Source organism: Melospiza melodia, chromosome 2, assembly GCF_035770615.1.
Source record: "Melospiza melodia melodia isolate bMelMel2 chromosome 2, bMelMel2.pri, whole genome shotgun sequence".
In the NCBI taxonomy this organism is placed as follows: domain Eukaryota; kingdom Metazoa; phylum Chordata; class Aves; order Passeriformes; family Passerellidae; genus Melospiza; species Melospiza melodia.
Genome location: NC_086195.1, coordinates 19,100,766 through 19,172,854, shown reverse-complemented (window position 1 = coordinate 19,172,854; position 72,089 = coordinate 19,100,766). Strand labels below are relative to the sequence as shown.

Here is a 72,089-nt window from a genome sequence, read left to right as displayed (position 1 = left end):
ATACCAGTGACTTTAAACGATTCGTCCACTGACACGCACTAATTTTACCACACAATTTTGCTTTAACTTGTTATTTTTCATAATGACCTTAGACTTCCCAAAGCACACCTCAGGCCTCAGGCAAAATTGTTTGCATGCACAAAAATTTCTATAAGTATAATGCCTGTTTTTCTCCATGAAGATTTATTGCTGTCCTTTGCAAGAATGTTGCTGGGGAAACAGTGACTCCTAGTCATATTTCACATGATGCCTACAATTAATCTGTTACCAATTTGGACTGGATGGCTCTTTCACATAGTACATCTGTTAACAAATTTCTCCAGGTAGATAATTTATCTACATGTGTATTTTGAACAAAACAGAATCACATGTTAGACCTCACTGGCAATTATTTTCTCTGAAAGTGTTTTTCCATTTAGCATGTCCAAAGAGAGTTACATTTGTCAATCTTCTTGAGACAGTGATTCAAATAGGTTTATTATTATCTTTTAACCTCAATTAATGTATACAAAAATATCTAGATTTTGAAAGAATGCTTTCTCTCAGGAGTTAGGATGATTGCACTTTAAGCTATTTCTTTTTTGACTACCTAAGCAACATGTATGGAGGTAAAGGAAATGCAATACTTTACTGATAAGGACAAACTTGATAGAGATGATGTGAACATAAAAATGGAGTCATATCCATGTACTCAGTGAAGGGAACTAACTAGCATTCAAGTGGACTGGAAACTGGCAATCAAGAAAAGTCAATCTGTGTGAACTCATCATCATTGGACTGGAAATGGTTGTTGATTGTTTTGCTTCACATCGTATTTTCAACTGAGTGGAGAAAAAGAAAATCCTTTCTTTTCAGCTAAGGCTCTGAAAGTATTTGTTGTTTCCAAACTCCAGCCAACACTATCCACACTAAAACCATGGTTTGCATGGATTCATTTTAATGTGACCTAATGAATCTCACACCAAGACTCACAGAGTCTGAGTTCATCTAAGAAAAGTACACACCATTTAACTGTGTCTCTAATCTGATGTTTTAGTCAAAACATTAGGAACTCCAGGGTCAGGGAACACTATCTTCCCCTGAGAAAGTCAGCTGTCATTTTCCTGTGAGTCAAAATAGGAAACAAATGAGGGGAACAGCAGGGACTTTGGGAAGCAGTAATGTATGAGCTGTCTGTGTCTTGGTACATTACTTATGGGTTAGGAAGAGAGGAGAAAAAGGAATTCTGGAAAATAAATCTGTTGAGCTGGAGAACTGCAGAAAAATGCAGTCTCATTTTCAGGCAACCAAAAAAGGTGGCCTGGGTAGACCTGAACTTTCTGATCACAGGAACAGAGGTGGAATCACCTGCTCTTTCTGCTATGCAACCTCACCCACTAAACCATCCTCACGCTTTTTATTGCCATCCCACTTCACAGACCACAGAAGTTGTTCCAAGCAGGTAAGACAGGAAAACTTCTGCAAAAATTTTCACACAATTTCAGATATCATTCATGATCAAAGTGATGCATCTTCTCTTCCACTCAGGCACTTCACTAAAAATTGGGAACTCTTCCAAGCAGAATGAATTGCATTAGACTTTCATCTCATCGTGATAATTTTTTTTGTTAAGCAAAGACTCATTAGCCTCTTGTACAAGAATTATATCAATCCCTTGTGGCAAGGAATTGTAATAAAACCACTTATGAACTCCTAGGCTTACACCCAGTGCCCTCTGAATAGTTGCAGTCAGGAGCAGGGAAATTCTACAGCTTGTCCAAAGAATTTTCAGTATTTGTGGCATATGAAAGCAATGCTTTATGCACAAGACTGTGTTATCACTTTTGAAAATGTTATTTTTAAAACTAGTGTACTAAAAATATCACAGTACAGCCTAGTAGCAGACTACTCATTTTAGTTCCTTCTTAAATACACTTTTCCGGATTAAAGAAATTTTTGTCACTCCAGCATAACTCATAAGGTAGTTTGAGCCTGTTTGGAGACAGTACAGAGAAGAACTGTCTGAAATTCAAACAAAAGCAGAAGCAGGGTCCTACGCCTGAGAAAGAATAACCCCGTGCATCAGGCTGGGGGCTGACCTGCTGGCAAGCAGCTCTGTGGAGAAGGACCTGGGGCATCCAGGCAGACAAACAGCCATCCATAAGCCAGCAGTGCGCCCTGGGGCCAAAAATGCCAATGACATTCTGGAATACAGGCCAAAGTTGGTATCCTGCCTCTGCTCAGCTCTTGGGAGGTACATTTGGAGTGCCATGTCCAGTACTGAGTTCCCCATGGCAAGAGAGACAATGGGGCTCCTGGAGTGGGTCCAGTGGAGGGCTATAAATATGATCAAGGGACTGGAGCACCTCTCTTATGAGGGACCTGGGCCTGTTAAACTTCAAGAAGAAGACTGAGAGGGGAACTCGTCAATGCCTATGAGTGTCTGATGGGAGGTGTCAGAGGATGGAGCCAGGCTCTTCTCAGTGGTGCTGAGCAATAGGACAAGAGACAACAGCAAAAATTGATGCACAGGATGATCCATCTGAACACGAGGAAGAACTTCTCTACTGTGTGTGACCGAGCCCTGGAGCTGGTTACCCAGAGAGGCTGTGGAATCTCCCTCACTGGAGATGTTCAGGAATTGTCTGGATGCAATCCTGTGCAATGGACTCCAAGATGACCTTGCTGAGCATGGGCCAGATGACCACTCTGGTCCTTCCCAACCTGACCCACTCTGTGATTCTGTGTATGAAAATGGATCTGACTCTGCTGTTACAAGGTAGAATTCCGGAACCTGAGCAGATATAGTCCAGCACTACAAATGGTAGAATTATTTTATGCGTATTCCTTACAGATAAATCTGCAGATTTAAGACTTTATGAAGCCTACAGAAACCAATGGAAGCTCTTTCGCTGGACATGTTCCTAAAACTTTGAAGAAGTCACTGTGTAAATAGAATCAGATCAAAGGATATGGCTGCTGGATTAGGCAAGCAGCAGATTACAAAACAACATTAGCATTTGCCCTTTGCAAAGGTTAAATATGTTCCTGTCTTAAATATTGCATCCATGTTCCCATGAGGACTATCCATTAAAAAGATTTTGGATTAAAATGGAAACAGGGCTAGAATACAATCAGAAAGAATTTTTTAGAACTTTGGAGGAGACATTATTATAAATAAATAGCTCAGAAAGCTTTAGAAGCATCATAAGTCATAAGCAGTCTTGGAAGTAAGGAGAATGCTCTTTCAAGTTATAAAGTCTTTTAAAACTAAATGAAAGTCATCTGCTTGTGTTAAACTCTCCAGATTTCAAGAAAATTTCACCTTACTCAGTTCCATTACAAATGTGGTGCTCAGAAGCTTCAGTCATTAGTCTTTGAGAGTGCACAAACATTTTCAAAGCAGTCAATCTCTTAATGCATTTTCATTCTGAAGTCACTGCAAAAACAGATGAAGCAAAATGTTCCTGATCTTGTTCGTTTCAGTTTGAATCTCAGAGGAAGTTATGGGATATCTGGAGAGAGAGTTCTCCTATCTCAGATTAGACATCTGCCATGTGGATGTATGAATCAGTCACCCTAGACTCTGTCTGACATCCGAGGCAAAAAATGAGTTCTTAATCTGACCTGTCTGAAGCAAATGCTACAGGATAAATTGAACTGTTTCTTTCTATTGATGTGGGAAGAGAGTGGAGGTATCTGGCTCTTCTGTGGACACCTAGACTGCAAGGCAGCCTCACTGTGTCAGCTGAATGCTAAACCAGCCTGTTGTACTCAACTAACTCAACTAACTTTGATGCTTCAGCTTCTCCTGGACCTCATACAAGAATCACTTTGCTGGAGTTTCAAATATATTAATTCCTCCATAAAACCCAATATGACAGCTAGTGGAAGTTAGCAAAGCCTTTATAGGTTAAAAAATCCCATCCCCTTGTTTTTATGGGCCACTAGTCTTTTTTACAGCTTCAACCATGCTCAGAACTTCTTGTGCAAAAAATGAGCAAATATTAAGAAGGGGAAGGTGTGGAAACACCTAAGCATGGGCTTGTAACTTCTGGAGAGACAAGGAGAAGATGCATAGTACTGCAAGTCTGAATTACCTGTCAGAAATAACCTCTCATTCACCAGAAATACTCTTACACAGTGAATTCCCTGAACTTGATATACTCTGTTATCACTGAAAATAAATAATATTGAGTGATTCTAGATTACTCCTATAGTCTCTCTGCAGGGATTCAGAGTAGGAATCTTATACATACAATGGACATCAAAAAAGAGGAACCAGACTGTACCTTCACAGAAGTGGCCATTTATGTGCTTAAAAGAAAATTGAGTGGAACAAGCTTAAAAATGCAAGAAATCACATTCAGATCACAGTCTGGAATCATCCAAAATAAAAAGCACAAGGAAAAATAATATTCTGGCACTCAAGCATTGCCTAGCAGAGGCTTTAAGTTTGCATGCAAAAGGAAAAAGCAAGTAGCATTATACAGTGAAAGTAATATGTTCAAATATCTAGTTTTGCCCATTATTTGATATTGTTACAAACTTTTCATGGTTGCTTTATGCTCTTGGAGCAGACCACTACAGCATAGTGTACTACAGACCAACACACAATGTATTCTCACTGCAGATGTGCAGTAGTTAAGATTAAGATTTCTTGCCTCCTTTCCTACTGCCTCCCCTTTGGCTAGGCTGGGGCTGCTCTTGGTGTGACTGACTGAGGAGGCAGGAACAGCAGTGCAGAGATGGAACCTGGAGTGGAAGAGGAATAAAGAGCTGGAAATGTCTGAAACTGGCATCCTATGAGACAAAAACATACCATGGAATGCCACATACTAATCTTACTCCTGTCTTACCTGAAACACAACCATACACACAAACACAGAGTCTGGAAGGTGAGTTTTGACTTCTAGGATTCTTTTCCAAATATCACCTGGCAACACCAATAGTAAATATGAAACTCTATCCTGAATTTTTCTGTTTCCTGTAACAACTCTGCAGCAGCATTCAGGTCAGAATGAAATACAAGTGCTAGAAATCCCTCCAAATCTGAGCTAATTTACACAGAAAACTTCCCAAGCCAAATGTTATTCGAGCTCCTGAACAGGGCATTGAATTGTGGAGTTGTGTGAACACACAAAGAAAGCATGACATCACCCCAACAGTTGTATTTGTTCTACTCACTTTAGGGAACATTTGTGGTTTTTCAATAGTAAGGGTGCCATGGCTCTCAGGAGGGACAGAAGCTGTTTTCTCAGGAACCATCAACCAAGGTTCATTTATACTCTTTGGGAATGCCCTTGTAGTTCCTGATGGCAGTTATGTGCCAAAGGGGCCTAGCAGGACTTTTTGGAGACTGTCACTAGTGATCAAGGAATGTTGCACTATTTCCTTTCCCTGAAACTGCTAAATCATCCCTGCCAGCTCCTGGAGCTTATAAAGTTATTCTGAGTCAGAAATTGGTTTCCAACCCATTGAACCAAACTATATCCAGGAATAGTCATATACTGTGCCTGTGCTTTCTGGAGAAAAGTCTTATGAGAGGGAGATAAGATTCCATTCTTTCCTCAAGCAATCTGTTCATCTATATCCCTATAATATTCCCAGCCAAAGAACCCTTGGTTGAAGTTTAAAGAAACAAGGGTTGTTGTCTACCTGAATGGTAGACAACATGGGGAGGGAAAAATTTGGTTTTATTCCACCAATCTGCCAATTCAGAGAACTCAGATTAATATTAACAACCTTCCTGCCCTTTCTTGAACACCCACAGTAAGGAACAGGACAAGAGGATTGTTACATATTGTAGGGTGAACAGAGAAAATAGTGACTTGGAAGGAAACAGGGGAATATCTAGGATAACTTCTATTCCTTTAAGAAAACCCAAACAAACAGGCTGCTATATGCTGCTCAATTTTAGCAATAAGTTTAACTGCGGAGGCTGATGTCTCTGCATCACACATCCAAGTACTACAAGAAGCAATTATGAAGAGCTAGGAAAGTGCTTCCAAATATAATAATAGTTTATTAAAGTCCATCTGGTGGTAAGACACCAAGAGGGAGTGTCAGTATGAGCCTAGAGAAAGTGAGTAAAACATAAACAGGATGTGATGGAGGAGGAAAATAATCTAAAAGAATTTTATTTTTGCAGAGTTTCATTAGATGGCTTTTCTGTTACAGCAGCAATGTTTTGCTTGCTGCCAGCTGCTGCATCCCACTCCAACTCAAACACCCCCCTGGTATTTAATGTAAGGCTTGTTATACTTGTAAGCCTTAATTAGTATTTATGAACTGATCAAGATGATGGAGCACAAATTAGAAATCTAAGGTCTCATGACCATCCTGCTGAGGATAGGAGGCCATTTTCACCTGACAGGGTGGGCTATGCTCCCACAGCACATGATGCATGCATAGATGTACTGTTCTATTGATCCTCTTCCCTGCTTCCCTCATAGGCTGAGGAAACGTCCACCAAATCTTCTTGAATAAGCCCTAAATACCCAAGCACACCTGCAATAACACCCACTCAAACAAGGTAACACAGCACAGAAAGTGCTGCCTGGGTAAGCCATGCCATAACTGCCCATTGGAGACAAAGGGGAATCTTCACTTTCTCATACAAGCAGCCTGCAGAAATTCACATTAGCATTTATGACCACCAGGGGTTTTTGCATATTTTCTTTTCCAAGATCTGCACAAATCACACATCTTTTCCCTCTAGCCTTCACCAACAGTCTTGTAGCACCATTAAAATAATAATCTTCATCACATACACTCACATGCCCAGAACTGGTTTTTTGTGCCTTTAAACTCTTTATTAGTCTGTTATTTAGTTATCAGTCATCATCTGAATGGAAAAAATGTCTCGTTTTCCTGTCCTCTCCTTCCACAGGTGTTATTATTCTGAAAGTTTTCAGAAGAATGTCAGCTACCTTAAGTTAGATGTGGCCATGTCTTGTCATTGAAGGAGGTGTCCTTGTTGCTTAAGGCAGAGGGATGATCTCATCTCTTTCCTTCTCCTCTGTTTTGCTGTTTTACAGTTTGTCAAAATCCAGGGCTATTCTGTCTTAATGGTGTCCCAGTGATGCTACTTCAGCAGGTTGATGATCCTGTCTGGGATCTACACCTGCAACCTTTCTACTTTTAGAGCGACACGTATTAGGAAAAAGGTTTTCATGAAAGCAGTGCTTACATCTGGTTCTAAACTACTTACAACATCAGCAGCAAACATCTATCACCAGCACTTTAAAGTGAGTGTGCTGCCTCAGATGAAATGTTGTAAGACTGTCTAGAGCTCAATATACCTACTACATTAAGAGTAACCTATTCTAGTAATTAGAAGCATTTCCTGATATGAAAGACTGTAGAAAATATCTTCCATTGAGTAAATTTTCATTCTTTTCCACATTGATTCAGCTTAGTGTAGCTAAAACAAAGATATAAATTTTGGATGAAAAGGGGAATATGAGAAGTCAAGAAAGAAGTGACCAGCAATGGACCAATTCTGCACTCACCATTGATAAGTAATCAGCATTTATCATTACTCATTTTGCAGAAATTATCTTCCAGCTTTGGTTCCAAAGTTATAAATAGGATTTTCACTTGAAAGTTTGCTGAAAAACACAGAGTAAAAGTTTATCTGCACCATAAAAAAATTAATTTACACAGCAACCCTGAGAAAGAAATGTGTGACGGTGTTCACAGGGGTTCTTGGATGAGGGAAGAGATGAGGATCTGACTCCATGTTTCAGAAGGCTTGATTTATTATTTTATTATATATATTATATTAAAACTATACTAAAAGAATAGAACAAAAGTTCATATCAGAAGGCTAGGCTAAGAATAGAATAGGAAAGAATGATAAAGTTTTGTGACTCGGGCTCTGTGTCCAAGCCAGCTGACTGTGATTGGCCATTAATTAGAAACAACTCTATGAGACCAATTACAGATCCACTTGTTGCATTCCACAGCAGCAAATAATCAATGTTTACATTTTGTTCCTGAGGCCTCTCAGCTTCTCAGGAGGAAAAATCCTAAGGAAAGGATTTTTCATGAAAGTTGTCTGCAACAGAAATGCAGTGAAGCTGAGGCAATTTTAGTTTTATCATGAGGCAAACTTGCCAAGGTAGGCCTTGGGCAAGAGCAGAGAGCTGATCTTGTTTTGATAAATATCTTCACTGTGCCTTTATACCATGGTAACTCACATGTGTTAGTTTTCGTATTAACAAAAAAATGCCAAAAAACAACAAAACTAAACAGAAAACTAAAGGGGGTAGTGGTGGGAGAGAGGATCATTTATAGTAGAAGAGACATATATAGTAGAATCATTTATAGTAGAAATGACACAGCATCACAAATGGATTCTCACTTAACTTGCTGGTAGTTTTCCACTCTCCTTGCCTCTCTTATCTTTTTTTCCTATCCATAGGCTACCAGAGTGTATCCAGGGAGCTGCCTGTGCCTAGCTCTACCCCAGCAGCCCAGCAGCAATAAAACAGTTAATAGTGTGTTGGTTTTTCTCCATGTTTCTGAGTGACCTGCGATGTCTGTTAACTCTGTGCTCCTGATTCACAGAAACATAACTGTCCAAGGAAAAGCTATTCCCCTTCCTCTTGCTTCATAGCACACATTGGGCTTTTTTTTCATCACGAGTCTGTTCCAAGCACTTTTCTGTGGGGGTGGGGAGGGTGGGAAACTCTGTCTGAATGCCATATGTTCACTGAGAGGTCATTACAATATGCCAAAATTTTATAGGGGTGAAAATATCCCAGGAAGTTGTTATTTATAAATTCCCAAGAAATTTAGCTTACAGAATACAAAAATAAGCCTTATGTAAATGAAAGTAATAAAATTAATACATGCCAAAGGCTGGTCATTTTACTTTTACTTTCTATCTCTGCTACATAAACACAAAAAACATCAACAGTTCCTGCTCTCTGTCCCATATGAACCCAGAACTGTACAGGTTGCTCTGAAAAACCTCAAATCTGATCTGTAAATATCAAGCCTAAGAGCTCCCACATGTGTTTCTTAAACAGTTGGAAGTCATTACTGCTGTTAAACCTAGTGTTACTGCAATTCCACATGAACTTGATGTTCCCTCCTTTTTGTTTTTATAATTTAAAGCTACACTCACATTTTTGCTGTGATACAGCAGAGAGTTTCTTATGGTTCTTTAACTCAAAACTCATTTGAGGACTATTTTGGATTTATGAAGAGGGTGTTTCTTTATCTTAAGGATCTGACTCAAGTTCAAGGAGCAAACAGCTGATGCACTTAAAAAGTCTGATATTTCACACTTCTTGTTTGTTGAGTAGAGCCAACACCTCTACAAAAAGAGTCAGCAGTACTGGATGCATACCCTGGATGCTTGTGCAGCTCAGGTGCTCCACTCATGGCTCAGTCTGCTTTCATCACCAGTTTAAACTAATCCACATGAATGCAAGCTGATGTACCTGCTGGTGATCCCCACTGGCTCTGCAGGTATGTGCTGGGAAAATCTCCCTTTTTACACTGTGGGAACTGCTACACCCTGGGAAAAGTTGCTGGGAATCATTCTTTATATGAATCCTTCAGCTGGAAGATGCAGAGCAGAGGGTTAGGAGTGTTTCACCTTGTCCCACAACATACGCCAACCTGGCCATCCTAATATCATGGTCCTACTGCCTCCCTGCCTGACACTGTACATATTTGATAGGCTCTCTTGCCATGGACTTGGTTAGTTTATGGCAAAAACTCAGTGTAGTTACCTTTCAAGAAAGTAAATACAGGAAGGTGCTAGAAACTGTGGGGGTGCTTTTACCATGTTCTCATGGCAATGCTCACATGGGGATTCAGCTGGCTAGAGGTGTCCTCAGAGCCTCCTGCCAAGCTGCAGGCTGTGGGATGAGTGGGCTCTCTTGCCTCCAGGCAGTGGTTTGCAGAGAGCCCCAGCAGGGACAGCACTGTGGTGCAGGGGATCAGCTCACCTCTTCCTGCAGGGAAGCACCCTCCAGGATGCTGCTGCCCCTGGCCAGAGACACACATCCAAACCAAGGTGCACCTGGAGGCACGACTGGCACCAGCTCCTGAAGTGTGGCTGGATTAGAGCCTGAAATGTGCTTCTGCAGCACAGAAGACTGCTGCAGAAAAAAACCCAAACACTTTCCTTATTTTTTCATGAAATTTCCACTTTCCTCATTTTCTCAAGAGATTAAAAAATCATCGAATGCCTGTTCCCTGTGATTCACGTGTTGAAATGCCTTTGTGAATTCTCAGGAGGAAAAAGTAAGATCACGAGATCAAGGATTGCTCAATGGAAAAAAAATTGCACTCAGGGAAAGCGGAGCTGGAAGAGAGGATGAAATCCTGTCACTCCTCTATCCTTCCTGCAGAGCTTTGTCCTGTCAAATTTTGAAGACTATAAAAGAACAATGCCTGCTGTGGCAATACAGGTGTAAGACAGTTACACTTCTCTGTCTTGGTTTCCTACCACACAAGGGTGGACAGATGCTTCAAAACAATAGTGATGATGTCTTGTTAATAAGGCATTATTAATAAGAATATGAATATGTCCTGAATATGCCTGAAGTGGGTAATTTGTGGAGATGCAGATCTTTCTGTTTGCTGTGCTGTAATGAACTATCTGGACTATGCATACACCTATGTGATACCAGCACCATCCAACAGACAGTTTTAAGGTATTCAATGGTTTAGCAGAGCAACAGCAGCCATAGGTTGCCAGAAGACAGGCAGAACTAAACAACAACAGAAATTAAACAGTTTTAGGAGGAAAATACAGATGCAGTAGCACAAAGCAACGTTGTAACTGCATTTTCAAAGAGCATTGACAGATATCAAACTCTCTCCAAATCACACCAGGGCCTTTTGTTCCAGACTTGTCCTGCTCAGACTGATTTTTTCCACAATTTGTCCTAAAGATGTTCTCAGAAGTTATTTCCATTCCTTCAGAAGGTTTTATTAGATATTTTTTAGGCAATGTCTATAAACCAGAAGAAATAATTTCTTGCACAGTTTGATCCATAAGCATCCCGTGAAATGCCAAATGAAAGCTATGTGTATCCAGCATCTCACACTACAAAGCCCTGAAAGTGTCATGTTTTTGAGTGGTTCCTCTTGGAAATTTGAGTTTCTCCCTGTGGTCACTGCTGGGAACATGATAAAAAGCAAATTAATGTCTGTGAATAAAAAATTACTAAATCAGCATGAGTTCTTTCTAGCCTTTGGGTTGGCACAGCTGTAGAGTTGAGTTGGAAGAGTTGCACAGAGGTTTGCCAGAAGTGAGAGACAGGGAGGGGGCAGTGAGCTATGTGCAAAAGCTCTGGAGAAAAGAGAGATGTCTCAGAAGGAGAAAAAAATAATATCCCTGGGAGGAACTCAAAGCCCGAGAGGTTTGTCATTAAATGCAGAACAAGATTTTTATCCCAAATCAGTCTTGTGAGCTATGCATTTGCTTAGTTTTGTTTTTAATTCTTCTAACCTGTCATGGAGGGAAGTTGTGGTGCTGGCACAGTGCCAGCGTACCTGAGGATGCAACCTTACCTATTTGTGGGGAGGTGGTTTCTCTTTCTGTGTAAGTGCACAAAATTTCCAATTACGTCCATGTCCTGTGTTAACTAACTTGGGCATTAACTTTGGTAAAATTCTGGCATGAAATTCACTAAAGACAGTTGTTCTCCCACACCATGAGATGCACTGCAGTTACCTACAGGTCAATAGTGTCCTCCTTGAGGACATATTCTGTACCATAGTCACCTCTTGCTGCCTCTCACCAGTTTTGACTAGAAAAGGCATTACTCTACAGAGGACAAAACTACAAGCATTGTTCCACCATTGCAGCACCATTGCTCAGCCCAGGGACACTGCACTGCTGGGCAAAGTCAGCAGTGCTGGGTACCACAGGGCAGCCAGGCAGCAGGGTGGGTGGCTCCGCTTCTGAGAGGAGCCTTGGGCAGTGGGAGTCTAGTCTTGGGTCACTGCTGCCTACTAAGGGGGAAGGAAAAAATACTTTAAATCAGCCACAAAAATAAAGGCATTGTAGAGCTGGGAAGAGATTTGTGCCCTGAACTCTTTAAATTCCTTTCCTGTTATGTCTTCCTGAAAGCCAAAGCAGATTTTTTTTCTGTGTTCATCAGATGCAGCTGGGGATTCACAGGGCTGTGTGGGCTCTGTGCTTTCATGAGTACATGCACATATGAACACACTTTTTATGTTCTACATTAATAATGTAAAAACTCACGGTGCAGGGTGCTGCTCATGAGCCACCATGTATCCTCTAGCTCACGCAGCAAATTCAGCCATCTTCAAACATTTCTACTCCTGTTACCTTAGTAACAGTCCTAGGGAATCCCTAAGTAATTAATCAAGCTGCTTAGCTCTTTGAGGTTTCTTACGAGGGATGCTGTTGTCAGGCTTCTTTTTCATTGTTGGCAAAAACTCCAAAAATTAAAAATCTGTATTTAAAAAAGAAATGGCACGTGGGCTGTGTCTGTCATATGGAGGAGGTAAACAAGTGCCCATGTGCACCTTGTTTAGCATTTCTTTGGCATGTGTGTACTTACTAAGTAACTGGCATCACAAGTAACAGCTGAAGCATGAACCTGAAAGAATTTAGAGGTGCAGCTGCCAGGCTGGATTTCTTCAAATATTTCAATGTCCCTTCTAGGAGACCATCCTGGTTTCTCCTTCCAGTGCCACATTCAGAAATCACTTTCAGGGTAATTAATGCAAAACAGAGAGTGATAGCAATAAACAGCTATTATCATTTAGTCTGAGATCCCATAAGACCCATTAGATAGACATTCACTATTTCATCTTATTTTGGTTTTTTTCTCTGCAGAAGGCAGTATTCTTCCTTTGTACACTAAGGAGCATACCTGAGCATGTTAGGCTATGGAGACCATAAAGCCTGCCTTACAGAAAAACATACCTGTTAATCCTTTCATCTAAAGGGAAGCAATTGAAACCCTATGGATACGGACTGTTATTTCTCATTTTAGCACAGCAGCTAACATCAATCCTTGTCAACCCTTTATCATGGTGTGGATCCCTGAGGATTTTCCATTGGAGCTGTGGTTCTTTGCAAACCAATTCTCTTTCCTGAGTTATCCCCCAGGATCACTCAGAGGAGCATGGCACTCCACAGAAATGACTAGCTCAGGTCACTAAATTCTCAGTATGGCTCTTTTCTTTCAATAGATACAGATACAAAAACAGCAACAACAAATACTGCCAAATATTCACAAAAGTGGTAAGAGGAGGAGATAAGGGCAGCAGATGCCTTTCTGTGGTCTGTGCTGTGCCAGAAAGATGCTGTTTAACCTCATTTTTCTCACTTTGCATACTGAGTCTTGACAGTACTAACCCCCATGATGACCTTCATGCTCTGCTCTTTAAGACTGAGGGATTTGCATCTGTTCTACCAGAAGATACCATTTTATTTTTAGATTAGTCAATCCTGGAGTAGTAAAGCACTGTATGACTGCTAGAGATAATTTCTAATATCAATAAAACTTAAGACATTCATTCTAATAAAGCAAGAAACATCTGAAAAATGAGAGGCAAAAGCTACAAAGCAGGAAAAATATATACCAGTAAAACTGAGTGATTAATTATGATCAAACGTTGTAATAGATTACTCCAAAGTGCTTAGGGTCTCAGCTGACATAGAAGATGGACCAGCTGCCCTGGTTTCCCCATCTGTGTTGCATTTTGAGCTTACCGCCTCAGAAAGTTCTCTCATGGCTCTTCTCTAGAAAAACCCAACTCCTTGTACTAAATACAGATGTGATGACTCCCAGTTTTCTTTTCCTGTTTTCTCAGGCATTCAGCTCTGAAATACAAATGGTGAAAGCAAACATGGTTTATTTTCACCTACCCTAGGACTTTCTCTGCCTTTACACTGCTGTAATGTGCTTGAATTAACACATTTCTCCTACTCTTCTAGTGCTCATAGAAGAACACAAGTTCTTCTAGGCAGAACTCGCTGGTTATGATTTTTGCAGCAAGACTTCTACCTGTTTCTCTTTTTTGACTAGAGAGAAGACCTTAGCAACTTAGTAGGCCTTAGGGCACCTACACTTCAGTTCCTTCAGGTTAGGTGAGATGAACCTCCCCAGTGAACCCCAGGGTCTTTAGGAACTCTTCCCAATTCCACACATTGCACCAGACATGACTTTCAGTTATTCCACACCTACCCCTGAAGTCCACTCTGTTCCACACCAATGGAATAGGCGTTACAGTAGCCTAGAAATACACAACTAGAATTAAAATTATGACAGTGGGTTTGATATTTATGTTTCATGGTCCAGCCTAAGGACAGTTTTCTCACTGTGGGAATCATTCTTTGAGTGTTCCTCCATGACGTCCTGGACAAAGATCAAACATCACAAGACCTACAGTCATTTAGTTGTCATCTGAAACTGGAGAAATATATATTTTTAATTGGGTTCTGTATTCCCACTCATCTTTCATATATACACACATATATAATGTGTGTTTACAGGGATTTATACACATGTTCACAGGACTGTTGGCAAGGCAATGTAGAAAACTACACATGATTAGCACTGCTACTGTTGTCTGCTAAAGGCAGCTCACCTATGCTCAGATGGAGCTGCAAGTTGTCTTGAAAATGAGTCTCCTTTGCTGTTTCCTTTCCCTCTCCTTTGGATCTATATCTCAGAGAAAGTGCTTGCTTTTGCACTCTGCAAATGAGCAGTAATGAGATCATTAAACTTTGATAACCATCCCTGTGCGTGACACGCTTTGGACAGAGCTGTGCCTCGGCCTTGGGGGAGGGCAGGTTTTCAGCTCTGAGCTACAAACAGATTGAAGTCAGGCAATGCATTGCTGGGCAGAACAATTGCTCAGTGAAGCTGATTAGGAGTTCACCTGACAGGAGATTAGAGGGGAAATTCAGCATTTTGGAATGAAGGAGGGAAAAGAAGAAATTGAAAAAGAAAAAATGGCCAGCAGCAAGGGAAGGAGAAGCAGAACACGGCACAGGGCTTTACTGTCAACATGAGAAAAGCCCTGGCCCACTGAGGAAAGGGTCAAAAGGAAATCTGCAGTGGTTTGGTCAAGATGTCTACATCTCCTGTGTTTGCTACATAGAGAATGGCAAAATTTTGGACATTTTTCAGAGATGGTGTGTCTATCTGTTTGGGCTAATAACAAGAGAAGGGTAATAATGTCAGAGAAGGGTGGCTTGTGCATCAGCACATCAAAAATCCCAAGCTCTTGTAAGGACATGTGCAAGCAGGCAGGAGACAGGTGCATTCTATATACTGTTTTGAGGGGCTCACAGGCAGACAGACAGACAGACAGTGTTCAGCAGTCAGCAGGACAAGAAACAAAGCTGTACAGGCTGCAGCGTTAGGGAGCTGAATTACCTCATTAGGTGCTGTGGATTTTCGTTTAAAGCTCATTGGAAACAAAGGAACTTTGTTCTTTTTCCTACAGGGAGCAGAGGATTAGTTTCCATACATAAACTGTGCCTTTGACAAACGAAAGGAAAATCAATACCTCACACGACAGGTGCCTCACCAGCAGAACGTGAGCGCACAGTGTGCCCAAGCAGTGCTGCTTTCACAGAAATCATCAATCTCTGCCATCACACTCTCACTGCTAGGTAGCCTGTGAGACTTGAAGCAGAGGGTCACTAAACCTCTTGATTGAAATAAGAACGTTTATTTTTCTCAAGACTGAGGTTCAGTGAAAAAGAGACTCAGCGTCTCAAAATGGCTGCAGCTTTCCTCCAGCCTCCTGCTCACAAACGTCACTCGTGTGCAGCTCACCCTGCAGTCATTCCACTCCTAATCAATTCTCCTTTTCTCTTCTGAGTGTAAATCAATATGTCTGCAACTGGAGCTAAAATCACAGCATTTCTAATGTGGAATGTGGGACAGGCTGAGTTCCTAAATCCTAATTCAGAGAATCCATTGAAAACAGCCTTTATTTTAGGTGTGCAGTAAAATATGTTGCCATCAGTGATCTCAGTGGACTGTGCGCCCTGATGGAAACTGAAGGATTTGGGGAAACAGACACAGAAGGGTCTTCCTGGGAAAGGGTGAGCATGGCCAGTGTGAGACTCCACACAGGTATCACAGCTGTACAGCTGATTCACTGGGACAGGCTCTGGGCCAAAGGGTTTCCCCTGACCTAAACACAAACATCCAAATGAGAGTCTTGGACAGCTCAGAATTTTTGCTGCCTCTTGTAAATCACATGCAGGAGCTTGTGAAGACTCTGAAAAAGTGTGTGTGAGAGAGAAACAATTGGTATGTCCTCTCTGTTAAGGCTTTTCCCTCACTGATAACTGAGCGGAGTTCAAAGCTGATCTAAGTGGTGCAAAAGAGGCACATCATCCCAACACCAAGGAGTTGCTGTCCAGTTCATTAGTCTAATCACAACCAGTAATTCATCGTACCAAAACAACAGACACAGTCAAATAACATCCCTCCCTACATCTCCATTCAACACCCCAAGTTGAATAACACTCCAATCTGCTTTTCCATATTTCAGCATCCTCACCTACAGGCTTGGAAAACTAGTTTGGCTGGAGTTCCTGGTGCATCTCAATCTGTACACTGACCTGAAACATTGTCCCACTACTGCAATGCATTCACACTCACATTTTGCTATGTGTGCACTGGGACATTATGGAAGTAACTTGTGGCAAGAGGTGCTGCAATAAGGAACATTAAGTGAGAAAACTATTTCCACACCAGATCACCTGTTGAAAAACATTCAGAAAAACACAGGTGTCTGATTTGCAGACAGCCAAGTGTGAAGTGTTCAGAATTCCTTCTAGCAGCCTTAGAGAATGACATAGCAGAGCCAGGCAATGGTTACTGCACCATTTGGGAAATTGTGTGTGTGTGTGTGTGTGTGTGTGTGTGTGTGTCTGTGTGTCTGTGTGTCTCTGTGTCTCTGTGTGTGTGTGTGTGTGTGTGTGTGTGTGTGTGTGACCCCACAGTGATGAAGAACCACTACAGAGCAAGGAAGAAAAGCTGCTCCAGAGGAAGTAGAGGCCACTCCAGAACAAGAGAAGAGCTCTTATTGTGAGATGCAAAATTTTTATCAAAGGACACATCCAGAGGGGCCTTAACAGTCATTGAAGACCACAGAAGTGAGCAAAAGAAAAAGGAATGTGAAGAATCTTTAATGTGAGGGAAGTGAGATGGTATAGCAGGTTGCCCAGAGAAGTTGTGAATGCCCCATCCCTGGAAGTGTTCAAGGCCAGGTTGGATGGGGCTTTGAATAATCTGGTCTAGTGGAAGGTGTCCCTACCTATGGCAGAAGGATTGGAATTAGATGATCCTTAAGGCCCCTTCCAACCCAAACCTTTCAATGAGCCTATGATAAGAAGAAAAATATCTGTATGAGACTAAAAACTAAAAATCACTCACCACTTTTGTATTTGATGTTTTCTGTATTCTTCGGAGAAACTGCCACATTTGACTGGAACACTCCTCAAATCTGCAACCACATCTACATTTGCTTACTTGCAAATTAATTTTTTATGATTCCAGATGTTTTCATCTCACAGAGTCACACTCAGGGGTCACCAGTGAAGCTTCTGGTATGGATTTCCAGCACATAACATCTAACTATAACCTGAGTCTTCCCAGCCACGTCCTACACAGGGAGCAATTCAGGTGCTTTAATATCAGTAGCTAATGATACCATAATGTTATTTTTGGTCTGAGACTTTCAAATGGCAAATACAACAAGGAATCTACAGAAGGCCTGGGCTCTTTTTGAGCGAGAGAAGTTAGGTTATAGCACCTAAACCACATTAGGCCCTTTCTTACTATCAAGAAAATTCATTTCCCCTCTCAGGAGGAATGAGTTTGTTGCTAATTCATCTGACAGGATTTTGTCTATCTTTGCAGCAAAAGCCTAGATTTAGACAGACAGAGACAGATGACACAGAATTTCTGTACTCTAGTCACCTAAAATGCTGATTAAAATAAAAGCAAAGAAATGGGAGAAAACCCCCTAAAGGAAACCAGAGTTTTTCAGCTGTCTATGTTGCTTTTTCTGATATTAACTGTGATGTCTTTAATACTGCCTACATGCTAAGCTTGCAGAGTGACACTGATTTTCTCCTTGATAAGATACACTTACATCTAAATTGTCTGGTGGAAAGATGTGATTTTGTGCAGCTCTGCTTGAGACCATGTGCAGACATGAGAGGCAGCTCAATACCCCAGGATGAGATAGATGCATCTTCTAAGTGATCAAAAGTGAAATAGCTCATCATGATTCTACTTAAGCTGCTGTCCCTGAACTCAGGAGGTAATAATCCCATTGAGATGCATGAGATTGTTCACCTCCCAAGGCTGTGGCTTCATGCCTCCTGCAACTTCATTAAGGCATTCCTGTATTTGGTTTTGCTCAATTCCCAGGTAATCCACAGGGAGAGAGCTGGAGCATAGGTCCACAGAAAGGGAGAATCACCAGAAGCTCCTCCCTGTGAAACAAGATCTTAACAGAGATTTCCTGTGGTCTATCCTGACTGTCACAAAATGTACCATGCCGTGCCTGTCCCCAGCCCAAGGAGGCCCTGGAGTCATTCCCCACTTGCACAGAGTGGCATCAAGGCACAGCCAGGGCTTCCCCTGTTCCACCACACTGGTGGGTTGAGGATCTAGGAAAAGCTTTCTATAGTAATTTTCTGAAGATGGAGGACTTTTCTCAACAGCCAGATTTCCTGTCTCTGAGCAACTGGGGGAGGAAATCTCATCAAACAGCAACAGCATGGATATCAACTCCATCATGAATTCTTGAGGGGAACTGCTGAGCACAGATGCTGTGACAGTCCTGCTGCATCACTTCACCAACACTCTCCACCAGTTGAAAACACAGCCACAGCTAAGTCCAAGGTCATTGCTGTGGTCTTCTGAATGGATTTGTTATGACTGTTTGTTTTTGCTCCTGCTGTTGGCAATTGATTTTTCCTGAAAGGTGACTGCAAGACATAAATTTACTGTACCCATTAATTCACTGACACTAGAAGGGCAAACATCCTTCTTCCTCCTTCATGCCCACATGCTCCATTTATGGTCCCTCTTTGCAACTGGTCCTCTTCTGTCACAGCCCTAGTATCTGTTCTTCCCACTACAGCATTTCTTATGTTTTTCTACCAAAAAAATAGTGTCTTCATTACATGTTCAGAAAGATAACTTCTCATGTCTGCCACCTACCCAGCTTTTCCTCTCCCCACAAAGTAAATATGCCTCACACTCCCCCAGAAGGGCACAATAGCTGTGAAGAAACAAGCACTTTCTGCTGAGATTTGGCAGTCAGATACTATAAGTTCTCATGTGTGCTTTTCCACCCCAGTCAGAAAACAATTACAAAGTGGCTAAAGCTGGGTGCAGCTCATGGTTTACCTGCATCTCCAGTTCTAATTAGACAGGTTTTTCTCAGTGAGGTTACCCTGTGTCTGTTGGTGTATTTCTGGTGACAGGCTGGGGCTGTGGACAGGCTCAGTGATGGAGAAGGCAGCACATGGCATCACTTCTGTGCTTCTGGTTTGTCAGCAGCAGCAGCAGTGGCTGGGCAGGGTGCAGGAGCTGCAGCTGCATTCTCTGACACCTTGCAAGTGGAATTGCAGGCCTACAACATGACAAGGATTAAGCTGGTGTCCCAGACATGTAAAATGCAGGCTCTTGCCAGGGTGTTTGGTGCTGAAAGATCACATCCCTTCTTTCTTTTCTGAAAGGTCATGACTGATAGAATTAACTTTTATGATAGACAATCTAATACAAGGAAGAGGAAATGGTAGGGTTGTTTTCCCTCACTACATTATTGAGTTTGTCCTAACACTTTATCAGCCTGGTTCATCAGCTATGCCTCCTCTGTGAGTGAGGGACCCATCCCTCCCTGTGCCCACAGGACTGGGACATGGAAAACCACCTTTATGTACCACCTGATACTGCCTCTTAAAAAGGGAACACACAGGACTGCTGTAAAACTTTTAATTAACTTTTTGTGCTCAGAAATTCTCAGCTGATTTTGAAGGAAATAGGGCCAGTTTGCAAAAGTGGTGAATTTGGCCCTAAGAAAATAAACAGTTACCTCAAAAAAGTTGGTCTTCAGTGATTTCTCTGGACATGCCCTCATAGTTAACCAGACAACACCAGAAATTATCTTAGCTTTTTGAATATCAGTGTGGGCGATGAATCAATTTTCAAGAATTGTACAAGCTTTTGTTATGCATAAAAGATTATTTACAGCAAGCTATTTTAAGTTTGAGCTGTAATGGGAACAGACTGACTCACGTGCACTGCCTGTTATAAAATCAATCCAAGGATCTAAGATGGTCATCACCTCTGTAGATGTTTTATGTGGAGGAGGAATATGTTTAAAACTTGGCAACAGAAGTTATTAGCTGTTAATATGATCCTTTCAGGAGTGTTTGTGTATGGAATTTATTAAGCTTCTTTTAAATACAGCATCCTCCTCTGTGTGCTATGCCTGTGTTTATTCAGGAATGTAGCTGTACTTCTCATCCTGGTATTCCAGCTATGGTAACTCTGTATAATCAAATCAATAAAGGTAAGTGGAGCTACAATAAAGCAGTATTCACATGATGATTCAGAGTTTAGGGTATCAGCTCATTTACTTTGACAATGCCACTTTCAAAGGCATTAGTCAAATGAAAGCCATGCCTTCTGAAGGATGAGAGATGATTCTATAACACTGTTTGATGGTTTTGAGGTTCATATTTCAGGAATTTCAAGTTTAATTTCAGTTCAGGAAAACAACAGAGGATATTTGGTCCGGGTGCAGCTTTGGGCAGTCCCAGCACCCTGCAGATGCTGGGCACTGAACACAGCAACAGGCAGCAAAGCTCAGCTCTTCTGAATTTCCTGCTCTCAGTGTGCTCAGCTGTACATGTCTGCTCTGTCCTGCAAGTGAATCATCACAACAATGAGCCTCATGGAAAGAGACCTGCCTTTATTGTAGATGGCATTTCTACTGACTTAGAGCAGAGAGATACAAGAGCCCTTCGCGGTCACTTATTTCAAAGGGAATCTGTAAACAGGAGAAGAAGGAATTTTGCAGACAAACAAAGCCAATTTTGCTAAATTGCCTAGAAGCAAAAATATTGGTAGCCAAAAATATATTTAACCCCTTCATATTTTCCCCCAGTCCTTCCTGTTATTAATCCCATACTGATGCCTTAAGGTTTAGCTTTCATATTTTCCAGATTCTCTACTGCATGAGTACATAACTCTGAACTTCATACAAAGTGTCAGCAAGTTCTGTGCACAATTTAGTTTGACAAAACAGTCCTTTTCCAGCCTGAGAACCAAGAACACCATTGCAACTTCAGGCCCAAAAAGTACAAACACCAGTGAATTGAGGAAAACAATCTGAGAGGATGGGACTTCATAACCTGAAGCTGTAATTGGACAATTAACTCCAGTACATAAATGCACCAAAACTCATAAAGGTGTGAAAACTCATGACCCATCATCCATCTTGGGTGTAGCTTCATCCAGGCTCTTGTTCTGCCCAAGGTGCATCTTTTGAAGGCCTTTTTAACAAATACCTACTTTATTCCTTTAACTCTGTCGAGCCTCTGTTCTAGGTAGCCTCTCAAGGCATCAATATAATGAAACACTTGTATATAATCCTGCAAATATCTCATATAATTCAAAACAGTATCTGTTTCTATTTAAGGCAAAGTGAAATATGTGCCACAGATGCAGGAGTAATTTCTTTTGTTGGAAAATGTCCTTCTCCCCAGACATGCAAATATTTTAGCTTTTTTTCCCTTGCTACAGCATGCTTGCTCAAGCCCAGGTATCCCTCTCTGTGTAAAGAGCATCATAACACTGGAAATAGATGATAATTCTGGCTTGCAACTGGTTTTCCTGTCAACATTTTAGAAACAAGGTTTCCTTTAGTGACCATCTCAGTCACCCAGCAGCACAGTTTGTCAGAACAGTGCTAGGTAATTGTTTAGTGAGAGTCATTTCTGTCTGTATGAGCATACTCAAAATCACTCTGACATGCACTAGATAAGCCAAGGCATATGATTTTTTTATAATTATCATGTCAGTCTAAATGGCACTGCAAGAAAGATGCTGAGCATCAGGAATATTGCAGGCATGAGAAAGGATGACATTCCCAGTCCTAAGAGCAAATCAGCTGCAGGGCCTCTGCATTACAGAAAAGGGAAATGCAGCCACAGCAGTGTTTCTCATTAAAGCCATGGCCCTAAGAATAGCTATTTACCATAATTTATTTTGGACAGAAAATAGAGCAATAACTCAGAAACTTCTATTTGCTGTTTTTCATGTCTCCCATTCAGTTTGCAAAAGTATTTATTAACCTAAAGCTTTTTGACAGCAAAAAAAAAAATAAAAAATAAAAAAACCAAAACCAATCAAACAAACAAACAAAGAAAAAAAAAAAGAAGGAAACAAAGCACACACAATTTTACACAACTTTATTTTCAGCAATCCAGAGGGGGGGATTGCTGTCAAGGGAAACATCTGGTTTGAGCTCAGGAAAGACATGTGCTAAGCATGAGTGGAGCTTTTCAGTGTCACGTGACTGAAATGCTCCAGTTCAGTTTTGTGACATTTAACAGTTCTTGAACACAACACAACACTCCTGTTGGTGCACACAAACACAGAGATGGCAATTGGGGTGCTCATAATGGGGAAGAGAATATATAAATTTTCTTTTTTTATATATCACAAACAACTCAGTAGCAAAGAATAAGGACTTGAAGAGAAAAAAGAAAGCAGAGTTACATACAAAGAAGTTGCCAACAGAGCTGAGATAAAAGTACAAGTTGTTCATTCTCCAATGGCAGCTCCTTCTTCCACTATTAAGGGACAAGAATCAGAGCGGGAGTAAACACAAGATCTCATAAACCTCCTGGTGCAAATTACACGTAAACCTGGGCACTGTCTCAGCTTCCTCAGTACAAGCCAGATCTTTCCTCTTCCTATTTTAAAGACATCACTGGACTATTTACAAAAGCATGAGTCCTGCGTGTTCTCAGTTGCTACAGTCCCTCTTCTGTTATGTATAATAAAAGTTATATACCCAGGCCATCTACTATTTTAGCCAAGTGAAATTTTTAGGAAGAAACATAACAAAAAGGTGCTTGAGAGAGAAATTTCACATCATGTGCAGGTGTGCAATTTCTTCTTTGAATGCTGGAAACTGCACACAGGGAGTTACTACTAGAAGAGCCACAGGCTTGAAATCAAGAGAACAGGAAGAGTAGAGGTAAAGTTGGTTCCTTGTTGCTTTTCAATGACAATAAAAAATCAAAGCAGATACCATGACAAACTGGAGTTACCTTGAGGACAAGGTAGATTCCATATAGGTACTGTGCCTGGGATGAGCAGAAGCACCTCTTGGTCCTCGACCTTCTGGTGATTGCCCACCCTTTACCCATCTGGCAGGGCTGGCAGAGGGGCACACACACCAGTGCCTCAGCCAAAGCCTAGTATTCCACTGCAGGACCTTCATCAGTGATTGGAACTCAGACCCAGATCCAGTGGGAGGAGACTTCCTTTCACTGATTCCAGGACAGTGATGATCTCTGGAAAAGAGCCAGAGCAGGCAGCTGGCAGGAGTCTTTCCTAAACAGGCACTACAAGATCTCCTACTGATGAGAGGCCCAAACATACTCTTCCCAGTTCAGGCCCTGGTCTACCTGCCTCTGTTTGAAGGGAAGGGCTTCTTACCTTCAGCATCTGAAGGCCCTACGCCATTCCTGAACAAAACCAAAATATTTGTTGCTCCAGTACAAATGTATCCTGAAAAGCCATACTGCAGATTTATCATGTTGAGTTGAGGTCTCTAAAATACCAGGTCCAGTCCAAAACCTGTGAAGTAATAATAAAGAGATCTTTAAAGGCTTTCACTTGGTCTAGAATGAATTACATGCTGTTATATATGGTACAAAGCTATTGGAAAAACAAAGGATTACTGTCCTGCAAGAACACTTTTTTTCTAGTAACCTGATTTCCTGGACTTTCTCAACCAGTTCAGATATACCAGCTTGCAAAAGATGAGATGACCGGTCCGGCTGTTTGTCTCTGCACAGTCACGCATACGATGGCCCTGGGACAGCGCGCGCTTCAAAGGACAAGTCTGGACTCCAGATTTTCAGTCTTCGATACGGTTTATTATTTCTTATCTACAAAATTTTCTTCCAGCCCGACCGGCAAGGCAGCCAAGGGCACTCTGACCTCCCACTGGCCGGTCCTCTATTTTTATACTAAATACTATGTACATCATATTTACCTTTATTTCCCAATACCTTTCACCCATATTAGCAAGTGCACCTTCACCAAGAACCAATCCCAAAGTGCCAACATCACCACAGAAAATGGATGACAAGAAGAAGAAAGAAGGACAAGACATGCCCTGATCCCTCCATCTTGTCTCCATAACCCCCCTGTATCAAAATCCTAAAATCTATATTTTCACCCTTTAAATACTTCATTCTTACGCCATTCATCCCCAAGTGACTCTCTTGTCCTCAAACAGGTGGCACATCCCTTGCAGGGTCAAAATCCAACCACTAGGCGCTTCTGGCAACATTCCAGGATTTCCAAGCCCCCCAAGAGTTGTCTCGGTAACTCTGGACATCCAGAGTGATGTGCTGAGTTCCCACAATGAGAGGCAAAGACTTTCTCTGCACAGCTCTGACTGTCCTGTGCCCACAGACAAACCCTGCCAGGGCTCCCAAGCACACCACGCAGATTCCCAGCTCTGTCAGGTGTCTGCCTGACACTGAATTTGTGGCTGTGGAGCCTTCTCAGAGCCTCTGCATCTGAGAAAAAATTATTTTGGATTGCTCAGTTGCTAAAATAAACACTTCCTCTCACCTCCCCAATATTCACTAAAATGGAAATTGGACCAAAGCCTGGTATTATGTATGATGTACAAAAGGGAAAGCAGATTTCTGAAATCATTACACATCCTCATTTTAAAGTGCTGTGCTTTATTTCACACCACAATCAAAAGTATTCTCCTTCAATTTTCAAGAGTAGGTTGGACAATTTAGATACAATTGCAGTCTATATTAAGTAGGAGAAAAAAGGAGAGGAGAATTTATACTTATTTATTCTTTTACTTTCATCTTATTGCTGGTTCAGTCTGACTGAATTCTAATATGTGATCTTATGCAATAGATCTTTTATTTCATTTCAGCTGCTCCATATTTGGGCTACATTTTTGATGTATTTGATGGAAAAAATTTTTAAGAACAGGCGTGTGTTCACATTGGCATACATACATGTTTGTATGCATCCTGTTCCCCACCTATTATTCTTCTAAATTTATGGAGAGGAAGAACAAATGTTTGGATTTTTCTGTGAGTCTGTAGCAATGTCAAAGTTTAGCCCCAGCCAGCAGCCAAAGCCCAGGCAGCTGCTTGCTCATGGCCCCACTAGGGAGATCGAGGGGAGAATCAGAAGGGTAAAAGACAGGAGACTTGTGGGTTGAGATAAATGCAGTTAAACAGGAAAAGACACACCCACTAGTAAAATAAAACAAGGGATTAATTCACTGCTTCCCATGGGCAGGCAGGTGTTCAGCAATCTCCAGGAGAGCAGGGCCCCATAACTTAACGGTTACTTGGGAAGACAAACACCATCACTCCAAACATTCCCCCTTTTCTCCTTCTTCTCCCCACCTTATATCCTGACCATGATATCAAATGGTCTGGAATATTCCTTTGGTCAGTTGGGGTCACCTGTCCCAGCTGTTTCTCCTCCCAATCTCCCATGCATCACCAAGGTCCTCACCAGCATGGCAGCAGGAAAAGCAGAAAAGGCCTTGGCTTTGTGTAAGCCCTGCTCAGGGCTTAACAACAAAAACCCCTCTATGTTATCAAGCCTGTGTTCAGCACATACCCAAAACATTACCCCATACCAGCCACTGTGAAGGAAACTACCCCAGCTGAAACCAGCACAAGTAGTTAGAGCTACAGCAATTGCAAATGAAATAGAGGATGCAGTCCTTTCACGCATCAGCTACATCTCTGACTGCTGTATGAGCGCAAAAATAGCAGCCATGGAAAAACAATTGCCTTTTCAGCTATGTACAAGGCTATTTGTTTCTAGCCAGGGCTCAACACTCCTCTCTGCACAACAGAAAACAGTTTCTTCTTCCTACAGGTTTGAGCTTTGTCAGCCCCGGCCTCCTGCAAGACTAACACTGTTAGGGATAATTTCAAAGGCTGGGAGAAGAGGTTCAATTAGACAGTGGCTCATCCCTCTCTGCTCTACTGCTCACTTCTGTGCCTTGCCCACTTCCCTCCTACCAGCCTGAACTTCAATAGGACTTGATCAGATTTTGTCCCAGACTCCAACTGCTAATTAAAAAACCAAAAAGGCAGATTCACAAAATGCAATGGATCTGCTTCAGTTTCTAGTACAACAAAGCAGACTGCTATTAGAGCTGTTCCTTGGAGTGCACACACAAAGGGGCAGAAACACACCTGGTTTTACAAGGAGATTACAAAAACCCATCTGGGGAGGGGAAGCTGTGGGAGCTATGTGTGCAGGTGGGTTTGTCAGGGCAGGGAAGCCCCACAGGGATGTTTGCCATGACTCCTCACAGAGCTGCTGCAGGACTGACTACCAAGCAGCCCAGATTGGTCCATGCTCCTGCTGACAGGCCAGAGCCACCAGTGAATCTCTGCAGTCCCACCTCACCTTGGCAGAGGAGCTAAAGGAAGCTAAGGGAGAAAGGACACCACACATCAGTGTCTGGCTGATAATAAAACAACCAGATTGCTTTTTTCCAGTACCAGATTTGTTGAGGTAGCTCTTATTCCCCACTGTGAAGTGCAGGCAGACAGAGGTGTACAAAGCAGTGTGAAATATGCCTGTGAGGAAAGACTTTGCACTTGCTCTCTCTGCTGGCATCAGCACATACATGTGAGCAGCACAGAGGTGACCATCAGGGACATCGCTCTCCAGTGACTCTGAGCAGGTACCACACATATCAGCTACAGGTACAGGGTCACACCTGTCCCAGGCTGTAACTCTCCCAGTAGCTGATTCGTGTGAGGTGGTTTGGTTTCTCTTTCTGAAAGCCAGGCTCTGGAAGTATATGATGTAAATTAGCTTCTGGTTTCAGTTCTTTTAAGTACAGATTCTGTTTTGCTTGGAAGGTAGCTCTATCTAGAGTATGAATAATGGTGAGGGGGAAAAGGCAGCCAGGTACTGTTAGTGTGGGACAAACTGGGAACAGGATCTCCCTGGTGGGTGATGCTTCTGGAGGACACCAATGATCAGTCTGCCCCTTTTCCCCCAGGCTGCTCCTTCCCACCGTAAGTAAATCCCCACTTTTTCAGGAACCAGGCTAAGGAGTATGTGTTTTTCCAGCTCCCAGAAGGAGGACATCATATGCAGAACCTATTCAGACCTAAAGGATGAACAGAGTGCGTGGGCAGGGGATGTGGCTGAGAGAATCTGTCTGCAAGTGAAAGATTGGGATGGCTTTTTTGGGAAGGACAAGGTCTAACAAAAAGTCTGGGGAAGCTAGGCCCACAGAAATCACAACATCATGCAGAGTTCTACATACACACACATGCAAAAATACACACAATCCATTCTATTCCTCCACTCCTTTTTTTTTTTGGGGGGGGGGGGGGGGAAGGAAGGAAGCAAAAGCTAAGAAAGCTTATAGGCCTGGAAATATTGTAATAATAAACTGCAATAGGGAGTACTGCTTTTGTCCACATCTGTTTGTTCACTAGTACCACTCAGTAAAGCATTGTCATTATGTTACAAGAGTTCTACCATCATTACATTGCAAGGGTTCCATATTGCTAGAGTTTCATACCTCCTTAATGTTTCTCATAGGAATCTCCTCCAAGCACCAACCAATCCTCTCTTATAACACTCTTCTCATTGGCTCCAGCTGCAGCCTGTTAACATCAGGCCTGCTCCAAATCCTTAATAATTGGCTCAGCTGCAACTCTTTAGGGGGTAAGATTACTTTCTACACCACCTTTATTTACTTATGTTCTATCCCCCTACAGATAAAGAGAATTTTTTATAGAATTTATAATATTTAAAAGGAACAACTGTTATTTGATTATATTGGAGGGTAAGTTCATTATATGATTAACTGCTTACCTTAGTTATACGTTTTAGTGTGTGAGGCAATATGCTTGAATCCTTGGGAAATAGGCAGAGAGTAAGAACTTGTCCACTCTAAAACAACTCCTCAGTTTTAGGTAGCAAGAGAAGTCAAACAACCCAACAAAAGTATTGAAAATTAAATAGCAAAGTTGAGCATAATTTAGTTTAATTTGAATGTGGCTTTCTACCTTTCTTTAAAAAAAAAAAAAGTATAAACAGTGTATATCCTAATCCAATGCCTGGACTTTAAAAAGGCTGTTGGCAAATTAAAAATATTTCAGGAAAGATCTACAAAAATGATTCCTGAAACTGTGCCAGATACATTAAGTTAAACTCGCTCTATTTACTTTAGACTTTGTAGATGGATTATTTGAGCAGGTGCACACTTACAGGGAATGGGAGAGGACTAAGAGGGATGGAGCCCACTTTCCCAAGCCCTGACTGCTTCATGGGAGCTCATGCATTCCCAGAAGGACACTGGGCCATTCTGCACACCTGAACATGGGCAGCTGCTTCCTGGCCCTGGGAACCAGGAAAGATGCTCTTGGACAGAGGAGCAGCAGAGACTGTGGACCCAGGCTCCATTGCAGCAAAAGCCAGCAGATAGTCTGAAGACAGAAAATTCCAGACCAGAAAGATTTCCAACACAAGTGGCAACATGCTATTGGGCAGCATACTTACAATAATACTGGATTTTCTATCCTTTTATAATCATAAATCAGGCTCAGGTTTTGTTCATTAAAGGTACAAGCACAATCAGACAAAAAGTGCTTAAATGAAAATCTTTGGTCTCTGTGACGCAGAAAGTCAGCACAGAGGGTTGTTCTGATCTGTACGTCCTGTGAGTCTAAAGCATTCCTTCATAACAGCACAGGCAGGCACAGCCAGGACAACATGCAGCATATGACCAGAAAGAAATAATTTATTCTCTGTGATACAGGATGAATAGATTTTCACACCATTCGGATCCTTTTTTTTAACCATCCACCATATGCCGGGAGCTGGAGAGCAGTGTGCAGAGCAAGCCTGCATCTGCTTCCTCCTTCATGCTGTGCCTGCTTTTATAACAGCCCTTCCCTGGAAAGCAGCAGAAGGCATCACCAGCAGCACTTCCCAGGGTCTGGGTGAGCCCCTGCAGGGGATGGACAGTGGTGGGAGCCAGTGTAAACATGCAAGAAAGAGCTGCAAGACCATGGCATAGGTGATGATGCCTAAGCACCTTCCAGCTCAACTGTGACAGGGAAAGCTGACAAAGATGAGCATGTTTAAAATGAGAAGAAAATGTTCATCTTGATAATTCTCATGTGTGGGAATAAGTAAGTGTGAGGCTTCACTGTGAGTTGGTTCTGTGTCCACCAGATCTTTCTCTCACTGCTTGGAAGCATGTTTTAAGAAGAAGAGATCCTGCAAGTTGTGCAAAGGTCAGCTTTTATTACAGGACTATTTACTGTGCAAACTATATTAAATTGTAGTCTCATAAACAACACTTACAACTCTCACCTTTTTCTTGGCTGGAGTATTTATCCAACTTTATCCAGGTCTCTGCTCAGGGTCAACTGGAAGCCATCAGACCATCAGACTGCTTTGTTTATTCAGCTTTTAAATTTCTTTAGCTTTTATCTCATGTCATTGGGCCTTATGTCCAACAATTTTCACAGGGTGCTTGCAGTCAAAATTGACACACTTGTACATGTCATAGTTGTTTTGAATAATGATGGTATAACTACTGTGCTTATAAACATTAGCTTGCTTGTAAAAGTATTTCAAATTTTACTAAGAACCTGCCACCCCACTAGTGTTTTTTATAAAGTGATGATGGTATTACTAAAGCATCAGCAAAAGAACTGGCACATCATCCATAGCATTCACATTTAGTTCAGGTGACTAATTCTAAACTATAAATACTTCAAGATCAATTCATCACAGACTTCCAAGCACCTTGTCTCTGATGCTACAGCCCATTTCCCCTGGCACTTCCATAGCATCAGTGAATGGGAAACTCATCACCCAGTAAACTCAGTAATTATTCTTCTGCTTACTTCTTAAGTGCATTAGTACTGCCACACAATAGATGGGATTAGGTCATCAAGTTTGCTTTCTGTGTCTGGCGTTGCATGTATGACGGGGTTTCTTTTCCAAACAAAAGGCTGTTTGTCAGTGTTACTTTTGCTCTAATGCATGTAAAGCCAACTGGATAAATAGAGCAGCATTTCTGTAACCACCTCACTGCTCTGTGGTGCTCTGAAGCTCAGAGAAGATGGCCCTCTCTCAGCTCCTAGGCTGCATCTACTGAGACAGCAATTCAAGCTGGAAGGAACAGCCTGGCTTGTCACTTGTCATCCAGAAAGTATTTGAGGAGAGTGTATCATATTATTGTGTATCATATATGTATCATATCATTTGTTCAGCTAAGTTTCTGAGCACCAAGACAGCCAGATGGTTAATTCCACTACTTTGTGGTGTTTTTTTTTTAAAGGAGAAGCAGAGGGGAGGGAAGTCCCCTGGCACTGGGTTCTGGCACAGCAGGCTGAGCCACAGCACAGCAGTTGGGATTGTTGACCCAGTGAATGTGCCCAAAGATCCTTTTCAGCCACACAAAACAGTTCAGTTTTGCCATTAGCATATCAGAGGTGGAGCAGTGGTGGGAAATGGCACGGCCAACAAAGCTGGGAGCTTGGAGTCTTTGTCTGGCTGCAGCTTAGGGAGGCAGGAAAAAAAATTATAATTGGCCATTGGCCGTGCAGTGACAGACAGATGTTGACATTTTTCTCCCATGGCTGATCAAACCCCACCCTCATCCCAAGGTCTGGAGGAATGCTGTTGGCTGCCCCATTCAGGCAGGCAGCTTTCTGCCTGCTCTCCAGAGTGACAGGCCAGTATAAGCATGGTATAACCTGCATAGAGAAAACTGAGAGGGTGAGAGAAATTGCCTCTGATTTTTTTTTTTTTTTTTTGTCACATTGTAAATCAGATCGAAAATAAGGTTTTAATTCCAATTCAAAAGCACAGGCCATGCACATCAGTTAAATGCCACCGCCTAGACCACCTTTGAATCCATGCAATATCTATGGGAAGAGGTCAACCTGCCTTAGACAGCCTTCCTTTGCTTCCTTGCCAGAAAGAGATGTTTTAGGGCCCAAAAACTGCACAAGAGTTCCCACTCCCATACACTGTAAAAATCCCAGAGGAAGAGGTTCATGAGCTGTGTCAGACTGGCATCCGTGAACGTGCCCTGCTGCTTTCAGCTCCACTCCTCTTCCCTCTTCCTGGCAGCAGCCACGAGAGCAGCCCTGGTTCTGCTTCCTCCTGACCTGACCACACAGAGCTCTGGAACAGGAAGGAGGCCAGATCTGAAAGAGGTGACATTTCTTTAGACTCAGCAATAAAGTCAACCTGCACACTCAAAGGGCAACTTTTCCACTTGTTGCCCGAATCCCAGACTGATCCCTGGAGGCAGAGCATCTGCCAGTTCACTGCACATCAGACTTTCCCTAGAGCCAAGCAATATTTTTTTCTGACATTGAGTTTAGTTGCACAGAATATCTCATCCATCACTTTTTGAATATCAAATCTATCACTTTTCTGTTCAGAGTCTGCCCACCTCCATGGCTGTTATTCTGAAAACATTTCTCTACACAACGGCCCTTGCTTCTGCAGCAGCACTAGGGCAACACCTGAGGACAGCATGTAGTCATCAGCACTGCCTAGGAAACCTCTGTGAATGCCTGGCAGTGCTGTGAAGACAAGCCCAGCTGGCCAGAGGTAAGACCAATACTTGCCCAGCTCCAAACCACTCACAGTGTCCTAATAGCCCCAGCAGGGAGGAGTGAAGTGCAGATGCCAGTGTCCATGGCAAAGGGTGGCCAAGCTTTGTGTTACTGCTGAAATGGAGCAATTTCCTCTGCAGTCATCACCCTTCTACTCTCCTTCATCAAATGAGCTTCCCACAGGCTTGGCTTTCACCCAGCTTTTGGCTTTTTCCAGTGACAAATCATGATTTCATAAGGTTTTGTTTCTGCTTTGAAAGGCCATCATGAAGCCTGTATCTAAAGCATCTGTTTAGAAAATGCAAATGAGGGCAATGAGTCTATTAAATGCTGTCTAGATGCAGACTGCAGCAGAGACTGTCGAGTCTGCATTTCAAATCGACAGCTGAGCTGGATTTAGAGTTTAATGCTGTCATATTTGGCTCCTTATAAGATCAAAGACCCTCAGCCAGTCCAATGAGGAGGATGCTCATGCTGGGCATGTTTCCTTATGAGTGGAAAAAACCTGGGCCTGCAGAAAGGGCCCTTTACACCAATCTGTACTTCAAAGCCAATTGACTCACCCAGCCTGGACAAAGCAACCACAGAGAGTGGTTGCTAACTCAAAGCTCTGCTAACTCTTGCCTCAGGCCAGGTTGTGCTTCAGAGGCTTAGAGAAGGCTTAAGTGGCCCCAAACACCCAGGGGTAGGGGGATCAGACCTGTCAGCACACAGTTCAGCTCCTAGCTCAGCAGCTACTGGCCTCTTGGGAGGGTCCTGAGATTCAGGGTTGGTGTCCAAACCTACACACAGCTTCAAAGATACGTGCACAGTTGTTAAGTCCTTCATTTGTTTACAGATATAATGCACTAAGTGAATATAAAACTAGATTTCAATATGTTGGATAAATTATTTATGGCAAATCCATTGAAAATTCATGTAGTTCCTAGTAATTAGCCTAGCAAACCAAAGTGCAGTGGATATGAGGCGTCATCATTCTTATGCCATGTCCCAAAGGAAACAAATAAGCATAGAGCATAGATCTTAAATGCACCTCTACAGTCACAGCTTGGAAATGAGTTTTTATTTGCTTCAGATGTAGAGGGTTCTCAGAGCAGATTATTCTGTTTTATGCTTGGTTCTCACCCTTTTATTAGGGCTTTGCAATGTGAGCATTTCTCCAAGGAGGCATTACTGTGTGGTAATTGTTCAGCTCTTTCTACATCAGAATACAAGCTCTGTGGCCAAAAGGCCCCTTCTCAGCCCATCCAAACCCTGGGCAGGATCAGACTTAATGCTTCTTATCTCATTATAATGGCTAAGATATGTCTTGCTCTAGTCTATAGCCATGAGGGTTATTAGATCCTCAGCCCGAGTCACTCATTACAAGGGGCTCATAGCTGTTACATGGATGCAAATTCAGCCTTGCAGGATTTTGGCTGTGGAGCAAAGGGATGGGAAGGAAAGAGCAGTTTGACTCAAACATCACAGAGTAATATGTAGACTCAGAAAGGAGTGGCAAGTTTGAAATTTAACCTGATTTTCAATGGTTATTATATCTAAATCAGATCTACTTTTCAGCTGTGATGGAGCCTACTATAATGAAGAAGACAATCCCCTTCACCACTGCTGATCCAGTAGGGGTATTTGAAGAGACCATCCCATTTCCCATTTAAATTCATAGCGTTTAGTCTAGGTTATATTCTGTGTTGGGATGGGAATATTTGTATTTACACAGTTTATAGATTAAGTTATTGCGCTTAGAAAAGTAATGTAAACAAGCTTGAAAAATTTCAACAAGTAACCTTTGGGATACAACAATTTTAAAGTGAATCATACAATTCAAATTAGCAATTATGGTGATGTGACACCTAAATGTAAGTTTTGGTACAGATTTACAGATGCCTTCTGTTCACATTACTAAGCTAAATTTACAGTCAAGCAATCCAAACTCAGATTGGAGAGTCAATACAGACTCAGATACTGTAGCATCTACTTCTTTTTTCTCACAACAAATCTGAGAACTGAACAAAAGATGGCAAAAAAACCTTTTAAAATGATCTTGCAACTGCTAAAATTAATGCACCTTCATTTACGCCTATAGCCTATAGCAGGGAAAGAATACCTTACTAATTACTTACTATTTACTAAAAATGCTGTGCTCTTCACATTTTCGTGTCAAGGTTGTGTTACGATCCTATATTCTTTGCATAGGTCACCTTGCTGCAAAATAATAAAAAATAATATTTTCTAGTGAGGGTAACAGAAACATTAGTAACTGGCTTGATTTGAATTCCGATTAAGGAAGGACATGGCTGATTTTTAAATAAGCAGGTGCTAAAGAAAACCCCAGATCAGATCCTGTGCTTGTATGTAATTTCTTTATACTTGCTAAGAGGGAGCCTTGAAGGTCATTTGAAATGTGGCTGGTTTTCCAGGGCTCCCCTCAGTCATGCAGGGTTCCCTGCTGCTGCTGTGTCACACCCAGACCTGACTTCCTGTGGTCTCCCTCTCCTCACTGCTGGTGTTACAGAATCTCCTGCTTATGGGCACTGCTCTTGGCAAGCCCTCCAGCAAATGCCCAATTTTGAAAGGGAGCTGGCTTGACTGTCCATCCATCCATTGTCTCCCTCTCTGCCTCCCAGCAGATAATTTAGGACTTCAAGCACATCCATCCACAATCAGGATGAAAAATGTACAGAGCTGTTCTTTTTTAAGATGACCACCTCAATACGCGTTTTGACAGCACAAAAGTTTATTTTCAGCACAGGATGTAATCTATTGCTTAAAAAGCCTTGCATGATCTATCCCCCTCACTTTCCTTGTTCATGGACATGCAGCACAGGGAGTTGAAATACCTTAACAAACAGCGCTGCAGGGTAGAAAGGCAGTGAGTACATTAGCATGGGAAAGAACACTTGCTATACTTGATATTCAATGCCCAAAGGCTGGTGGAAGACAGCTAAATTATCACACATGAAATTCCCATCTCCCTGGAGATGAGTTTTTCTGCTGAGGAGGTAGGAATGGAACAGTCACACTTTGAAGCATTTCTGGTTCATACATGGATGAGACCCAAATCTGCACAGGGAGGACTCCTGCAGCAGAAGGATGAGGTCTTCACAGAATACTCTGAGTTGGAAGAAGCCCACAAGGACCATCAAATCCAACTCTTAAGTGAGAGGCCTATATGGGGATCAAACCCACAATGTTGGTGTTATTAGCACCATGCCATAACCAACTGAGCTAAAAATATTTCCACTGCCAGGAACAAGAAAGATATGATGGCTTAAGAGGAGAGACCCAAACAGCCCTTCTCAGCCCCATGCTCCTGTGACCCTCAGCTAAAAGGTCTCAAGAACTGAGCTGCTGAAGTGGTGTGATGGTGGGAGGAGAGAGGTCTTAGTTTGCATCCAATCCACTGGCCAGCCTTTCTCTGAGAGGCTCCTGCTTTACAGACATCAGCCCTGATCTGAACCTCACCAGTGACCAGTGATGGTGACCAGTTTTCTTATCATGTCTGAGCAGCATTTTTCCTTTCCCACTTTCCATCATCTTTACATACATCTATGACAGAGATTTTTGAAACCATAATGTTGAACTGCAAAAACCACAGTCTGCTGGAAAAAGAAATCCCTGCCAGCATAACTGAATTATTCCCCTTTTGGCCAAATGGTTGAGGAAGTGAGAGCTTGCTCTCATTTTGATGACAGACATTCTGCGGATGCCTTGATGAGGACTGGATGACACATAAACCTTGCTCTAGCTCCATTCTGAGATCCCAAGCAAGAAGAAAGCTGCCTCATATGATTGGCGAAGCAAAGACCACATCCAGATTCACTTGTCTTCATGGCAACATCTGCTAGAAAATACATGCAGGGCTGAACCTCAGACCTGAAAAAATATTTTTAAAAGTTTGTGGACAAATGCCATACGTTCCTTAATGGCATTTGTCTGTTAGTAACTCCTGGAATAAAAAAATGTTTTCATTCTCAGCTTCAGCATTTTCTTCCTCCCTTTTGAGTCAACAGGAATTGAACTTATAAGTCAAAATAGCTTTCTGTCTCCAAACAGACTGAGTCAGTACCATGGTTTAAAGAGATAGGGGAATGCTAGTGACTGTTATGAGGCAAGAGATAGAATTTCTGACAAAAACGGGTTGAAGAGTCACAAAACAAAACTTCAAATCTCATCTTCACTTAAAGAAAATGCTACTGCTGTTTGAATCAACTGGGCTGCTTCCACAGCCAATACTGCTGTGACAACCTTTGTCCTTAAAGATGCAAAATGCTTTATCACTTCACAAGCTCTTGCACATCACTATTGCAGGAGTAAAATTAATTAACCACCACCTTGGTGGTTTGTAATATTACAATATTTGTAATATTGTATTATTAGTTCCCCCTTCATTAAAAGATAGCTGTTTTCAAACAAACCTGCCTCCTGACACATGTGTATCTACATTTGAATCTGCTGTGGATGTGGGAAATGCATTTACACACATTGCATTGCAGTGTCATCTGTGTCTGTGCACAGCAGCGCTTGTGACATGTTACAGAAGGGACTTTGCCAACACCCAAAGCATGGCTCTGCAGAGAGAGGTTAATTTTGACACAGATCCAACAGACTGTGGAGTCAGTTGGTGTCTTGCTCATTCCAGTGTGTAAAATGGCCCAGAGGAGCAGTGCCAGAGGCAGCAGCCCATGCTGGGACAATGCTTATGGGATTGGTGTCAGCAGCTCTTGGCAGCCAGCACTGCCGTGCCTGGGGCTGGCCTCACAGAAATGACATTTCCATGGCCTCTGCTCACTGCAGAAAATAGGCTAGTTAGGTCAACCTTAAAAATGAGGTGGAACTTAGTGGTGAAAGCTGTATCTATTGCACAATGAGAATATTCAAAGAAGCAGTTTGGAAATTGGGCTAAAATGATTTATTTTTCTCCACTTTACATATTTTCTTTCATTTAACCACTGGCAAACCTCTCTGGAAAGCCAGTCACCCCTAAAAAATTAAATATTGAAAAAACATCAGAGATCAGCTTCATTTGGAGTCAGAAGAAATAAGGGCAACAAATGTTACACTGAGTGAACTTAGGGCAGTCAATGACAACTAGGATTACTTTGATTCTGTCTCCTTGTGCCTTGCTTGGCTCACTAAGCAAACCAGAAAAACAGCATCAGTCCACCCCAAAAACCCCAGCTGATCTCAGAGATACGAGTGAAAACCAGCCAGAAGACTGAGCCCTCTGACCCCTGCCTGGGCAGCAGTGTGGCAGCAGCCCTGGACCCCTGAGTGAAGAGGCTTTTAGAACAGATCTACAAAGATCCCTTTTTAGCCAAGTGGGAAGGATTCCAGAAGAGCTCCCCATTGCCTTCTGTTCATTACCATACTCCAGAACTGTGTTCTCCTTTCCCCAGAAGTACAGCCCTCTTCTAATCAATCTAATTTTATCAGTAGTGAAAGAATTCACAGCTGGTTTAGATCTAAGGACCTCACGATGATGTGTTTGGAAGTCAGACAACATACTCAGGAAAAGAAAAGAAAAGAAAAAACAAACCAGCAGTGGTGAGAAGAGGCATCCAGACGTCCAGAAGCAGCAGAAATGTTTAGGATGCCTTTTTGATGAACAGACTGCAGCCTGGCAAGGCTTCAAAGAACTGCCCAAGGGCCGTGGCAATCCCTCTGTCTGCATAAATAATGTCACCTTTCGCTGTAAAAAGAAAGCTCAACCATTTCAATATTGTTTAAAACAAAGGTCCACATACTGTTTTAAAAAGAAATTTCCAGGACGGAAATATTTTCCGAGCTCCATGTTGATTACCAAATTGAACTTTGGATGATTGAATATATTAGAAATTTTAAATTTGACATTTTTTCATTATTTATTGTATCTACTTTTCTTGGGTGCCATGAGGTTAGGCAATTAAACAAAATAGTTTATCATGGGATTTCAATCAGTTTTCCTCTCAAGTTCTCATGCATTATTTTGAAGTGCTTAGCTTGTAAACACTGCAGGGTAATATTTATTTGTTTAAAAGTACTTTCATAAAACCCTGGAATGCTTTGTTAACCTTAGATCATTTATGAACAAACAACCATCCTCAGACTATGTCATCTCCCATATATATTATGGTTTAATCCTATACTTAAAAGTGATTTTATAGAAAGTCATATGATCCTTCAAATGCTTCCACTATTTTTTTTTCTTGCTAACCAACACAGAGAGGTCACTTCTCTTCCTTTGCAGCCACTTTTTCATTGAATCCACTTCCCTCTTCCCATTTATTTTTAATCCTAGTGGTTTCATCCACAGGAATACATTTGTTATAGAAACAAACCTCTCCACTGTTGGTAACCAGAAATGGCTCTGAAAGACAGTTGTGGCGGAAGAGTTTCCTGACAGAAAATAGGTACAACTTTAGCAGCAACCACTACTTCACACTGGCTTTGATGTGTCTCAGTTTTGTTTGCTTATTTTATCTTTTCTTCATCTTTATTTATTCCACCAGAGCACTCAGCTGTTGGAGAGAGCAGCAGGGTTATGTCCATGAGGGCTGCCAGCATGGCTGGGCTTTTATCTGTGGGTGCTTTTATCTTGCTCTATGGTCAAGCCTTCGTGAGTTTGTCAGCTTGTGGGTAGATATCTTCTGGGCAGATCCTTTGTGTCCTAACACATCCTTTTCCACTGCTGCTGGCTTCTCTAATGCCAAAAGGTTTTGGGAGCAAAATTATGGATGGATTTGGCAGGCAAAAATGCTCCAATGAAGGTGCTGCTGCTGCTGCTGTGCAAGGACCGAGGCCGAAGGCTGCAGCAGCGTCTGTGCGTGGGTGTTTGGGTGTTGCTGCTGATGTTCTGGTGAAGCAGACACAGCTCTCTGCCTTTCTGTTCCATTGGAAAGATGATTGATTTCCTCCTGAAACTGCTCGAATGCAAAGTGGTGCTTACCTGAGAAAGCCTCACTCATAAACTGTGGGTGGGTAGCAGAGGATGGGAGTATGGCCTGGTTTTTGCCCCGTGGGGAGAAGGCTCTCACAGTTTGGCTTTGTTCTGCACCGAGCAGAGCAGCAGAGCACATGTGGCCTTCATTAGTGACGCTCCTTTGAAATGCCTCCAAGTCCTTGGGTTGTAACTTTAGCACACAAAGGGGTGGGGGAGTGAGGAAGGGAGAAGGGAATGAGGGAAGAATGAGGCTGCTGGAGTTATCCCTCTGAAATCCACACTTGGACACACTTTCTCTTTTTTCCTTCCCCCTCCTTTATTTCTTGTTCTTTCCTCTTTCTCCCCCCACAGGCACAGGATTTTTCTTAACCTTCTGAACTGGGAAAATACATTAATTTGTTTTTAAATCCACTGCTTTTCTGTCAAAGCAAAACCAAGATGAATAATCTCTTCTAAATTATAAGCACTAAATGACAGAGTGAAATAGTTATCATTTCATTGCTCTTTATGCATATGTGCCTGTGTATAGGCTTCTGTGGTCACATGAAGCCTGTGAGTCTCCAACAGGCTGGAGTTTAAAAATGCTTTTGAAGGAGTGGTTAGAGAGCATGCAGGAGAGTGGGGACTGATCTGGGAAGCTGAAATGATGGGTGTTGATCTCTGCTCACAAGGCACCATGTCACAGCGCTGCAGCCTGATCAACTGCCTGCCCTCCAACTGCATGGTGCTTCCTCATGCTTTAAAACTGTACACCTACTCCTTCCCAGGAGCTAATGAAGAAGTAGTTTAGAAACAGCCATACTAATTCTACTTATGTTAATTTTCCATGATTTTGCCCATCTATTAATTACATTTGAATTTCAACCCTCTTAAATTCACATCAACACACACGTGGCTTTCCATATCAGAAATCAGTTAGAAACTGATGAAAATTAAAGAATATTAGCAGAAAAATAACCAACATCAAATTCCAAGTGTCTCTATTAAACTCAGGGCAATTGAGATTCCACCCTGCAGCCTGAGGGAAAGGGGAATATTTCACAGCGCTGAAAAAATGACATCCACATTTCTAGTACTGACAGTCTGCCCAAGTATCCCTTTAACTCCTGAGTGAGTTTGGGAACGTCAGTGTCTTCAACTGGCCAGAGGTAAGGCATGAAACTCTCTCTCTCACACATCCACCCACATTTCCATTTGTGCTCCCTCCCCAGGGAGTCTGAATTTCCCAGGTAATGGCCATTCATGTGAGAAGTACAACAGCTCTATCAAACAGGCTGAAATAAAAAGGTGCTGACATGGGAAAGGCTCAATTGCCTAAGTGCAGGAAGGCAACAGCCCAGGCCTGCATCAGAAACAGCTGCACCTTCGTGGCAGGGCCAGAGGAGACCATCAGATCAGTCTGTAGGAAAAGCTTCTTTCTGAGGTTTTCACCATAACTGTTGAAACAGATATTTCTGCCCAACTGCAAACACGGCTGATGCTCACAGGATGGTGTGCTCAGAGCTGGGGGTAGCAGCTGTAAGCAGAAGGGTTGGTGCCAGGGCTTCTTCACACTCAGCCCCAGAAGGTATTTTGCCTTTTCATCTTTTTCCTTTCCACTGCTGCTGTAACACCCAGTGATATACCAAGGGTCTTGTCGTAGCTGTGTTACCAAAAGCACAGTCCAAACACTGTTTAACAAACGAGGCTTGTACAACAGAATGAGTGCTATACATAGCTACGAGCAGCTACACTTAACTGGAAAATGCTTCTCTCCTTGCCCACATAAGGATTTGCCATTCAGCATCCACGTGAGGCTGTATCATTCAAAAATATCATTCAGCTTAGCATATAGAAGTGCTGGGGCCTGGACCCTTCAGCTAAACTGTGTGGTGTCAAAGGGGATTTTTGGCAAATGCTGCCTTGGTCCAGCTGTATTTGCCCAGGTCTGTGTACAGACCTGGCCTGTCCTCTGGTCTCTCTTGGGCACAGGGCAGAGGGGCTCCAGCATTAAGACAGAACTGAGCAAGAGAATCATCATCATCAACAGGGCATCTTGCTGACTGCAAAACAATCTTGGGGAATGTCAGAAAGTGCCAATGGGGTGCAGGAGTGGATGGTACAGGCTATTTCATTCCTACAATACATTAATCCAGAAACAAGGATAGTTTGTTTGTCTTCATTAAGCACAAGCACTCACAGGCTAGGCATTAGGATGTGGGAGTTGCCCCTCTTATTCCTCTTTCTGTATACGGTAATAAAATGCAGGAAGGTATTACTGTCCCTGTGACCCTGTGACTGTTTTCTACATATTGAAATATGGAAAACCCTGTAACATTCAGGTGGGCAGATAAGTTCCAAAAAAAAACCCACACAAAATTAGAAGAATGGGTGTGGTGTTTTGAAGCATGATTATGACAAATTACATATTTTAGGAAAACAGCCTCAGTCTAATCTCCCAGCATGTTCACAGCCAGGCAGCTCTCCCAGTTCATAACCAAGGAGATCAGGATCAAGCTCAAGACAGTAATTTCTATAACACTTGGTGTTCTAGTAATAACTGCAAAAAGGGAACTTAACCCTTTTGTCTCTATAAGTCTACAGATATATTTTCTGTGTAACTATTGCACTCTACCCATAGCTCTTTCTAAAAGCTTGGGCACACTCTTGTTCCTGTAGCTCTTTAAATACTCATTTGTGTCAGAAAAACAGCTCTGAACAATACAGAGTTCTATTGCTTGCTTCTTATCTCACCTTTCCCAGTCTAATCCTGTTATAATGCTATTGGCTTCAATATTCACAGCCTTGATTAATGCCACTGTAAATAAGATAAAATCAGATATAGCCAATGTTGTTCTATGAGAAGACACAAAATAGTTGAGGACAACCAATTAAAATCTTACATTCAAGTACAGAACTAGAATTTTCTTTAGTCTAAGTGGTCAAAAGGTTGGTTTAGGTAAATGCTAATTACCAATTTGATAAAATGGATTAATATCAATACACACATGAAAGTCAGCAAACAGATTAATACATACTCAATAAGTATGATGCTATCTCATTTCTGACCAGGTCACAAATGCCACAGATACAATTCCATGTTCCTTTTGGAGAAGTCTCCATGGACCATACAGGCATTCCTTGTTCCTTAGTGCCAGGTGAAATGTGCACATAAGACAGTGCTGCACTCCCCCTGCACAGTGAGAGTTTCTGCTGTCCCACTTCCTGATGGACACGTGCTCCTGGAAAAACCCTGTGTGTTTCCCAAGAGCCTCCTGGTGCAAAGACAATCAGCTTTGGTGAGAAAGGGCTTAAAATGTTTAAAATTCAGAGGTTATAAAGTAGTTCAGCATTTCAGTCTCTCCTTGGGACCAAAGCTGCAAACCATTCTTTTGATTTGTGTTCATTCCTGTTGTATGTAAAATAAACCAATCAAAATGGAAAATGTATATTAAAAAAGGCTATAATAGCAAGACCCTAAAAGTTAATAATATATATTTGTTACAAAGGTTCATAAAGAAAATCTGCCATTGCTGTTGCAAACAGCTTTTTTTCCCCTTCTACTTTGGATTATATCTGTAGTGTGCAGAGGAACACTTTAGATTAGCATGCACTGAGTGATGAATCACATTATATTTCAGAAGAGCACATATTTTTTGAGCTATGTCCATGTTCTGTTTGTATCAGAAAATTGATGGTGTAATTTCTTCCCTGTGTTATTTTGAATATTTCTGTTGTGCACAGAGATTAGAAATTGCAGATGCAGGTAAAGTTTTTTTCCCCAAGTTAAATAAACATTTTCCATCAGTTCAACATTTGGTTTCAGGTTTCAAGGTCAAACTTGTTCTTATGTTATCCATATGTTTGCACACTCTTCACAATAGAGGCTTTCTAGAAACAATTTAAATTTCTTTCATAAATGCTCTGATTTAAATTTTTGTAATGTGATCACTGTTTTCACATGTCAAATGGAAAGTACATTATTTTCAGAAAGTAAAGGCTTAGCATATTCTAAAACTTCAGCAACTGATCATGTCTCAAGTGGGAAATCTGAATATTGTTAAGTGATTTACAAAAATTTCTTCTCTCTGTAATGGGGGCGTTCATAGTAGACACAAAAAGTATTACTTTCTTCAGGCATTTCAGAGTCACTGATTTTTACTACACAGTTCATGATATGCCTAACATATATCCAGTGTTTATTAACCTGGAAAAAAATACATTTTTTATTAAGCATTTTGAGGCCCACTTATAGAAAGACTACTACAAAAGAGTCTGGAATTAATAACAATAAGCCACAAGTACCAAGTAATCATTCAGATCTTACCATCCTAGCCATGAACATAGGAATAGCATATCTAATTCATTCATTGTTTTTATATTTCCATTGTACTACCCATGCTGACTTTTCCTCCATGATAAAAAGTCTCAATCTTTGTCTCCTCATTTGGATTGTAAATGTTCTTCTGTTCTCCTCTGCACTTTTCTTCCTTTTCCTCTTCTGCAGAGTCCTTTCTTCTCCAGGACCAAGCAAGGTGTCACAGCTGTAGCCACTGCTAAGTCCAAACCCCTACAATATTGTCCCATCATGATTTCAGCTCCCCAAAATAGCTGCACTGAATTTGTACAGCTTCAAAGGCCTAGCTTTTTCACCTGCCACACTGCATGGCAAACTGGAGCAAGCCTCTAGAGAAGTAAATATCAATGTACAAAGACATGATTGAAGGTGTGAAAGACTGGGAACACGAGGGCAACTCTCCTCCTCCTCTCTGCATCTCTGAGGGAGATGCCAGATGAACACACACATAGCAAAGCCCTTATAGCTGCTCCCATAGCTGCTTCCCAGGTAAACCACCAAATGTACAGAACAACACATTGTGGGAGATGATGCTGAAGGTGAGGAGAGAAGATTTGCAATGGTCTTGGCCTTGGTTCTCACTGACACTAAAGGGACCTTTCATACCCCAAGTCTGAGCCTTGGAGAGGGTCAGCAGAATGCCAAGGTTTTGCATGCATGGCAGAGCTGAAAGGGAATACAGATATTGTGAGAGGGAGCAAACATGAATGTGATGAGGCACTGCACTGTTTGCCTTTACAATGGACTGTCAACAGTGAGTATTCATACTCAGACACTAACAGGCTGTTTTCTAATACTGCTCAGAAATCACCCTTCAATTTTCCTGCTTCAAATTTCCTTTAAATGTAGAAAAGAATAGATGTCTCCTGGCTGTAAGTTTGTTAACCCTAACATTGCCAACCTCTAGCTCTCCAAGGGCAGTTGAAGATATAAGCCCTGCAGGACTGACTGGAGCATGAGAACTTAAGGACCCCATATCTATGATAAAAATCTACTTTATCAGATGCTTATATTGCTTGATTTTATTATTGAAGGCAGCAAGAGTAAAAGAGCACAAGACCTTCTCTCTCCTTGCTTTACCAAGGGTCTTTCATAGTCAGTGCTCTGTCCAAAAGCTCCCTGCATCTTCCCAGCTCCCTGGCATGATCTAGGTGATAGTGCCAGGCCATTTTTTCTATGCTTAGTGGTGCTGCCTTCTCTTTCTAGCACTAGCCTTCTCTTTCTAGTCTGCTGCTTCATCTTCTTTCATTCTTTCCCATTTATTTATGAATCACCATTAATCAACAGCATATCCTGCAGAGGTGTCATTGCTTTGGACTGCGTTCTGGTGCTGGGGCAGAGAGAACACTGGGTTCTACTGCCTTGTTCCACAATGACTTTATAAACTTTCCTTTGCACCATCCTAAAGGACAAGGGCTGCACCTGTCCACTTGCATTTTTCCCTGAGGTTCAGTGTAAATCAGCAACATCTTCCTGGGTTTTGACATCCCTGGATAAGCAAATGGAATGTCAGGCTGCTTTCCTATGCTACCTCTACTGCAAACAGTGTTTATTCTGTTAACAAGCTGCAAAGTGCAAGACTAGGTTGTCATAATTGGAACCTCAAAAAGTAGAGGAACTCTGGCATTTTGGCCTTTTCAAGATGCTGTCATAGGCTGGTTGTTCTGGACTACTTTTTGCCTCTCTTCTAATTAGCCTTCTGTGCTGTGCTGCAAAGCAACAAATGAGACATTGCTTCATTGCTGGTCACATTTTACTTGACTGGGTATTGCCATTTGGCATCATAAAAAAGAAATACAAAAATCCTAGAATCTACATTGGATATGTTCATTATATTTAATGATAAATTTTACTTTGGATGTCCTAGAAACTCCAATTTTATAACAACAACTGCACATAAAGATCCTTCCCCTCTGTAGGCAATAGTAATTTTTATTTACAGAGTGTACCTTGGAGGAAAATATTTCCTTCTTTTCCATTTTTCTCTCTCTTTCATTAAAGACCACTGAAGACAAAAAGGCTAAAATGTTTAAAAGAGACATGTGTCAGTCTTCTTTTAACAAACAGTGAAGGTTCCTTTGTGGTAAAACAATTTCAATTATGCAGTAATTATGCAAGCTTCAATAAATTCTCAGTTCTCCTAAGTAATGGTGCAACTTTACAGGCAGTGATTTCTGATCCCTGAGAATTGTATTTGGACAAGTAACTCAAAATAAAAGGTCTCACAAGTAGATGGCTGGTTCTGCATCAGTATTTCCAGAGCCCAGATATATTCCTTTCCCTGAAAATCTATCAAACGTCATGGCAGAAACGCTTATGTGAGTATCAAACTGCAAACAAATGCTCTTAATAGAGAGGCAGAACACAATTCTACATTTGGAATTGATAGCATGCACACAAGAAACATGATTCCAGATGTAAAGGCTATGCTGTGAGAGGAAGGGAAGTGCAGCATGAATGTCCACACCCTGTCAAATCAGCTCCAAACTGGACTGCATGGTGGCAACAGAGTACTTGAAATATTTGTACTAAAGATGAAGAAATTTCAGGGGGGGGGGGGGAAAGAAAAAATATGCAATCATGAATAAAGAGATTTAACATAAATAAAGGTTAATTTAGTGATGTGAAGGTTTTCAGAGCAGCTGAATAAAAACTGTGATTCTAAAATGCTCTCCTTCACATTTTAGTTAGATAAGGTTTAATACCAAACAGAAATGAAAGACAATTATTCACTATAACTTCCAGGGAGGTAATATAGAATATGTTCAGATTTAGCCCAAAGTACAGAGTATGTATCTTGTCAAAGGCTCAGTGTTTGGGCTAAAGATGCTTCAGAGCAAGAGGCTCAGCACAAATTTGTAAGTGCTGAAAACTTCCAAGCATTTTCAATGTGATTCTGAGCCCTGGCAGCCCAAGTGTGTGACAATCAGCAGCTGTGGCTATTTTGTGAGTGCTTTTATGACAACACCTTGCCATATGAGAACTGAAATTGAAACTTTCTGTTTTAAAGGCCCTTTCAACCTGAGTGATGAAACCCCATAAGAAAAAAAAAACAAGCTGGTACAGAAAATCTGAGTTCTTAAGACTTGTAGGGTGTTTATTCAGCATTCTGGGATGTTTTCACAATGAAAAATCAGTTGTCCTGATGCAATTCATAAAAGAAAAGTAGCCAAGAAATTTCCAACTCCAAAACACACCCTGGCTATAGTTCATCCATTCTTTCACCCAACAGTTAGAGGCAACAGTGATCCTGCATACAGAACAGCCTAAAACTGGCAGCAATAGCTGGAACATGTAAGAGGAGGGGCTGCCAGAGTCACCCATGGTGCCAGCAACCTCACAGAAAATGTGCCTGTGCCAGAGGCGTCCTGCTGGGCTACACCTGTGGCACTGGTACAGCAAAACTCTGCTCCCAGAGGTGCCAGAGCACATCACCTGTGGCCAGTGAATGGAAGAAGACAGAGCAAATTGTAGACAAACCAAAACAAGTGGGAAAAAGCTGAAATGTATTTTGTATGCCATCATAACCAATAACAAATGAATGGACAGCACAGACTTCATGTCTATAAGAGACTAAGGTCCTTGCCGACCCTGAGAGTAAAGCATAATATACAAACTCATAAAAGGTTTATATAATGTGGCAAAAGTCAAAAACAGTAGCCATGTCGATTCCTATATTTGGAAGCAGCTCACAAGAAATCAATATAACAAGTCTGTTCAGGCAAGGAACAGTCCTCCCCCCTTGTTTTCCACTTTCAGGGAAACCTGTGGTGGTCTGGTACATACAGAGCATCCTAATCCTTCTCTGCAAAACCAGTACATTATCTTAGCTGTGCAGTGTATCTAATCACTCAGTAAATGCACCCTCCCACCAAATTACCTCTCTTCTTCCTCTCCCACACTTGCAGCCACATGGTCCCACCATGTCTTCACAACAGCTTTGGGGCTCACTGGATCTTCCATAACCCAGTCCAATTAATTTGCACAGTAAAAACTTGCTCAGACAGGTTATGTTGGAAGGAAAGAGGGAACTGATGAGCTAACTCAAATCACAGGGAGTTGGGATAGATTCAAGTTAGGGGAAGTGACAGAATCATTAGGATGAGAGAAGAATTTGCCATTTTTGACAATGGGAGCTAAAGTTCAGTTCACTCTCTCTCCTGAAATAATCAGATAACCCACATAAAGTAATTGAGTAACACTCAACTCTAAAACTCAACCACTGCCTCCACTTTGAGCCAAGGGGCTGACTTATTTTGGGTTTCTGCTCCATATCAAAAGCATTCAACTCTGAAGATAAATTGGAATTTACCTGACTACAAGACCAGCTTTCAATAGTAAGTGGCTTCCTCATCAGGTTACAAAAGCAGGCTTACATTTTCTTATGTAATCTTTGATTCCTGCACACTTTTATTCTTGATTACACAGTGCCCAATAGGCTTCCTCTTGCCCAGGTGGCATTAAGTCTCAGCTGGAAACCTCAGAGTCAATTGTCTTCTAAGTGGAAGACAGTGACCTAGACAGTAAGGTCTCTTAATTCCCATGGAGTTCCATGGTATTCCCATGCCACCCCTTGAGTGTTTGGAGTCACCTGGTCTGCAGCTTGGAGGCAGCCATCCATCCAAGGCCTTCAGGTGTCCCTATGCTTGCCTTTAGCCAAAGCTGGCACTGCATTGATTCATTCCATCAGATCCCAGCCCCAATGTTTCTGCATAGAGGTGCCCTGCAAGATGCCTGTGCCCTTTTAATTAATCAATCAACATTATCACAAAGAATTCAGGAGGTTTTGAGCCTTGAGAAAAAAATTACTTCTTTTTGACAGATAGGTAAAACCGTGTCTTTGTGTTTTGCTGGAATGTCCCTGCCTGTTGAAACAACACCCACTAAAGATAAGCTGAAGAGATCTGCTGTTAACAGAGACCTTTCTGTTCATCAGCACAGGCTAGAGGGGCTGCTTTTGACACCACTTCCCACGGACAATCTATGCAACTGCAAAACCTTCAAGGCACTTTGTGGCTCAGGTTGAGTAAATCCAAAAAACCAGCTCAAATTCTCTGGTGAGAGCTGCAGCTAACATCAGGGCTTAAGCAGAAAGGAATTCTGTAGCAGAGGGTAACTCTGCAGGGGAGAGCTCTCCTGGAGATAACGCACAAACCATGGAATGAACTTCCTCAGGAACTTAACAACTGACCACAGCAAACCACACTTTTTTCTTTTTTTTTTTTTTTTTTTTGACCTTGTTCTCGCTAAGGTAAACACGTATCACCATTGAAAACAGGAAAAGAAAAACCACTGTAAAAGCCTAACTACCTTATTAAGCCAAATCACCATACTGAAACATAACACCTCCCCTGATGGAGAATGGCCCCCATGACCAATTTCTATCACCAAACGCCCAATTGCAAATACTCTGATATGACAGAAATGAAGGAGAAGCAAGAAAAAGCTTCATGCAATATCTCTGCATTGCAACATACCTGCAGTGCCAGATGTGAATTTCCATACATGTGAGATTCTCATACACTACAAGTAAGTTTTAAGTCCCACAGTGATCACAAGGCTAAACTGGCTAACCTGGCTAACCCCTTTGCCTTAAAAAGGGGTGCTTTGAAATGGTCATTTTCTGTACACAAGTGGAATGACCAGTGTTCTTCCCTAGTGCACTCTGGAGTAAGTATAAACCCTTTCTCAGGATTTCCAGTACTGACAGTGCAGAATGTTACGCCTAAGAGGAAAAACCTTATGTTTTACCAAGTTCTACTTAAAACACTAAAATAAAAGTAGTCTGCTTTGTTTGCTTAAGGATGATGAGGCAATCTCTCCTTTGAAAGCAAAAAAGGGGGTTTTGTTTGAAAAAAAATAAATTGCCACACTGATAGAGGAATGACATTGTGAGAAGACTGGGAATTAGCATGTGAACTCCTACTCCTTGGAAGTTTTGTGTTAGATTGGGCAAAAGCATGTATAAAAGAAATGTCCTTCTTAATTTGTTTGAAAATTAGGAGTTTCTACCTTTTAGGTTTTCCTTTTCTTGCCATTTTGGGGTTTTGATTTTTTTATCTGCTGCAGCTGCATACAAGAGTTTCTTGCTTTCTATTGACAGAGGCTGACTTTTACTAATGGATTTGTATTGCCATACTCTGTCAACACACCAGTATTACTCAGTGTTTAAAGAAATGGACTGAGACTTGGAGCCACATTTAGGGACATTTTAATTCAAACCTCCAACTGCTTTTAAGAAACCATATCTAAAAGCTCCCTTCCAAGACATTGGAATGTGAAGTATGTGGGAATTGTTATCTTATTGGCCTTATGTCTGCCAGTGATTGTGAAACAACTTCACTATTCTGGGAAAAAACAACCACCATTCTGGGCAAAGAGAGATTCAAGTAAGCCTGCTAAAAGCTTTAGGAAATACAAATATACAGAATCTGGAGAAAATCTATCATGCTCCATCATGTGAAGGAAGGATTGGTGTGAAAAGATTGCCATTTTTAATCATGTCATATAAAAACATTGAAATTGAAAAAAAAATCCCTTAGATCTAGCAGAGCTTGTTGGACCTAATTCACCTTTAGCTCATTTGTTCTCAATATGGTCTGTCTTCCCTGGAGATAACAGACCATTTCCATTGTAGTGTGTCACACAGCCAGGTGCAAGAGAAGAATCATCTGCTGAGCCATGGTGGCCAGATTTGCCCGGCACTGCAGCCCCTGGAGGCAAAGCAGGGTGGTGTCTGCCCAGTGGGAGCTGTGTGCAGTGCTGGCTCCAGATGCTCAGCACACATGGAAGCTCTCATCCATTCCGTGGGCCTTCCCAAGGAAATGAGTGAAGTCCTGCACACACCTAAAACTAAAATTAAATTCTGTCTCCTTGTCTGCTCTTTATTTCAGACACTTCTAGGTAGTCCCAGAGGAGGGCATGGCAGGTACATCCACCTCATCATGCAGTGCTTGTGTAGAGACACAGGTGCAGGGTGAGGGTTGAGGATTACCGTGCTTCTCTCTGGGAACTCACAGCATCTTTAATCAAAGAAGAGGTAGATTTCCCTGGCAGACACTCAAGCAAATACTTTTGTACAAGTATTTCCTTTTCAAACCCGGTGTAAAGGAAGAAACAGTGCATTTTTTTCTCAGGGAGATAACATAGGTCTTAAATGAAACAAGCTTGTCTCTGGCATAATTTTAAGGTACTCTTAGTATTTACACAATCAAGTAAAAATGATGTTATGCTGTGGAGTTATTTCCATTTCAGTAGCCTGATCTTTCCATGGTGTTAGGACACTGTTTGGGAAGTTTCCAAAGTTTGCCTTGACAATCAAGTTAAGCTCCCTATCAGCTACACAGAGTCAATACACAATGCATTGCATACATGCTGGTTGCTGGCCAGCTGACATTTTAAATGAGTAGTTCAGGGAAAAGCAATTTTTGGTGAGGGCTGACCACAGCTGGCTTGACATTAGACTAAATTTTCAGGACTTAGCATTGCCAAGTCCCTGGAGACTTAAAGACTCACTTAACATTATTTTAAACTTTGACTGACTCAACAGCTTCAGTAAACAAAGAGGGTGTGAGGGATCCTAGCACATCAAATCCCTGCATATGTGACTCTGTGTATTTCATTTGCTTATTGAATGCATATATTTTACACTGTATCTGTCTTTTACAGAATGATTTGAGTGTCATTCTTGTCACAAAATAAGTGTGGTAGTTCAACTGCTTCCTTGAACATATGTGACTACCACATAATGTAAATATTACCAAATGTTGCCTCTTGGCCTTTGGAAGACCATAAGGAATATAAATCTGCAGGGAATAATGCAGTCATGCAATGTAACTAAGCTTGTAGTACACTGAAAACAGTCTGAAGTTGTCAGAGAATAGTAATTGAGAAATCAGAAGGTAGGCTGTTCTAATCAGTTTTTTTGCATATGAATATTTCACTCCCAAATACAACAAAGCAAATACCAGTAAATTTTCAGTAATTTACAATATGTCTCTGCAGAAAATAGTAATTAAACACAGTTATAGACCACTGCTTTCTGGTAGGTATTCTGGAAATAATTCCAGCTTCATCTTAATTTCATGTCATTTTTTTAATGGAAAAGTGCTATTTAAAACTATTTGACTGGAATATATCAAACAAAGTACAGTGTTGATAAAGACATAACATTGTTATAACTTTAAAATAGTATTCCTTCATTATACAAAACCTTCTGTAAGTCATAAAATACTGGAAGAAAATCAGAACTCTATTTCTTATAGAAATAAACTGTTCATAAACAGTTCAGTACAGCTCTGGGTGCATCATGTTCTAATTGCCTCTGGTGAGCAATAATATTTAAAAGACTTCCAAATAAAAAGACTTTATTCTCCCACATAGTTTATATCTTCAAATGTTAACTGATCCTTTTAAACTGTTAAAAGGTGATTTTTGAGAAATTGTTGTCCTTATCTACAGACTGAGAAACAGACATATCTTCCAGTTAATCAACAACCAAGCTGTGACAAGAACTCCCAAATTCTAAGCTCAGAACTTGGCAGATGCCTTCTGTCCAAAAGGACAGGACAGAAAACAAATCTGAAGAACATATCTGAAAATATATTTCAAATAGATTCAGGAAAAGATAAACATGACTAAGAAAGTAATTACAACTAAAGCATGTCAATAGTTTATCCTTATAATTAAAGTGAGGCTTATGAGGCTTTCCCAACTCTGCATCATAAGAATTCACAAAAATCAGTATATTGTCATTTAGTTAATGATGCAGAGAGCCTTAGTTATGACTTTTCCCACCTTTGAAGCTTGCCACCTGAGATTTTGATAGTCCTACTCCAAAATCTTCTAGTATAAAATGAATAAAGAAGTAAAATGGATTGATTCAGGAAGTTACTGGTGCAAAGGAACTGTCAAGATTTTAAAAATATGCAGTAATTTGCATTCATTAGAATAGCCATGAAAATTTCACAGAAGAATAAAAGTTGAATCAATTCTCACATGTGTGGCCAGACATGTCAACAGCAGCTAGGTGAAGAAGAGCTCCTTCATCCCATTCTTCCTCCAGTAGGACAGCTCACTCCAGGAGGAAGCTGAGTGATCATTGATGAACATTCTGCTTCCTCTCAAAGACACCATGGCAGTGCAGTCTCAGGTATGGTAATAGAGCAGCTAGAATAATTGGAATTTTTGAACCTCTCTTACTGTAGGTCGTGTCCTTGTGCAGAGCTGTTATGGTGCACGCTGCAATTCCTCAGTGCAAAAGTTTTTCTGACTTTTTCAGTAGCTTCCTTGAGAAAGCAATATTGGGAACACAACAAAGAGGCTTTTCAGTTCTTGCAGGCTTGGTTTAGCAGTGAAAAATAAGGAGGAGAACCAAGACACGGTGTCAAAGTACAATGTTCTCTGCTCAGTCTATTTTTAAAATTAGGCACAGAGAGGGTTTAATGTTTAATAGTGCTTTTAATATCTGAAGATTTTTATGTTAGGATTTTGATTTAGCAGAGGGATACAACAATGTGAATGAATCAGAATACAGTAATTGCAACACACAACTGGAACACAATGCACATATCATTACCATTTCCTGTCTCCCTGTGGATTCTTTCATCATGTTTGGCATCCTCAGTCACAGGGAAGGAATGCACAGGTTGAAGGCAGTTCAAGCATGTTGCTCTCTTTGAAGTTCATCTTATTGATCATTCAGTTTCCATACTCTGTGCTGAGCCATGTGTACCCTTTCCCCACGCTGATCTTGCAAACTCAAGAAGACATTTACACTTTTTTGATTAACTCAGAGGAAACTCAATCGGTGAATCAGCTGATCCACTCAACTGATCCAGGAAGTTACCAAAACAAAAGCTGCTTTATTTGTGTTGAGATGAGCTCACTGAGGTGCAATAGCTGTGGTCACTCCCTGCATTCTTCCCTGAGCTTCATGAGCCCATCGCTTGCCTTCTGAGCCCTCTTCCATTGTAGGGTTGGTCCATCACTCCCAAGCATATGATGCCCAAGAGCTCATCAGAGATTATCAGCAATTTCTCCACAGACTACAGACAAACCCTTGAAAACAGCAGAATTGCTCTAATGCCATAAATCCAATTCCAAAAAAAGGGTCAGGCTTCGCTTAAAAGTGAGTTTGTATGTTATTCTGGGGGATGGGGAGCAGAGAGAGAAATGTAAAAAGCAAGCACCCTTCTCCCCTGTCAAGAGGAAATCATTTTTTTTCTAAAATAGAGGAGAAAAACAGAATATTCAATTCAATTGCATTGAATGTTTCTCAATTTTTTCCCCTAATTTTTCTCACTGCATTGGTTTTTGGAGAGCCAAAATGGAGCACCTGGGTTCACTCTGCTGCTAACCCAACTTTCAGAAAGCATGATTTATGCATCATAGAGTCTCCTTATATATCACACAAAGAGAAGAATCTTACTTTGGTGGGTCTTATACACAGCTTGACCAGAAGAAAAAATAAAGAGTATGGTACTAAACACATGCTCTCACATTTGCTGAGGTTGGGACTGACAAAATATTTGGGTTTATAGATCTAGAGCCAGAAGAAAATACGCAAGTAAAGCATTTTGATTTGGACCAAAATTAATTGTTTCATTTTTCTTGCCAAATAAAGCAAGAAAGAGAAGGTGGATTTGAATGTTTTCCATGCAATCTAAAATAAAATCCCCTTATTGCTTTGGAAAAGAATTTGAAAAAAGAAATACAAAGGAGTAGAAGGTTTAAGTGCAGAAAGCTGTTGGACAATAGATGTAACCTTGTGCAGTACCTTGTTCATATTCTGCCCAGGATTAAGAGATTCAGGTGCATCTTATTCCCTGCCTGTGGCAGTTTGCACTCACATCCCCTACCTTTGAGAAAAAGGATTTCAGCCACCAAACCATAGGATAGATGTTAGATTGCTCCCCTTCCATTTTACTCTTTTCAGCTTTGGTCATGCTCACCCTTTTCAGGCAGAAGCAGGCAAGAAGAGCACCTCAGGCTGCTGGCAGGAGAGAGAATAGCACCTCAGGCTGCTGGCTGGAGCCTCAAGGTGATGTGGCCTGCGTGCTGTGAGGAAACCCCAGCCCCAGGCTGCGTCCCTCTGTCCCCAGCTCTGCTCCAGCAGAAGGACTGTGCAAGGTGTGGGGCACCAGGATTCAAGTTCCTGGCCAGCTGCACCTCTAAGCAAGTGCACAAAGCAGATCTGTAACCACAGGAGAGTAAAAGTCTGTACACACATATTTACACAACTGAATTGTCCAGAGGTGTGGTTTTAAATGTACAAAAAGGATTTTAATCCAGCTCTCCCAGATAAAGAATGACTTGGTCCAAAGGGATATTCAGCCATTTTGTTGGTTTAGATAAATTTTTAATAACAAAAAGTAATGATCCTCTTCACCTTCAATTCATAACTTTTTTCACAAAACCATGTTTTTCAGAAAATCCTTGGAAAAGAGAGTAATTTCCTCCAGCTCTATGCCTGGCATTGTGCTGATATGCAAAATCACATTATACAATGCAATAGAGCAGAATATCTGATGGAGGAAAGAGCCATAATGACAGCTGCTTTATAAGCTTCTCCTGATAAATATGAATGGTTAATACAAGACTGTATATATATGTATATCCTGGTTAGTAATTTGCATGACCTAGCTATCTGTCTCCTATCTGGGGGAATACTGACCTGGTGGTCTTCCACAAAACCTGGATATTGCTATTCTTTTGCATTGTTATCAAGTTAATTGGGGAATAGAGCAATTCTCCCACTGCAATTCTTCCATCTGTTTCTGCCTTACCAGTTTCACATATTATGAAAATGCGCCAGACAGCAGCTCCATCCAATATGTTTCATGTTCACAGTAGATGTATGAAAGATGGTTTAGTATCAGCAATTAAGCATTTACTGGCCTTCATTTGAGCTCAATATTTCTTCTGTGGAGGGGAAAAGCTCCAGCTCCTGAACGATTTGTCACAGTGACTCTGCAGCATGCATACAGCATAAGGAAAATTGCATTTCAGCCCCACACTGGGGCGTGTCAGTAGAGAGCTAAATGATAAAATCCTGCTGCATGTAAAACAGCCTTGTTTACATGATTATGTTCCTGGAGGTTCCAAAAAATCTCTAGATTATATTATGCTATATCTTGTCCAAATATTTAGTCAAAAGCAGCCCCTACCTCAAAGAACTTACACCCAACATAGACAAAAGAAGGAACAGAGGAGGCTGAAGCATGCAGGGCAGGGAGAGGCCAGGCAGCAGATTTTCCCCAGTAAGCAGGAGCTCTGGCACTGCCTCAATCCCAAGGTATTGCTCTGGTGACAGAAATACAGAGCTGCCTTCAAGGCTAACAACATTTCCAGCTATCCAGTTTTGTACACCCAGTAATAGTTCATGTTTGAAGGAAAAAAAGGGGGAAAACCACAAATTAAAAAATGGTCAATTGCTGCATGAAACATAAAGGAATACGCTGTCTTTCACAGGGCTGGGATGAAACAGCAACCCAAATCATTGCACAGAGAAGACACCTAAGCAAAAGTAGCAATCCGTGGATTTTTGGAGTTATTGGTCCCTAGAGGCAGGAGCTGTCCAAGTCTTACAGGTAGTTTTCGGTCATGAGTATAAATATGTATCAGAATGAGGCAAATAGTCCACAAGATGCAGCACATTTATAGGGTTATGTGGGGAAGCAGAGAAAATGCCTTCATATAACAATGAAGGCTACACTGACCAAATCAGGTGAAAAAACAGAGACCTGGTTAGGAAGGTGCACTCTTCTGAAACTCTTTTAAGTTACAGTACTTAGCAGCCTTGTAATTTCTATGGTCTCAAGACACTCACTATAATATTTTCAATGTTTCTGGCTCATACAGAATACTAAAATTCCCAGAATTTGATGGCAAAGTGTACGTTATCATCAGCTGATAAATCACACAATTCAGTCTAAATCATCTGATGTTGAATTTCTGAGGTTCTTAAAGTCAAATTGAGACATTAAAGAATCCTCTGCTTCTTCTTCCCTACCAACTTGGAATTACAGTGAATATTTTGAAAGTTTCTAGACAGCCCTGTGGGTCTGAAAACTCATACTCAATGCAACTGGTATTTGTCAGAGTACTGTAGTTATTAAAAGTATACATTCCCTGTGTCTCTTATCCATATAAGGAGCTTTTTTATCAGACAGTGGCACACTAATAAATATTAGGATTATGCAGGCCTCTAAATTGCAAGAGATCACCTGAATACCTATATTTACCAGAAGCTCACTCTGCAAGAAAATAACATTCATTGATATAAATGCCAGGCTGCTTCATTATGTAAGAGCCTGACGCTGCAAAAATAATTTATATGCATGTATTTAATAAAATATATTCAGAAAATGTAGTCTGCATCTGCAGACTGATTTGAATTCAAAATGTTCTGGTTTGAGGAGTGGAGTTTTCCACCTTTGTGTGTGAGACCCTATTCAGAAGATTTAGCCTAAGACACCTGAAGTTTCTCTCTTAACTTTACATTTATCAACTACAGTCAGCAACATGTTAAAAAAAAATAAGCCAAAACACAAACAAAAAAATCAAACAAAGATACAAAATACCACCCACCCCCCCTAAAAGCCCCTACAAAATGCCTACAGAAGGGCACCATGTCTTTTTTGCAAATACATATTTTATTCAAGCAGTCCTATTTTATCCTAGTGGTAACATAAGATAATAAAGCAGAACTTTTAAAACTGTGAATCACGTGAGCACAAACACACTTTGCACTTCTGTGAAACGTGATTTCCTCCCAGCTGCCCCTGTGCCAGTGCAAGAAGTTTCAAACACTGCCCTTAGCTGCTCACCACTACCTCTCCATGCAATCCATCAGCCAATAATCCATCAGCCATCCCAATTGCCAGTCCTACTACCATCTAAGATTTTCTCACCTGCTTCACTTAAAATCACTCAAGTTATTTAAATATATTTAAATACATGTTCCTATATAGGAATTAGAGTAATTTAGGCAGGCATCCTTCCAGTATGACAGGCAGCAGCCTCCAGCTGAAGAGCAGCAAAAAAGGAGCACCAAAGGCAGTTTAGGCAGAGGCAGAAACAGAGGAGGATGCTTGCCCACAGCTGAAGTCCCCACTCCTGCATTTAAAAACCTTTAATTCATTTTCCTATCAGAAATCCTGGACAGAAGTAATGGCTGTAAGTCTCTACTGTCACCTGACTTTTTGTATTAGATGCTTCATAAAGAGATGTTTGATGCAGAACTAATTTTTTTGATCAAAATCAAATCCATCAAAATGCAACATTTTATTTTTGAGTGGTTGGATACAATCAGAATGTGTTTTCAGTCTGAATTACTCCAAAGGTTTGTCTGAGTTTGGGTGGGTTTTTTGAGCTGACATGAATAAGCACATGCATAGTGACTTTTTTCTAAAGAGTTAGGACTTCAGGACTTCCATGGTCTACAGCTGTGGACTTCCTTTCTCTTGTTCTCTTGTGCTTTTGCTGAAGTGGTTTGCTTTTTTATCTTTTTTTTTATTCCTTTTGTAACATGCATGACGCCTTTCTGAACAAAACTGTGGGATTTATCTTGGAAGCCCTGGGATTCAGAAGGCATTACAGAAGATGGACTCAAGCCAAGGACCCTGCTCACAATGTGGGAATGAATGAGATTTGGTACTACAGTTCCCTCAAGACGATACACAGTCATGATCTGCAGTTCAGTGTTGAAATGAATAAACACAAACCATTGTCATGCTTTGAACAGGCAAAAGAAAACATTTCAACGAACTCCAGTTTTTTTTAATATTATTTTTTCCTAAGAATTTTATAATTTCCATTCCTTGGAAGGTTTGGGAGTATCTTTATTTTGTCCTGTTGTGAAATGAAAGTAAGTATTGAGATGACAGAATACCTAGTACTTCTATGGCAGCTCTAAAAGTAACATGTACAGCATTTTTTGTACTATACTGGAACAGCCTCACTGGCATAATTGCAGATATGCAAGGACCCTTACAAGACTAAACCCCAGCTTTCCCAGTAAGCCACATGATGACTATGTATGTATACAACAAATCCTATGGGGGATATTTTATTCAATATCATCAGAAAGAGGTTTTCTCATTTCTATTTCTGGATCTTGAGTCCCATGTACTGTAATCCCAATTGTAAATACAATCCACCTAGTTATAACAAAACGTCTTTGTGGAGCACACACAGCTTTTGTTTCAGGGCCTAATGTTAGAGGAGTATAAAGGCTACATTCAAGGCACTCCAGCGTGCAGCTGGAAAAATGGCTGGAAAATTACTTCCTGGCCCACAGCCAGCACTAAATTTGCTCAGGACATAACGCAATACAGGACGTGCAAGGCTCTGATCCATATCTGGTGTTAACCTGAAATGGGGGAAAACCGCTACTTCTGTATCTGCAATTTGCTGCCAGTCATGCACTGACAGCGCAGGATGAGATGGCCACATTGCAGGTCAGGATGCTGGGAGCAGCACCGTGCCCATCCCAGGGCAGTGTCTCCCCTCACTGCCACCACCAGGCCTGGTCCTGGTGGTCCATCCATGGACTAACAATCCATTCCAGCCTTGGCCCATCCCTTTCCCCAGGGAGAGGCCCAGTGTCCGGGGCTGGGGCTGCCCCAGTGTGTCCCAGCATCCCAGCTCCTGGCTGGGGGCTCAGAGGGGCCCTGGCTGCTGGATCCTGCCCTGACATGGGGAGCCCCCAGTGCTCCCAGGAAGTCCCCAGTCCCTGTGGTGCCCTGTTACCATCACGTATAGCCCTTTTGTGAGGCTTTTCAAAATTTAAAAAAGGTAACTGATAAAACATGCCATTTTCATCTGTTCCTTAGAGTACCTATGAAATCAGTACTGAGAATTTAACCCATTTTCAACTCACTGTAGCCTGAAGAAATGGAAAAAAAAATCAGTTCCAAAGCAAAACATACTGACTGCTTGGTTATATTTCCAAAGATAAATAGGAAAAACAGAACAAGAGAGAGGAGGTCTCATCCTAATATATTCTCTGGGTTAGAAGCATCACCTTCCTGTTTTGTGGGAGCTTATGTTTTAATCAGATAGTGAAGATTACTATAACCCCTCTACAAACAGCTAGGCCTAAACAGTGGGCTATGGGATACATGAAGGGATATTTCTTCATGGCCTTCCTAGTGTTCACTAGGAAGTATCCTAGAATCCTAGTAGTATTCCTACTTATTCACTGAAGCCGTGATCGGTGGCCAGCTGCTCTGTTGACTTTTGTTTCCTCTGTTCACACTCCAAGGTTAACTTTTGGGCAAGAGGGTGGATGAGGTCAGTATATCTCCAGCTTTGGAGAATCCACATCTGATTTTATTAAGCCCTCTCCTAGGCTTAGCAGGTCTTCATACATCCAGAACGAAACTTATGCTGAAAAAGGGGATCAGTAAATACCAGGGATGTGTACCATTGGCTGGCCAAGCACAGCCTCCTTCAGCAAGGGCAGGCAAGGTGGCCTGGAGAAAATAACACAGTGATTTTACATGATCAGGAAACTCTTCAGAGCAGAAAAGGCCATGTCCATCTCCTACCCTCCAGCAGAAGGACTGATCTACTCTCCATCCCCCTTGTCAAGTGTGGCATCAGCAGCTGGGGCACCAGCACAAAGGAGCTGATGGCCCCAGAGAGGGCATGGTTTGTGTTTAACCTTGATGGGACTGTGAGGAAAGTCAGTGACTTCTGAGGATCTCCCTGCAGGCACTGAGCTGGAGACACACAGTCGTATCCTAAGCTCACCCCCAGCACAAGCATGGGAAGGATGTTTCCATTTTCCACACCACACTCTCCCCTGCCTTCACATTGGGCCCAAGGCCGCAGGTTCCCAACACCATAAAAGATTTCACCCTGACAATAAATGTTAGAAAGATGGAAAGATCACAGAATAAATGCCATAAATAAATCGAAACCTTTTACAAAGTATGAGATGGAATTGGAAATAGATATCAGTGGTAGGTCAAAGAACAGCAAAGAGGAAGCCTCTTCTGTACTGAGTGAATCAGATGAGAAAATTACCACCTAAAATAGTTTACATAATAGAGTGAAAACCAGAACTATTGAATATCCATGTCACTAAAGAAGATATTTGCTTTAGAATAATAAAAAAATTAAACTGCATTCATGACAGCATTGACAATATTTCCAAGGCAATGTTGTAGCATCTACATTAACACAAGCACAGAAAACATCTGAAGATGTCACCTGCGTGTTGTGTGTGTGTGAGAAGAGGGAATGACACAGTGGAAAGTTGTGTACTGATGGTGATCAGGCACAGCATCTCCACGGAGGGCATTGTCCCACTCTGCTCTGCACTGGTACAGCCTCACTTTGAGTCCTGTCTGCCATTTTCAGCACCACAATAAGAAAAACCAAATTAAGCTATTAGAGAGTGGCCACAGGAGGGTCACAAGGATGGTGAAGAGTCTGGAGGGGAAGCTGTATGAGCAGCTGAGGTCACTTGGTCTGTTCAGCCTGGACAAGACTGAGGGGAGACCTCGTTGTGGTCTTTGACATCCTCATGAGGGGAAGAGAAGGGGCAGACACTGATTTCTTCTATGTGCTGACCCATGACTCAAGGAAACAGCATGAAGTTGTGTCAGGGGAGGTTTAGGTGAGAGATCAGGAAAATGGTCTTCACCCAGAAGGTGACTGAGCACTAGCACAGGTTCCCAGAGAAGACATCACAGCACCAAACCTGAAAGAGTTCAAGAAGCGTTTGGACAATGCTCGCAGGCATATGGTGTGGTTTTTGGAGTGTCCTGCACACTGCCAGGAGTTGGACTTGATGATCTTGATGGATGCTTTCCAACTCAGCATATTCTGTGGTTCTTTGCTTCTATGATGTGGAGCATATGAACTGTAATTTAATTTAGTAGCTTCTCTGCAAGATTTCAAGCTTCAGTGTGACTGCAGTGCTGAGTGCCTTCATTACTGTCTTTCCACTGCCAAACTTAGCTGAAATTCAATGGCATGCTGACACATTACCCTGAGAAACCCTCATAAAAATGAAACTAGGTGGGGAAATGTAAAAAGTAAAGTTAGCTGGGGGTAAGTTTTGTCCATCTTGTTTTCAGGGAGCTGGAGCTCAGAGCACTGGAATTTCTTCCCAAGGCAAAAGAATGGAATTAGATGTCATATTGTAATCCTTTAACTAAAAGTTATTTCAAACCTAAGGATTAATTTTTTTTGTAGAAGAGAAGGTATTTCCTCTTTCAAAGTAGAATTAGCCAAGGAAAAAGAAAAATGGTTGTGTAAAAAGTAGAGATTCAAGAATATTCAAAAGAGTATCCAAAGAACAGCTATTACCCCGAATCACAGACAGTTCAGAGAGTAAAGACAAAGATTCTGAAATACAAATAGAAGAAAAAATTGAGGGAAGTAAGCAGAGGCATGTGTGTTTATTATTTTGTCTAGTTCTGTATCCTTCCTGCACTAACTGAGCTGGAGGATAATTGCATTTAGAAACCCATATACATCTTAGGCATCTGTTAACTTTCATCTGTCCGGTATTACTGAAGAGTAACATATAAATCCAGGATGCTGTGGGCTAGATTTAAGGAATTCAGTGTGTTTAAATCACTGTGGTGTCTGGAAGCTTAGGACAGCCTAGGGGCCATCCAGCCCCCATTTCTGTGAAGAGATAACAGATATCCCTATGTTATCTAAGGAGTGTCTCAGAGGTGCCAAGGCTGGGACAAAGACCAGTGGACCAAGAAAAGATGGAACTCACATGTTTGTCCTTGAGGTCCCACGACAGCAACCTGGTTAGTGTTCAGCCAGTTAGCCACACCAGAGCTGAAACAATAAGCAAGAATAATAGGAGATATATATATATCTATATAGTCATAGTAGTAACTGAGCTTGCAAATTGCATTAATCTTGAGTTCTAGCTCTCAAGGCACAATTTCTCCATTTAAATTTTGTACTGAAATACCACTGCCCTGCCCCTCTCCCCTCCTCTAACCACCACCACCACCCCTCCAGTTAATTAATAAAAGCCTCATACTGAAGTGCAAAGAGTGAAGAGTTGAAAGAGTAGACTTATTTTGAGAGCTTTTTCCCCAGTTACCTCCTTTCTGCTTCATCAGAATTAGTTCTGAGTTTGGGAAATTTTATGCAAAAGTCCCTCTGAGCTTGCTTGTTTCTGCTTCCTACAAAGTGTTTTCCTGCTGGTTTGTGATCCCATGTCCCCATCAATTACATTTCTCAGTGATCTAAACTGGTTTAAAATCTTGTACTATGGGTATTGATTCCAAGGAGGATTCATCCATAGAGGAGGGGAATGTGGAGCTTTCTCTGAGTGCCACTCAACATTAGGTGTTTTATAGTTTTTGGTTTTGGTTGTTTGGATTGCTTTTGGTTTTGCTATTAGTCTTAGCCTCTGGGCAGTAAAAGGAATAAAGAGGAGGATTGGAGGGGACAATGCTTGTCTGAGGTGTTCATGAACTGCAGCACAGGTTCATCAGCTGATCACCACCTTGCCACTCGTGTTAGAGCTGGCAGTGTTTGCATTATATTACATTACAGTGTTTACATTAGTCCAGCATTCCCTGACCTTCTCTAGCTGTGAGAGAGCACACTGCCATTTTACAGGTGTGGAACCACAAGCTGGAAGTATTCCAAGAAGGAGGCACTTCTTACACATCCATCACCAACCATCTCCTCTAGATTGTCAGTTTCTCTTCATTTACTTAGTGCTTTCAAAAAGCCCACTCTTTACCACAGCAGCAAAATAGCAAGGGCATCACCACACCAATCTATTATTAAACTCAAACTTGGTTATAAAGAGATATTGCAGTCTAATTAAAGCTGTGGGTGCCCCACTCCAGCAGTGATCAGGGCACATACTGAGCTCAGGAGCCCAGGACATGAGTGGGTGACTCAGCCTAGGCCAAACAGTTAGTTAATGGTTACTGCAGTTTGCATTTGTTTGATCTTTGATAAAGTGTTTCAGATCGCTTTTCAATCACACAATGACAAGGCCATTTGAAGCAAAATCAAGTACTTTTTGTAATATGAGGCAGTGCAAATCTTGAAAGTAGATTAATTACTTTTGCTTTAGGAGGAAGAGAATATAACTACAGTAAAACTAGTTATGGCTGGGAGGGAGAGGTCAAAGGAATGAAAAAGATAAAGTACTCTCCTTTAATTATATTTTCCTGCGAGGTCAATGGTGCATTTTTATATCACTGTTCTAATATAACAGCAAGGATGGGACATAATCCAGAGTACCAGTGACTTTAAAAGAATGTGACACCATTAAATGGATTACAGGTTTAGTCATGATGATATTTATTGTTTTGGATTTGTAAAATGACAAAACATACTCCCATTTTTAATATGATAGTACAGTTTTGTGCACAAACCATCATATGAAATATTGCAAGAACCTCATTCCAGAAGGGCTAAATCTGCCTTCAACAGACAAGCAGCTGGGACAGTTTTCAAAGAGCAGTATTGATATCTTAAAAAATTGTGGGGCATAATCATGGATATTTGTCATTTTACCTGTTGCAAATTGTCTAGCTGCAACACCTTGAGACCACAGTTCAGATCACAGTACTGAGCTGAATTTAGAGTAAAAAACAAATGTCACACCAAAAACATGAAGTTCAAATAGCAAATAGCCTCAAAGGAGAAAGGGCACCATTCAATAATGTGTGGTAATGAATTCCAACTGTACTTCTCTCATGACAAGCTATATTCCCTCATTTCTGCAAAGCTGAAAAAAATCTCTGTCATGTGATGTTTCTTCTATCAAATGCTCTTACAAGTTTGTTTTTGCAATTCTTGCTTATTTGTAGCTTTTCAGTAATAATAAAAATATTATTATTTCTGGAATGCTCATATTTATCTTCTCTTTTTCATAGTATTAAAAACCTCCAGTAGAACAAAAGCAAGTGAAATTCTTTTGGGGAGAGATGAAAAAGGGAACTGCTTTGAAAATGGCAAATATTTTAAATATTACAATTTAAAAACAAGACAAAAAAGCACTTGAAAATATTACTTTGACATAGGAGCCATGTAAAATAGATACCCAGAGCAGAATAATCCATATTTTAGAGCTTTGTCAATAACAACATAAAAGAAAACTATAATTACATCTATTTGTAAGTAATAAATTACTGAAACCAGTCTTTTTTTACACTCTAGACTATTTTAATTTGGGATTAGCTTTGAAATGCATAAAAAGGCAGCACCAGAAAGGCTATTCTACCAGCTCCTCACTGTAGTGCAAAAGGCTTACTTCAGGGCTATAATAAAACAACCTATTTTTTATGGAAAAAAACGTATCTACTTTTGGTAAAATAGATCTTTTTAGTAGTAACCAAACATAACATTTACAAGCCTCTGTGTGTAGGGGGGAAGGGAATATTTCATATAATATATATTACATCATTTCAAACTGTTAAATCACTGAAAAAATAAAGCATTTCTCTACTTTTTTTTAATTGCCGCATATAAAGTGTTAAGTGTGTACTGGAAACACATCTTGTTTGCCTGTTTGCTTCAGCAGATGTGGTGGAGATAAGGAAAAGTGCGCAGAAGGATTAGAGACATCTACGCCACCTCCCAAGGCCTCTTCTACTGCTCTCATTAACTGCTCTGCTAAACTGGCTAAAAATGCTTTGGGAGCTTAATGGAAATGGCTTTTCATAATTATTCTTCTTCTCTAAACTTCCTCTTACTTGAAGTCGAAATAATTTGGAGTGAGAGGAGATCAGAGGCCAGTCATAGGTTAGGGATTATGGGATTACCGGGGCATCCGCAGGAGGGTATAATCCTCAGCAGCACCCAGCAGGGGAGATTTCTCTGTTGCTGCTCTGTGTGACCACACTGAAGCCCTTTGGGGTCCTGGCTGAGCTCAGACATTTCTGCAGATCCTATGAGACATCTGATTTTTGTTGTAGGGCCCCAGCACGATGTGTCCACCTGACTAAAGAAAACAATGACTGCAATAAACAAACTAGATGGGAAACAGGACACAAAAGCAGGAAGTCCTGGTTTGTGTGTGAGTGTGTGTGCAATGACTGTGCCTCTAATGTCAGATGAATTTACGTGCTTTTGGACATGACAAAGTCTCCTTAGGGTATTTATTCCTATTCTGTGCAGAAATTAGATACTATTGGCTTAGCTTTACTTTGCATATAGCTCCCAGACTGATTAGACTCATAAAATTTACCAACCACAGACTATCGGCAGTAAAACTGATTTAGTGAGTTGTAGTTAAAAATACCATGGTTTCAAGCTCAGATACAGGACACAACAACCAGCTGATGTGTAAAGAATGCTTTTGCATGACAGGTTCTGTCCATTGCCTCTGCACTAGCTGGTTTTTCTGCAGCTCAACAATACAAATTTGCCCTACATGGGCCCTGAGAATACCCCTTCCTTACAAAGGAAGAGTACCAGAACAATAGACACAACTGGAACACAATAAAAAAAAAAAACTGGGAGTCTGAGATGCAACTGAATGATTCAGGAAGAAAGAGCTGCTCACCTGACCTTCAGCCCAGTCATGGTATATTTGGTACAAAAGTCCCTATATTTGTTTTAAGAAAGCTTGCTTGGGTGTAGGATCAGCCCTAACATGGAAATATAGTTTCTGGCATGCTTAACACTCTAAAACTTAAATAACATATTATTTGGAATTCTGAAGGGGGAGGTTAAGGCTCTTGGCACACACACTGGTAACAAACTATGATGTGTCCCATCTTGATGTCTAATGAGACTAAGTATTATCTTGGATCTTACAATACAGCAGAACCAGATGGGATGTGTCACTGAAAGTACATAGCAGAAAGCAAACAAAGAGGCTTGGAAAAGAGAGAAAATATGCAGGATATGACCAGCGTCCATAGTTCTGCTTTCTTGCATAACCATCAGATGCTGAAATATAAAAGAGAAAAGAAAAAAGAAAAATATAGTTATATCTTTACTGTCAAACGTGTAAGACATCAGGCAACCCACAACTACATTGATGCATCAAAACTATCCAGGCTTCAGAATATGTATCCCTCTCACCAATGGCTGTGTCTGGAGAGGAACACTACCCAAGGTTCCTGCCTTATCATCATCAACACCTCTTTGCTTCCCATGCATGAGAAATTAAAACATTTTGCTCATGTTGCAATTTTATTTACCCCAAGGCCATGCTGTGCAAATTGCGCTGCAATCCTCATCAAGCACTGACAAACTTGCAAGAGGCCAAATCCTCCAGAATTTCTTGGGGATACAAAACACTTTTTCTGCTGTTGTTCTCCTTATTTTCAGTTACATTCTGCTTTGTCTGTCCCCTATTTTTCCCTCCTTTTTTTGACCCATGCTTCCATTTTGCTTTCATAAAGCTGTTACTTTCTCATGTCCATTACTCCTAATACTCTTCATCAGCAACAAATAGAGTTTTGCAAGACCTGTTCAAACTGTGACAAAATATTAGTGTTCACACAGGAATTAAGAGAATTTTCTGCATCAGATCCAAGCTTCATTGGAGAAAAAGAGAATGGTTTAGATTTTTTTGTCATAAATAATTGAACGTTTTTACTCTATTTTCTCTGAATTGCTACATGGTATTTAGCCTTGTTGTTCAGATTAACCATCTAAAAATAAAGCAATTCTCAGCAGATTAATGAAATCAACACATTAAATGAAATGTGCAGACCGAGGTATGTGTTATTTTGGGTTTTTTTTAAGATGATGGAATACTTTACAATGGCTTCTGCTGGTTCCCATTCCATGCAGCACCAGCAATTGTTATGCAGGTGGACTGTAAACCCCTCAAGACCAAGATGACCTGTTTCTATGTGGCTACAAACTGACCACAATCCTCAGTCTTCATTTGGCTCCTGCTCCAAACCAGACCATGAGTCTGGAGACAGACTGAACAGTTCAAGCTCCTGCATGGTTTGATTTATCAGAGAGCATTTCTTTGGGAGTTGAGATCCTCACTCTTTGCATTTGAAAATAATTGTCAATTTTGGTACAGACCCATCTGTTTCTATATAATATCATCCACTTTATGGGATCCAACAAATCTCTGTTTGACTTCCATAGATTGGCTCTGAATTTACACAAGTGATGAGAAAGGCTGTGCTATTATGTATAAATATCTGTATGTACAAGTCTTCATTACAGAGTAGAAACCAGCTGAAAGGTGATACTGTTCCAATTTGAAAAAAATACTAATGATTATTCAAAGAAAGTGATTTCTGAGGAAGCGATCATTTGACTATATTCAAGAAAGCACCTCTGAAGAGTATCTCTGTTTGTTTTGAATCATATTTTAGAACTAAATCATGAGACTGTAGTGAGAGTAGTGTAGACAGACAACTGATCTTAACAAAGACACCTTGCTATAACATAAGGAAGCAGAACCATCAGATATCTTTTACAAAATATGTAAAAATGATTGCATTGAAGTGATAAAAATGGATTCACCTTACTGAATATATACTTCAATTCTTGTTGAAGCCATACTAAATTTGTTGTCCTTGACTAAAAACATTTGTATAGTCTAATTTTAAAAGCTTTTAAGTTTTCATCTTCTTTCATGGGAAACCTCTCCTTCAGCCATATTCACACCCACTTGCTTCAGCCTTTCTGGAGCAAGGCAAAGCTGAGACAGCCCTCACATCGCCTGTGCTCTCCTCTCCATGTGCCCTTCCAAGCCAGTGCTAGATCCTGCCACTCAACCTAATGTTTTTTCTTCTAAGGATTTTTTAGAAAGCGCTCTGTAAAGTAGCTTTTTTTAAAAAAGTCTGCTCTTCAAAACAAAAACAAAGTGAAAAGGATTGCTGAAAAGTTAATGTAGGCCATATTTCCACATTTTTGCTGAGAGCAGCCATTTCCTCAGAAGTAACGTTCTGCAATTTCCTCTATCTTCAATCTCCCTTCCTCTGGAGGAACAGTTTCCCCTGTGGAAAAATGAGTTATTGGGCTGAATTTTACCATCAGGTGAAATTTCAAAAATTTGAATTTCCAAATTCAACCCCTGAGGAAATAATTTACAAGTGAGTTAAAAAGTACAGATAAAGAAGAGCCCAAATTGCTGAAATGGTCACTTCATCCTACACATGCAATTCTCTTTTCTTTGTGTCTCAATTTGTATGGATTTATGTTCTCATGACCATGACTTTGCAGATCCAAAGTCCAACACAACTCATTAGCAGTCCTGCAAGATTCACCCTTAACACAACCATTTCCAGGGAAGTGTCAGGACAAAGGTCTGGGAGAAGATTAGGTTTTGATTTGCTCTCCACAACATTCTGTGGCTGATCCTTCCCTGCAACCCACTCCCCTTTCTTTTTCTTCTCTGCTGATTCTGGCAGAATATTAGCTCTAAAGCTAAATGTTCAGTATAGTTGGAGAGGAGAAAAAATGAGCTTGTCTGTATCAAATGGAAGGAAAAAAATATAAATTGAGTCCTATCAGGCATACAACCCCATGCCCTCACACACAGAAAACAAACCCCACAGAAATTAGGAATAGTCAGCCCCCATCCCCTGTATACAAACAGCTGAGTGAGCTTCAAGCTGACCCAGTCAGATTCCTCGTTTTATCAATAAATTGCATTATCTCTGCCTTGATTATTTACACTACAGAGGGCATCTGCAAGGTTATCAAGACCCAAGTAACTTAATAAGATCACAAAGAGATAATTGTTTTCTGACAGGTTTATGTCCGCAGGTGATGCGTCTTTTAGGAGTTTGATTTTTTGCAGACAAGACTAAGCAGACACATATGCAGTGCCTTCCCACGATGGAGTCTGGGGTGGGTGGGGGAGACGCAGAGGGGGAGGTGGCACTGGTCTGAAGCAAGGAAGCCCCTTCTTGTCACTCAGCCTTGAGAACTTCTTAGTTCCTTGTTAAATATGCCGATAAATGCATTTCTCAGTGAAGCTCCAAGAGGACGACTGCCTGTTAGGAGATTTTACTTTACAGATTGCCCTATAGACAAGAGAAATTTGATTTCTGAACCTACACAAAAGGCTTGCTGTGCTCTGTGTATTGATCTGGCAGCACTGCAGCAGCTGTGAGCTCAGATGTCTGCGCTGCCAGCATAATCAGAAACATGCTACATGCAGGATGCAGCAAGCTTCAGGAGCTTAACAAGCCAGAGAGGGGACCTGTCAATTCCTTTCATGGTTAACAGCAGGGTAAAGGAGCAGTGTGTATGAGGAACTATCAAAGCTATTGCAAAAGAGAGATCAGGGAATGACAAAAGAAAATTAAAAAGCACTGGAAGATGCAAAAGTACCCGATTATTCACCTACCGTACAGATATGTTAGCTTTACAGTACTTAAACAAATCCAATGTGCAGCCCAATTACATACAGTCTGAAAAACAAAACCCCTGTTTCAAAATGTCTGGGTGATATCATTGTTCTGTGTTTACCTTTCTCATATTTTCCAGCCGTCCTGAAGCCCTCCTGTGCTGAGCAATGCTTTTTATGGTAGGAAAGAATCTGCTTTGTTATTCTTAATGTTTTCCAAGCATCTTTCATCATAATAGAACATCGTATTTTTGGCCTGTGGATATATTTATACATTATTTTTATCTTGATTTCAGTACATACACATTTTCTCCTAATGGCTTTCTGGTAAATGTATGAGCTGCCTTTCCACAGTTTGCTTCTTGATATAACAGTTGCACCTGACATTTTCTGAAATTATGGGTTTTGTACAGGCAAGAGCACAGTGCTCAAAAGAAAGGTAATAGCTGTGGTTGATAGCATGTGGATTTGGCTGTGAGGCTGGTGAGTAAGTCATTAACATATGGTCTATTCTTGCAAACGCTCCCACAGAGAGCGCCTTCAGGGTGCGAGGGAGCACAATGAACCGGGAGCACTTCCTCCGCATGACTTTGCAGAATGCCTCTCGGCTTTCATTTTCCGGGGACCCACCGTGGAGGTAGAGCTGAAAACCTGTCTGTTCTGGTCAGGGTGAACGCTGCTGGAACGATGAAGTGTGCTTTTTTTGCTCTTTATGCTTGTTATTTGTGAATCATGTTAAAAGTACAGCAATCTCAGTTCTGCTTTCTCCTCTAGCATGTGAGTTTCCACTAAGAAGGCTTTGTTAGGTGACTGCCCTCACTACACTGTCAGAGTGCTCAGAATCAAACAGGCTTTTAAAATAGGTTTTGTTTGTCTTTCTTGGTGTAGTTAAATGTAGAAACTACTTTCACAATTTTTAATTAATGAAAAGGAAGGTTCAGAGGAGGATTAAATTTAAACAGTAAGTGGCCCTGACCGCAGTGGTAACATCTGGAAACCAGCAATTATCTTTCTTGGTAGCTGTGCAATTACAGAATGTACCTACAAGTGAAAATCCTCAGTAATGCATTACTCTTCTCCAATGACTGTGCTAGGGAAAGCATCCATTAACAGGAAGACTGGATCTTATTCATCCATCATGATGAATCAGACCTAACTGTGTACTAAAAACATATCATTCCAGTATCTTTGCTTTGGTAATCAATGATTTAGAAATGTAGATGCATTGAGCATTTAATAGAGATAAGCACATTCACCAAGCAGCTAAATATACCATTCACATCTTCATAGATTAGCCTGCATTTGTGGTGTTTGTGAGGGTCCCCAGGATGAGGTGAGAGATGAGAATCTGACTCCAAGTTCTCAGAAGGCTGATTTATTATGATATCTATTCTATTCTATTCTATTCTATTCTATTCTATTCTATTCTATTCTATTCTATTCTATTCTATTCTAGGATACATCAGAAAGCTTAACAAGAGTGATAAAGAAAGACCCATGACTCCTTGGAGACTCAACACAGCTGGACCATGATTGGTCATTAAATTAAAACAATTCACATGCTGGGTAAACAATCTCCAAAGCAGCAAAACAGGGAGAAGCTGAAGCATCCCAGCTTCCAGGAGAAGAAATCCTGGTGAGGGGATTTTTCAGAAAATATCACAGTGACATGTATTCACTCTGAAAGAGAGGTATGACTAATTTTAAAAAGTATTTTCAAGAGTTAAGTGTCAAAATTGTAGCTGTCAGCCACAGACTCTTTTGAGCTAATAGAAATTTCTCCCATAAGTTGCAGAGCCCACAAACCCAAGTCACCAAACCTTTCTGTTCTCTAGAACTCAGCTGGAGAATATGACCTATATTAAAGACTCATTCTTTAAAGGGTAAAAAGCACGGGTAAGGAATGGAGAAGGCTCCTGAGTTCTGGGGGTCCTTGCTTAGAAAACACCACATTTAGAAGTAATTCGGACATCTCTGAACATACCATGTGTGCCTTCATAATAATTTTTTTTCACCTCAGAAGTTAGCTATAACAATATCACAGAATCACAGAATAATGAGGTTGGAAGAGACCTCTAAGATCATCGAGTCCAACCTATGCCCTAATATCAGTTTTTCCAATCAAGAGCTAGAGAAGGGTGGCAAAGCCATGGGATTTCTTCATTCCTTTTGTAACAAAGAACTCGCAACCTATAGCAGGCTGGGTTCCTGCAAAGAGGAACCTGTTTGCCTTCATCAACTCAGTGTGGAAGTCAGACCCTTGCTTCAGGAGGACTGCTTCATGAGACACTAAAATACAGATAACCTCATTCTCATTCCTAGTTCTCCTTTACTTCCACTAATGGAAAAGTAGCATTAGCTACAGAAAAATCCTTTCTTGCTCTACATGGTCTCACTCATGTCCATGCTAATTAGACTTTGGTCAGAAACAATGGATGCAATATTTCTTATTGCAAAATCTGTGAAGCCCTGGTTCAGAGTCAGGCATGATTGAGCTGCTGACAGGCAGGAAAACGATGCTGCAGTGTCTCCTCTCTCATGGGACTGGCTTACAAGTAGCTCTAGGCAGAGTTAAGGGGGGGACTGTGCCAGTGCTCTTCTTCTTCTTCCCTCTGATAAGCCTGAACCATGCAGTTGCAGTAGCTATCTA

The 72,089-nt window shown here is 41.2% G+C and overlaps 1 long non-coding RNA gene across 1 annotated transcript; it reads right to left on the bottom strand.

Annotated features, from left to right (window-relative positions):
* Positions 1-22,433: 22,433 nt before the first annotated feature.
* On the bottom strand, positions 22,434-52,495 carry LOC134415079 (uncharacterized). The gene is made up of 3 exons (XR_010026920.1): positions 52,147-52,495; positions 23,709-23,849; positions 22,434-23,563 (listed from the first exon to the last, which is right to left on the bottom strand). It is a non-coding gene; the product is annotated as an uncharacterized LOC134415079 (long non-coding RNA).
* Positions 52,496-72,089: the final 19,594 nt, after the last annotated feature.